The sequence below is a fragment of the Triticum urartu genome, chromosome 6A (assembly GCF_056163025.1).
Source record: "Triticum urartu cultivar PI428250 chromosome 6A, HENAU_Tu73, whole genome shotgun sequence".
In the NCBI taxonomy this organism is placed as follows: domain Eukaryota; kingdom Viridiplantae; phylum Streptophyta; class Magnoliopsida; order Poales; family Poaceae; genus Triticum; species Triticum urartu.
Genome location: NC_141878.1, coordinates 45,963,670 through 46,033,072, shown reverse-complemented (window position 1 = coordinate 46,033,072; position 69,403 = coordinate 45,963,670). Strand labels below are relative to the sequence as shown.

The following is a 69,403-nucleotide window of genomic DNA, read 5'->3' as shown; positions in this document are numbered from 1 at the left end:
ACTTATCATAATAACATTCTCATATCTGAGAAGGCAAAAGCATATACATAATCAGGGGATGGGGAAGGGTCCTAGTTTATCAGTCTTGCAGGGGCTAGAGGGGGAAGAACCCGACACTACCAGAAGGAAATGGGGGAGTACTTACGAGGACTTGAACTGAAAGCAAGGCAGATGGATGGGAGTGGAAGGCGACTGAAAGAGCACATCCAGTAGAGAGGGGTTAAATGTAAGTAAATAAAACTGAAGGTAGATGGGTGGGTTGAGGCGAGAGGAAGAGAACGGAGAACTGCTGAGGAAGGACGAGGAGACAGGGCATCGAGAAAAGATTCAAGATGCAGCTCAGAGCATAGGAGGTGACCAGGTGGCCAACATATTAGCTCAGCAAACAGTTGTAGGGTCCTATCTTGCAATATGGTACTTGAAATGGCAGTAAAAAGGAAATCGTTACATTTATTTGAAGGAACAGTTCGCATTCCTCAAGTGAACATACATGCAGAAGATGGGATTACCTGCTCTGCCAGTACATCAGAACAGAGTATTTAAACAGGCAATCGCCTTATTTATTGTGCATTAACATCAGATGCATCATTTCTACCACCAATGCCTGTTACTGCAAGCATAAGAAGTTAAACAACCAAAATGTCGTTCCAACAAAAAGCCAAACAGATATGAGGAGGCATCAAGGAGATATTTAGGTAAACTCATAGCTGTAGCTTGAAAAACAAGCATAGTTTTGATACAGCATTAGGAGAAGTGATGTGACTACTCAGATTTAGATTATCCACGGACAAATTAAGCCTAAAAAATTAAATAAACTAACTTATCCCAGTACAAATGGATTTGTCACTCGCAACACTCTCCTAAAGTGTTCAGACTTAACACTGAACAATTATTTGAATTTTTCATTATTGATATAAGATCATTGCAGGATTAGCAGACATAATAATATTGAATGAAAAATATAGAACTAAGTTTGAATCTTCCAAATCTACCTATTGAGCTGCCTATTTGACATTTCAGTTGGTTCAAGCTAGTTTTTCATATTGTCTTCAACTTCCAATAGACTGGAACAACATAGTTCACTGATAATAATAATATGATAACATTATATTAGAAAAACATCGCCACATATATTTTCAATGCATCATCTATGACAGCCCATCACCTTGGTATGGAAGCCAAACTGGTAACACAAGAAACATTAGCTATAATAACTATAGGTAAAATATGTGAATCCATATATAACCATCACATAAAAAGCACCCACATGAGCATCATGAAGCAGCAAAACAAACAAATGATATAACACTACCTAAAATTGTTGGCTTAACACCAAATGATGTGAACATAATTTCATCAGCCAATTATCGACGCACAACTTGGTTTTTTTCTAACCTTAGTGTAGGGCATGGTATTACCTGCAGTGTAGACACTTTCGAATGGAAAATAGCGAGACACGGTCGTAGTGTTGGAAAGCTTCTTGAACTTCAGTGACTCAAGATGGATCATGAAGAGGCCGATAACTGTCCGCAACAACAACACATAATTGTCTTGAGCAAACCCTACCATCTCTATGCCCCCTTTCTCCTCAGGTTTCAGGGAAAGTAGCTTGTCCAGCTGAATAGTTCTTGCAAGCACCCATGAAGCAACACCGTCACAACCAGTTATCCTCTTCCATAACTGGGCGGCGCAGCAGTCTGAGTGCGATATGAAGAGGAAACCTAGCACACCACCCTCTGCCCGCACAAGCTTGAAGCCATTCCGCTCCCGCTTGCCCCACATATCCACTGGCACCCGTATCACAGCCAGCCTCTGCTTCTCCAGATCAAACTCGAGAATTCCATTCAATTTCCCGGCAAGCGGCCAGTAGAGGGAATCTCCAGCCAGCACCGCATCCTCGGCACAAACGATGGCGGAAAACTGGGATCCATGACCCTGGTATGGGAGCGGTGTCGAGATGAGACTTCCCCATACGCCGGTCTTTGACGAGTAACCACAGGCGAGCGCTCGTCTAGGTTGTGCGCCGTGGTCGTCTGTCACCGCCAAGACCACCTGGAAATGCTGGACATCTCCGGGAGGGCGATACACCGCCCCGCCGACCCCAATCTTCGCCGCACGTTCCGCAACCACCGGGGGAACGGCCACCCTGTGCCGGTCGCCGGTGACGGGGTCCCACACAAGGACCTCGAGAATCCCCGGAAGGAAGACGAGTAGGAGGCCGTGGCGGCATCCGAGGGAGACGAAGTAGTCGCCGTCATCGCGCTGGAAGGGGAAGGGCCCGAGAGGAAGACGGTCGGGGGCGTCCAGAGTGGGCTGGAAGGAGAGGCGATCGAATCGGTTGAAGAAGCCGAGGAGAGGAGGGTTGCGGCGGTGGCGGAGGCGGAAGCGGCGCCGGAATCGGGGGTCGCAGACGAGGCCGCGCCAGCGCTTGCAGACGGCCGATGCGCGCGGGAGGGCGGAGGGCTGCGGGGGGAGGCGGAGCAGGATCTCGGAGAGCAGGTCGTCGTCCTCCAGCGGGGACGCCGCCGGCGAGCGGCGGCAGTGGCGGCGGCGGGGGCTGCTCATCTCGCCCTACTCACTGGTGCGGGAGGAAAAAAAAAATTCTCCCAGAACGTGGTGAGAACCAAAACCCAAACTGGGCTGCAGAGTGCAGACTGAAGCCCACATCAGATAAAGGGAGAAAGTTTTTTTGCAGACACCACATTAAAATGACTGTTTCTAAAAAAATGACTATATTCAGGAATCAAGCCTATTTTTTGTGACCCACTTTTTTACAAGAAAATTGATGATTTGGTTGCAGTCGATGGCAATCAGAGTGGTTTTATCTGGAAAAAAATTGTTGCAAATTGTTTCATCACATTGATTTATTATTATTATTATTTCCAACGGGTGGAGATTTTCCCACCTAAATTGTATTCATTTTCAGGGGTACATCCGAAAGGGCACACGAGGCCGAGACAATGCCACGGTACCTGTGTACCACCGACGTAGTCGCAGGGCACTGCCTAGCAAAGACACACCAAGAAGCACTCGAGCACGAACACCACCGAAGAAGAGCACAAAAACCACCGTCAACCCCAAACCAGCCGCGCCACCACCGACATCAGCTGCATTGATTTGTTACGTGAAAACATCCCATGATATACAACAGTAATAACAAGGTTATTTGATAATGGCATGCTAAAAAATGGTAGTGATATTTTACCAATTGATAATCCCCTCACAAAGAAAAGAGGTACTGATGATAATCGTTTGTGTTCACCCAGAGTCGCCACCGGTGAACAATTGATAATTCCTTCTTTTTTGTTGTCCCTACCACTAACCTAATCGTTTGTGCATGCGCTCTCATTGAAAATAAGGTAACCGGTGTTAATCCGCTTCTGAATGTTACAAAACATGTTTTGCATAAACACATCACTTAGCAAAAATTTGCTAATCACAATAACCAGATTATTCATCTTCTTTCCTCTTCGCCAGGAATAAGTGAGACCTTTTTCCTTCTTCAGAAATGTTGGACTCATCAACTCACAAAATGCACGGCCATCAAGGAAGCAAGAACCTACTACTATTTAACTGAACCAAGTCAATCTTATCATGCCCATACATAAGACAACAGAGTTCTAAAACTAGGATATCATAGTCTGCTTCTATCAGTTCTAAACTTATTCCATCAAACCACTGATGCAAAACCTTCTGTAGGCAGTTTAATACAGGAGCATCTTTCCAATTCCACACTCAATTGGATTCAACATCCAATGTCAGGACGAAGCCTATAAATTCTGAGTTCAGAACCAGATGGAAATTCAAGAAAAACACACGAAAATGGGTCATCACGGAATATGTTTTGCAAAATCACACCGTTAATGCAAAAGGCTTTATAATCTCAACACGCAACGGCAGATCCAAGCTAACATTGCCCTCTCATTGGTTTAACTATCCTTGTTCCTGATCGCAAGAACCGAAACTATTCATCTTTTTTTCCCTTTTGCCAGTAATAATAAGTGAGACCTTTTAATTTCTTCAAAACTAACTCACAATATTTCAAATGTTAGCCAACTCATCAAATCCTACATCTCATCTCAAAGGAAAGAAGAAGAAGAAGCATGCCAGTAGCAAAATGGCATTGCCGCCATCCCGGTTGAGTCACCAGTTGTGAGATAACAAATAGCACCACACAGCCAGCTGCAGTTCACATTCACTAGACAGAATTAGATAACAAAATCAACAAAAAGACACAGAAAACTGGAACATACTTGCTTGCAAATTAAGCGAACCGAGAGGGACAAGTACTAATTAATGGAAGCAAATTAATGTTCCTTCATGCCAGCCGAGAATGTCTACATAAGTTAGATAATAGATAAATCCAAGTGATTAGTTCCTACAAGTTCATTTAACAGCTGACCAATGCATGCTACATAGAGGCTCAATCTCCGCAGTCGACCTTTAGAATGGGAGAAACTACACCCAACAACTCGTTTCTACATCTCAGCCACCAGAATGTAACTGTAGATTCCTGCAGAGCATGCAATATCATATCAGTCGAACAAACTTGGTACTATTCAATCAGGAGTTATTCTCATAATTTTTCTATGACTCAAGCAGAAAACATTGTGGAAATTGTGTCAAAAGCTCCAAAGTTATACCATCTCTGCATTATTAGACAGATAAAACCAACATTTGAAAGAGAGAACGATAATAGGTAATTTGTAGTGTAGTAATGCACCTTCAACTTCTAATATTAGCAGTCTTTGGCTACATCTGGTCTGCGTAAAGACTAAAAGATAAGTGGGCTTATGAGGGGCTCATTAAGTAGGATAGCAGAAATGTCTGGTTTCTAGTTCGGTTTCTAGTTCATAAGCATGCTTTTAGAAATGTACGAGCTAGCTAGTCAATAACAAATCGAAATTCATCAAATTCTTGCAGTACAAGCCTCAAACAAGGGGCCATGCATCATCTTACTAACTAAGACTTCGGTCCAAAATGACTGTTAATTTTTCGAAAACACTAACGCCCACACGTGTGGCAATATTGCAACTCGCCCACACGCCTGGATCACCATCCAGTTAAATTTGCACGAATCTTGACACACCGAGGCAGTTTTCGCGTGCCACGTAGGACAAGGCCAGTGTGTGGGCGTTGGAGAGGTCGCCCACACGCCCCACAACACGCGGTTGTCAGCTGCGCTGTGTGAGCGAACTAGTTTCTGCCCACACAGCCACCACAGCCACCACCTAGTCCACGTGCGTGTGGGTGAATTGATTTTCGCCCACACGACAGTCGTACGTTATTGGATGGCAACTGCAGTTGCGCGTACATGGCAACTGGGTAAACACACATGGCAACTATGATTCATTTGCTAGCCGGCAACTGCAGTTGCGCGTACGTGGCAGTCAGATAAACATACATGGCAACTGTGATTAACCACACGTGGCAACTAGGTAAACACACATGCCAACTATTGTTTGACCATATGTGGCAAGTAGTTAATCACACACGACAACTATGGTTTGATTACACGCTGCAACTACCATAAATTAGACATGGCAACTATAGTTAACCAAAACAGAGAGAGTTGCCATGCTTTTACAACCACATTTGCCATCCCAGATAACTACATCTGCCATCCCGGATGGCAACTAAATCGTCATCCCGCGGGTATCTAATGTAGCTGCGCCAGGACGTGTGGGCATATTTGCTTCGTGCCACACGCACGGGGTGGGGATGAGTAGTACTTGTTGGGCGTGTGGCACAAAGTAGCCACGCCCACATGTGTGGGCAATTTTACTGTTCGCCCACACACAGCCCGTGTGGGCTGCCCTCTGCTCATGCCACACACGGTGTGTGGGCGAATGCCTATTATGCCACACGTGTGGTGGATATCGGCGTCCTAATTTTTTACTCTCCAATCTCTACGGCATCAAGTAGTACTTCCACCACTAACATGCCAGTAAAAGTAAAAAAAGGGTATTGGTGATAAGAGCAGTTTTTATGGTGAATCTAATCATGTCAGTTTGATCACTTGTTTCATATTAAGTTTTAAACATCAATGGTGGCAACTGATGAAGAAATTACAGTCCACAAAAAACATAGCTACTGATAGTTTGGACCAACCAAATTAATATTAGTGGCTAATGGCCAATTACCTATATATAAGAATTTGTCAGACAACACATGAAATGCGGAGAAAATGTTTAAACAAACAGCCTAAAACAAGAATAATCGTCGATAAATGCAAGCAACAAAATAAATCATACTCCCTCCGCTTCTAAATGCAGACACGAGCATATCGCACAAATAGGGAATTGGGAAGGATCCTAACTCCTAATTCACCAGCCACCGGAGAAGATAGAGGGAGAAGAACCCACAGTACCAGAAGGAACTGGGTGAGTACTAAGGAGTAGGTAAACTGAAAGCAAGGCAGACGGATGGGAGAGGAGGGCAATTGAAATAACACATCCAGTATAAGGGGAGGCAGAGGGGGTACAACATCAGCAAACAAAAGAGAAGGACGGCATGTGGAAGTAAATGGGAAGCTGCTCAGGAAGGGATAAGAAGTAAAGCCTGGAAAAATAATACAGGTGCAGCATAAAGCATGACAAGAGTCCTCTCTTGCAGTACAAACTATTTCAGATATCTTAGCATACATGCAGAAGCTAAGTTTACCTGCTCAAAGAGACAACCATCTTTATGTGTTTTGTAAAAGATCAGGTGCACCATGTCCACCACCGATGCCTGTTTCTGCAAGCATAAGTCAAACAGCCTATGACATTCCAACGAAAGGCCAAATAGGTACAAGGAGGCATCAAGGAGATATTCAGATGAACTCACAGCTTTAGTTGGAACAAAAAGTCAGTTTGATACAACATTAGAAACAGATAAACAAAACCACATCTATTATTGAATTTAAAGAATATCCAAAAACAGTATATACTGATCAATATTGTAAAATTGAAGAACATGCACGCTTAGACTATTATGCTATTAGCTGGTCAGAAGAGACAAGTTAACCAGAATTATTAAGCTCATTCCGTGCCATAATTGGAAAAAACAATAATGATACTAAAAAATCTAGCAAAAAAGTTATCATGATATTTTAGAGTATCTTTAAATAAATTTTGCCTGAAAAATGTACAAAAGAACGCATTAGTAGTTTCCATGAACAAAAGAAATGGACTTGCACCACAACAGACTCTCCTAATAATGATAAAGTGACAAATTTTTATGAATTTGAAACGAACTCGTTAGTATTGAGTTAAGATTATTAGCATGATTAGCAGATATAAGTTTTAACCAACTGAAATGTCAAATAGGCAGCTCAAGGTACATTTGTAAGCTTAAAGGTAGTTCTATTTCTTCCATTAGGTATTGACGTTACAGTTGGTTCAAACTAGTTTTTCGTGTTGTTTTCAACTTCCATCTGTTAAGTGTCTTGGCTTGGGATAAACTACACTGAAGCTATGCACTAAAAATACCCTCATAAAATTATTGCATATGTCAATAGGCAGGCAATAGCAAATTTAGTTTCATTATCACACAAAGAATCTGCCAATATTGGTGTTCATTGTTTTCTTGTATGGATACTCATATAATGAACTGAGAAGGACAGTTTGCTGGCTCTGACTTGAACCATATAGTTCAGTGATAATAATTATATGATAAAAAAGGACAGACCCAGTGCTAGAAGCTCCCACACCGGGTGGGGTCTAGTGATGGATTATACAAGGCATTGCTACATAATTTTTTGACAAATCAGATAACAACAAATAGCCCATCGCCCAGGTGACACTAACTACCAGTAGCACATGTGAACCCAGCTCATAACCATCACATAAAACACCACCACATAAGCACCGGGACAGAGACATTACAGAAAGAAAATTGCTATATGTTGAAGAGGTCATCAAGCAGCAAAAGAAATAAATGATACGACACTACTTAAAATTGTTAGCTTAACATGAAAGGATGTGAATAAGATCCCATCTCAATTATCAAAAAATAACTTGGTTTTGTAAATAAAGAAGTGTGGAGGCATGCTAGTGATGCTATTACCTGCAATGTAGACACTTTCGAATGGATGAAGGTGACAAAATTTGTTGTATCCAGAAAGTTTCTTGTACTGCAATGACTGAAGCTGAACTGTGAAGAGGCCGAAAACGGTGGGCAGAACCAGCAAATTATTGTCCTCGGCAAATCGTATTATCCCTATATGCTTCTCTAAATTCAGGGAAAGAAGTTTATTCAGATCAATGGTTCTTTTCAGTTCCCATGAGCCAACACCATCAGAATCCATCTTCCTCTTCCATAATTGAGCTTGGGCAGTGAGGTCTTTCACGATGAGGAAACCCAGCCCACCACCGTCTTCCTGCACGACTGTTACACGGCCTAGAAAAACATCCACCGCCCCTGGCATCCGTATCACAGCAAGCTTCTGCTTCTCTAAATCAAACTCAATGATTTGCTTCTCCGCATTAAATGGAGAGTGGCTTGATGAACTCCCTTTAAGTAACCAGTAAAGGGAACGCCCAACCAGCACAGCAGGCACTGTATCAACTGCGATGGGAAGGACGTTGGGAACCTCGGACTCAATCGGTGTCGAGGTGACATTGCCCCACAGGCCGGTCTCCGACGAGTAAACGCAGGCGAACACTCGCCTTTGTTTTTTGTCGTCGTCGCCTGCCGCTACCAAGACCACCTGGAAGTGCTGGACGTCTGGCCCAGCACGAAGCACCGCCCCGTTGACGGTCGAGCCCTCCGGATCGAACCCCGGGGGGAAGGCTAGGCGGTGCTGGTGGCCGGTGACGGGGTCCCACACAAGGTAAAGGCGCCTCAGGTCGAAGACTAGCACGAGGCCATGGCGGCACCCGATGCACCGGAAGGGGATCGGGTCGCTGTCGCCGGGCTGCAAGGAGAAGCGCCCGGGCGGGACACGATTGGGCGCCTCCAGAGCAGGTATGAAGGAGCGGCCGAGAGAATTTTCAAAGAAACCGAGGAGGGGAAGATTGCGGCGGTGGTGGATGCGGAAACGGCGGCAGAAGCCGGGGTCGGAGGCGAGGCTGCGCCAGCGCGTGCAGACGGCGGAGGCGCGGGGGAGGGAGGACGGCTGCGGGGGGAGGCGGAGGAGGATCTCGGAGAGCAGGTCGTCGTTCTCCAGTGGACCCGCCGCCGGCGACGGCGGCGGGCGGTGGCGGCTGGTCATCTCGCTCGCCCTAGTCGCTGGTGCGGAACTTTTTTTTTCTTTTCGGGGAAATGGTGCGGCTGTGGACTTGAATCGCAACGTAGTCAAGTGGAGAGCCCAAAGATGGCTGGAGGCTGGATACTGAAGCCCACATCGGTGCTAACTAAATGAAGGGATTTAGGCCCGGTTCTTTTCACACAGGATTCTGCGGAATTAAGATTTTGAAAAATTCTCCCAAAATCTGCTTCTCTCAGAATCTGTTGCCGAGTTCTTTTTTGAGATTGTAGGTTGAGATTCTGGAAAGAGTTGTGTGTTGAAATGTCTGTAGTACCCTTAGACAGAAAATGTTTGATGAATTTATTAACACCTTGTTGTTTCTAACAGTATCTAGTTGAATATGAGTATGAAAGTGATTTATGAATGTCATAAAAAGTGCTAAATATTACATTTAGAATGGATTTAAATATTTGTTCATTACAAAAGTGGATGAACTAAAAAAAATGGATAATCTCAAGGTACGAGACTAGCAGCAATCGCCTTGCGTATTGGGTACCATCATCTTCTGGTGGTAGAGCATTGGCACCTGTAAACGGCAATGGAGGTTGCACATATGCATCATTGTCGAACTTGTCAAAATGCTCATCACGTAACTTGCTATCACGAATCCAATTGTGGAGACACATGCATGCAGTGACAATCATCTTTTGGGTCTCCGGTTTGTACCGAGGTATGCCTCCAACTCCAAGAATTCGTCATTTCATCTTGAGAACACCAAATATTCTTTCGATGACATTTTGCAAAGAAGAATGTCGATGGTTGAATGTCTCATATCTCCCAACCGGTGGGTGTTGTTGAAAATCTGGTACATGGTACTGTTGCCCTTTGTATGGAGATAGATATCCAACCCTGTTTGGATATCCGGAGTCGACAAGATAATATTTATCTATAGTACGACATCAACAAAAGAAATTAGAATTTTACAACATACCATCCTGTATATAACAATATGGATACATGCGAGATGTTACCTGTGGGGGTTGTGGAAAGTGATCATAACGAACTATGGCATCGCTCCATACACGTGTGTCATGAACAGATCCGGACCATCCGGGAACAACAAACGTGAACCTCATATCAAAATCACACACTGCCATAACATCTTCACTCGTGTAACCTTTTCTATTCCTGTGTTGGGGCTCCAACTCCTTAGGCACAATCACCTTAATGTGTGTTTCATCAATGGCTCCAATAGCATGTTGAAAATGAGGCCAAAACTTTGTTTTTTTAAGTACTGGGTGTGGTTCAAAGAAAGTTGGATCAATTGGTCTTATGCAATCACCGGCCATGCGGTCTACACACTCCAAAACCTCGTGAAATTTTTTATTAATGACAGAACGACTATGTGCAAACCGATCTGCGACATTATCAGTTGTCTGACATATACCCATAGTCTATAAAAATTGTGCGAATGCTTCTTTGGATGAAATGTTGGAAGTTGACTCAAGCCCATACTTCTGAACTAACAGATCATGCAATGTGTGAAACACTAACCTCCTCATTCTGAACATAGCATAGAAAGATTTTGCATCTTTCTCCTTCTATTCTACCCATTGGAGGCCTGTAACAAGATGTAACTTTCTTGATGCGTACGGCAGTGTCACACTTGACGACGCCACATCCATAGTAAATGCAACCATGGCCGCCTCAAATTCCTTTTTTTCTTGTTTCTTTCTGGATTTATCCATCTGCCACAACAACATGCACATAGTGTAATATTAGATACAACACAGTTCAGATAACAGTACATCTTCAAAGCAAATAGCTTAGTTCACAAAAGTACACCTCCAAAGCAAGTAGCTTAGCTCACAACATTACAAGTAAATAGTCTGGTAGAAAGCAATTAAAACATAGATGTTCTACTTATTATTGAGCTCCCACATCCTCTTTATGCATCCAAGCCTTGCAACATATTTATGAGACGTGAAAGTGAAGAAAACATCACGATATTTCTTTTCCATGAAAAGAAATGTAGCATAGAAATGCTCATCACTTCCTGGTTTTGCACCATCCGCTTCCACCATGGCCATCATTTGTTTAATCTCTTCTCTTGTTGGATCCACACTCTCCTCTACATCCCTCTTCTCTGCATCCCTCTTCTCCCTTGCCCTTTCCTCTTCATCCCTCTTCTCCCTTGCCCTCTCCTCTGCATCCCTCTTCTCCCTTGCAATCTCCTCTGCATCCCTCTTGTCTCTTGCACCAAAGATGTCCACCATGCGTACAAAAGCCTCATTTTTAGCATTCTCACTTGCCCACTTGTCATTCATCTTTGGACTTGGCGAATAAGGACACGCCCTCTTCTTCCCACCCTTGGCTCGATTTTGAACAAGGGTAAATTGGCCTTCATGACTATCACACCCTGAGTCATCCTCCAAACTGATTCGAGAGGGATCACCTTGATACGAGGGAGTTGATACCCTTGCATGCTCATTTGTGACACAAGTAGTATCGAAAACCTCTGACATTTTTTCCTCCTCTGCTAGTGGAGCATAACGAAACTTGGCAGCTTCTGGATGTGCCTGTAATCATATAGCACCACAGGCTAATATCAAAACTGAAGCAACATGACTCGTTATTTAAGAAATTACATAACAATAACAATACCTTTATCTCCAATGCCCACCACTCATTTGTAGCTGCAATAGTGTGTGTATGCTCAGCTCTTCCTAAGCCAGATGCTTGCTGGATCAATGTCTTCCATGTGTTGTACTCGCTTCTACATACAGCCCACCTATTTTTGATTTGCCGGGTCGAATAGTTTCTTCCAGAGCGTTCGTTGAATTTTTTATGCAAATTAGCTTGTCCTATGTCCGACAAATAACCACCGTTGCGGTTATTTGCTCGAACCTCCTCTACGCACGCATTCATAAAAACTGTATGAGCAGCACTGTCCCAATTTGCTTTGGGTTCTTTGACTTTCTCCATCTTAAATTAGCATCATCATAGAAAATAGTGTCATGTACTAGGAATTCACATACAAATCCGCATATCAAAACTGAAGCAAACAAGCTGTATTCAACAGTAAACTATTTAACATTTCTAGTAGAATTGTTCTGCACTTTTGTTGGAAAATTAGCACCATCCATCCATCCATCCATCTACAGTTGTATTCACGCATCACGGCTGGCTGGGTGCAAAAAATTAGCACCATCCATCCATCTACCAGCATCAGCAATCCATCCATCCATCTATCTAACAAATCCAAGCATCAATCCATCTACCTATGCAACATAAATCAGTCTACATATCCATAGCATAAGAAAAAAAAGAACAGAGAGATAGGGAAAGAGGATGCCTCACCGTGGGTGCGTTCTGCTCCTCGCGTGGGTTGCTCGTAGCCGTCGAGGTGCAGCGGCGGTGCCCGTCGAGGTGCAGCGTCGGTGGCCGTCGGTGTTGGTGGAGACACGGCGGAGGGACGACGAGCAGCGAAGGAAGAGGGGCGGCGAAGGGAGATAAGGCGGGCGGTGGCGGCGGGAACCTGGCCGGCGGCAGCAAGGGCCAGGCGGGCGGGCGGCGGCAAGGGCCTGGCCGGCGAGGTTGGGTCCGGCGGCGGCGCGGCAACCCTAGCCGTCGCTGCGTCTCCACTCCTTTCCCCCGATGCGAACAGGGGTCGAGCGGTTCGCTCGCTCGTTTCTTGGTTCCAGTGTGTGGATGGGCAGTGGCATTCCGGGTGTAATTTCCTGATGGGATAGGGGTACTCTTCTATTTTGAAACGTTTTCACTGGTGGGACTTGCCAAAATCTGAGGATTCTGGGAAAATCAAGCATTTTGGGTGCTTTTGGATTGCACTAGGATTTTGGAAGTCAAAACGAGTTCTTTTGGCTGCAGATTTTTCAGATCAAAATTCTCCACATTCTGCTCAAAAGAACTGGGCCTTAATCGTTTGTGCATGCGCTCTCATTGAAAAGGTAAGCGGTGGTAATCCGCTTCTGAATGTTACAAAACATGTTTTGCTTAAACACATCACTTAAGAAAAAGTTTTGCTAATCACAATAACCAGATTATTCATCTTTTTTCCTCTTCGCCGGGAATAAGTGAGACCTTTTTCCTTCTTCACAAATGTTGGGACTCATCGACTCACAAAATGCACGCCCGTGACATCACCTACGTCAAGGGGAGCCACGCTTCCATGATGGGCGGTCGGTACGGCCTGCAAGCGGCGGGCCCTACCTGTCCGCGAGCCACCAGAAGGCGGCGAATCCCAAGTAGGCGGACTCGAGGGCGGGCCGACTCTCAGCAGGTGGCCCTCCCTCCCCTCAAAGTCTGTGTGTCGGTGTCAAAACCGGTGGATCTCGGGTAGGGGGGGTCCCGAACTATGCGTCTAGGATCGATGGTAACAGGAGGCAGGGGACACGATGTTTACCCAGGTTCGGGCCCTCTTGATGGAGGTAATACCCTACGTCCTGCTTGATTGATATTGATGATATGAGTATTACAAGAGTTGATCTACCACGAGATCGTAGAGGCTAAAACCCTAGAAGCTAGCATATGGTATGATTGTTGTATATGTCTATCGACTAGCCTGGCCTCGGTTTATATAATGCACCAGAGGCCTAGGATAACAAGAGTCCTAGCCGAATACGCCGGTGGGGAGGAGTCCTTGTCTTGATCGCCAAGTCTTGTGGAATCTTCCTTGTATGCGGCAACTGCCCGAACTGGCCCATGAGTATGCGGCCATGGGGGTCCTCGGCCCAATCCAACTGATCGGGAGACGACGTGATGAGTACCCCCTAGTCCAGGACACCGTCATTGTGCGTCATTAACCAGATGAGACGGGGTGTGGCCACAGTGAACGCCCACCAGGCGGCGGGACTGTAGTCATGCTCCCCCCGAGAAAGCCTCCGTCATCAAGGGCAAGGCTACAATATAAAGCGGTCGACATGGCCCACGAACGGCGGGCCCTACCTATTGGGGAACATAGTAATTTCAAAATTTTCCTACGCACACGCAAGATCATGGTGATGCATAGCAACGAGGGAAGAGTGTTGTCTACTTACCCTTGTAGACCGACAGCGGAAGCGTTAGCATAACGCGGTTGATGTAGTTGTACGTCTTCACAGCCCGACCGATCAAGCACCGAAACTACGGCACCTCCGAGTTCTAGCACACGTTCAGCTCGATGACGATCCCCGGACTCCGATCCAGAAAAGTGTCAGGGAAGAGTTCCGTCAGCACGACGGCGTGGTGACGATCTTGATGTACTACCGTCGCAGGGCTTCGCCTAAGCATCGCTACAATATTATCGAGGATTATGGTGGAAGGGGGCACCGCACACGGCTAAGAATATGATCACGTGGATCAACTTGTGTGTCTAGGGGTGCCCCCTGCCCCCGTATATAAAGGATCAAGGGGAGGAGGCCGGCCGGCCCCTATGGCGCGCCAAGGAGGAGTCCTCCTCCTAGTAGGAGTAGGACTCCTACTAGGAGGGGGAAAGAAGTGGGGAGGGAGAAGGAAAGGGGGGCGCCGCCCCCCCTCTCCTAGTCCAATTCGGACCAGGGGGGAGGAGGCGTGCGGCCCACCTTTGGCTGCCCCTTTCTCTCTCCACTAAGGTCCATATGGCCCATTACTTCTCCCGGGGGGGTTCCGGTAACCCTCCGGCTCTTCGGTTTTCTCCGAAATCACCCGGAACACTTCCGGTGTCCGAATATAGACATCCAATATATCAATATTTATGTCTCGACCACTTCGAGACTCCTCGTCATGTCCGTGATCACATCCGGGACTCCGAACTAACTTCGGTACATCAAAACTCATAAACTCATAATATAACTGTCATCGAAACCTTAAGCGTGCGGACCCTACGGGTTCGAGAACAATGTAGACATGACCGAGACACGTCTCCGGTCAATAACCAATAGCGGAACCTGGATGCTCATATTGGCTCCTACATATTCTACGAAGATCTTTATCGGTCAGACCGCATAACAACATACGTTGTTCCCTTTGTCATCGGTATGTTACTTGCCCGAGATTCGATCGTCGGTATCTCAATACCTAGTTCAATCTCGTTACCGGCAAGTCTCTTTACTCGTTTCGTAATACATCATCTTGCAACTAACTCATTAGTTGTAATGCTTGCAAGGCTTATGTGATGTGCATTACCGAGAGGGCCCAGAGATACCTCTCCGACAATCGGAGTGACAAATCCTAATCTCGAAATACGCCAACCCAACATTCACCTTTGGAGACACCTGTAGAGCTCCTTTATAATCACCCAGTTACGTTGTGACGTTTGGTAGCACACAAAGTGTTCCTCCGGTAAACGGGAGTTGCATAATCTCATAGTCATAGGAACATGTATAAGTCATGAAGAAAGCAATAGCAACATACTAAACGATCGGGTGCTAAGCTAATGGAATGGGTCATGTCAATCACATCATTCTCCTAATGATGTGATCCCATTAATCAAATGACAACACATGTCTATGGTTAGGAAACATAACCATCTTCGATTAACGAGCTAGTCAAGTAGAGGCATACTAGTGACGTTTGGTTTGTCTATGTATTCACACAAGTGTTATGTTTCCGGATAATACAATTCTAGCATGAATAATAAACATTTATCATGATATAAGGAAATAAAATAATAACATTATTATTGCCTCTAGGGCATATTTCCTTCACTACCTGCCGGCCAAGATCACGGCAGCCGGCGGGACCCACCGAGCGACGGGCCCTAGCAGCCGGCGCCCAGAGACACTGACGGCCGGGTCCTACACCCGGCCGGATTACCATTGTATCCCTGGGGGTAGGCCTATATAAACCCCCCAGGCTCACCCATGCAAAGGGTTTAGAACCTTAGAGATCACACACACACCCATTGAAGGAGAAGATAGAGCTAGCCTTGCTCTTCTTTCTCCTCTAACCGAAATAGCTCAAGGAGCAATCTTATAGCTACTCTATTGACGATGGTCATCATGCGGAGATCTCGCAGAGCAGGACTACGGGTGTTGTCTCCCTGGAGAGCCCCGAACCTGGATAAGATTCGCAGGCGCATGCGGTCTCGCTCACTCCCGCTTCTAGAGCCCGGGGACGTACTCTTGTCCCCCTCCATGATAAGCACCCCCGGCATATGTCGCTAGATATCCCCGACAGGTACATTCAAAAGGACATACGAGGCCGAGACGATGCCAGAGTACCTGTGTGCCACCGGCGTAGTCGCAGGGCATCACCTAGCAGAGACACACCAAGAAGCACTCGAGCACGAACACCACTGAAGAAGAGCACAAAAACCACCGTCAACCCCAAGCCAGCCCCACCACCACCGACATCAGACACACTCAGAGCACGAAGATGGCGGTGGAGTGTGGCTGATGGCATGCTAAAAATGGCAGTGATATTTTACCAATTGATAATCCCCTCCCAAAGAAAAGAGGTAGTGATGATAATCGCTTGTGTTCACCCAGAAGAGCACAAAAACCACCGTCAATCCCAAGCCAGCCCCACCACCACCGACATCAGACACACTCAAGCACGAAGATGGCGGTGGAGTGTGACTGATGGCATGCTAAAAAATGGCAGTGATATTTTACCAATTGATAATCCCCTCCCAAAGAAAAGAGGTAGTGATGATAATCGCTTGTGTTCACCCAGAGTCGCCACCCGTGAACATCCAAAGAATAATAAAACCAAAGCTCTGCTCAGTTTTACTTGATCACGGAGTCATCAATTGATAGTTCCTTCTTTTTTGTTGTCCCTGCCACTAACCCAGTTGTTTGCGCCCGCCCTCTCATTGATAAGGTAACCGGTGTTAATCTGCTTCTGAATGTTACAAAACATGTTTTTCTTAAACACATCAATCACTTGAGCAAAAGTTTGCTAATCACAATAACCAGATTATTCTCTTTTTTTCTCTTTGACAGGAAGAAGTGATGCCTTTTTCTTCTTCACAAATGTTGGAACTCGTCAACTCACAAGCAAGCAAGCACGTACTTACTATTTGACTGAAGCAAGTCACTCTATCTTATCATGCCAAGATAACAGAGAGAAGTTAGCATGAAAAATATTTCAGTTTGTTAGGCCACTACTAAATTTTGAAGAAAGATAGACATGCTGTGAGCTTTATCTAAACTTTGTGAAGTAGTATGATTTTTCTTTTGGGGGGAACTGTGGACTAGGATATCATAGTCTGCTTCTGTCAGTTGTAAAGCGTATTCCATCAAACCACTCATGCAAAACGTTTGTGAAGCTGAAAGCAGAGGTGATTGAATTCCCAGCACCAGGTAAGCAGTTTCACACAGGAGCATCTTACAACCCCCTGTCACACTCAATTGGATTGAACATCCACTAAGTCAGGATGAAGCCTATAAATTCTGAGTTCGGAACCAGATGGAAATTCAAGAAAAACACATGCAAAATGGGTCACCACGGAACATGTTTTGCATAATCACACCACTAATGCAAAAGGCTTGCTAATCTCAACACGCAACGGCAGATCCAAGCTAACATTCCCTCGCATTGGTTTAGCTATCCCTGTTCCTGATCGCAAGAACAGAAACTATTCATCTTATTTTCCTTTAGACAGGAATAATAAGTGAGACCTTTTAATTTCTTCAAAACTAACTCACAATATTTCAAATGTTAGCCAACTCGTAAAATCCTACATCTCATCTCAAAGGAAAGAAGAAGAAGAAGCATGCCAGTAGCAAAATGGCATTGCCGCCATCCTGGTTGAGTCGCCAGTTGTGAGATAACAAATAGCACCACACAGCCAGCTGCAGTTCACATTCACTAGACAGAATTAGATAACAAAATCAACAAAAAGACACAGAAAACTGGGACACATTTGCTTGCAGATTAAGCGAACCGAGAGGTACAAGTGCTAACTAGTGGAAGGAAATCAATGTGTCTTCATGCCAGCCAAGAATGTCTACATAAGTTAGATAATTGATAAATCAAGCGATTAGTTCCTGCAAGTTCACTTAACAGCTGACCAATGCATGCTATATAGAGGCTCAATCTCCGCAGTCGACCTTTAGAATGGGAGAAACTACACCCAACAACTCCTTTCTACATCTCAATCACCAGTATGTAACTGTAGATTCCTGCAGAGCAAGCAATATCATATCAGTCAACTTGGTACTATTCAATCAGGAGTTAATCTCATAAAGTTTTCTATGACTCAGCAGAAAATGTTTGCTTCACAATTGCAGAAATTGTGTCAAAAGCTCCAAAGTTGAACCATCTCTGCATTATTAGACAAATTAAACCAACATTTGAAACAGAGAACGATAATAGGTACTCCCTCCGTTTTTATTACTCCGCGTATTAGCTTTGATCAAAGTCAAACTTTATAAACTTTGACAAAGTTTGTAGACAAACATATTATCATATACAATTAAAAGTCAACACCATTAGATTCATTATCAAATGTATTTCCACGTCATATAGATTTGTTATGGTAATTATTTATATTCTTTTCTATAAACTTGGTCAAACTTTAAGAAGTTTGACTTCAGTCAACTCTAATATGTGGAGTAAATAAAAACGGAGGGAGTAATTTGTAGTGTGGTAGTGCACCTTCAACTTCAATATTAGCAGTCTTTGGCTACATCTGGTCTGCGTAAAGACTAAAAGATAAGTGGGCTTATGAGGGGCTCATTAAGTAGGATAGCATAAGAGCAACTCCAACGCGCCGACCCATTTTGTCCGCGCGTGTCAGTTTGGTTCAAAACGGACACAAAGGTCAGCCCAACGCGCCGACCCAAACGGACGCGCATCCGCTTTTCGTCCGCCGGGCGACCCATTACAGGCCCAAATTTGGGCCTAATTTGCGTTCGCGCGGACACAAGGCGGACGCGCGCGACGCCCGCCTACTCCTCCCCCTGGCCCATAGGTCATTCTCTTCCTCCCATAGACAGCAAGCACCCGGCCGCCCCACCCCGTCACCACCGCCGCCCAGTTTCGGTGCCCTCGCCAGCCAGCCGCACCCACATACCTCCCCCGCAGCACGCCACCTTCCAACGTCGCCGCCACTGCCGCCTCGCCGCCGGGCCACCACGGCTTCCCGGACGTCGCAGCTAGCACAACCTCGCCCCTCGTGCCCCCGGCCAGCTCCTACGACGACGATGCCACGCTCGCCGGACGCCGCTAAGCCAGCTACCTGGTCCAGAGGAGGTGCGCAGCTCTTCGTCAGCCTGCTTCTTCAATGACGCCCGCAAGCTTTTCGACAATTTGCCCGCAAGGTACAAATGGACTCCGCCGACGAGTTCTTTTTCTACAATTTCATTTGCGACTTGAATGATTCTGTTAGAACAGGGTTGTGCTGTGTATGTAGTTATCATATCGTATAGGGGCTTCTTTGCTTATTTCCCTTCATGTATATGTGCTGGCTTGTTGGCCCGATGGAATACATGCTCACTTCATAACATGGTATCAGAGCTAGGGTTAGGTTCCCCAGCCGCCGCCGCCGTCGCCGCTGTCGGCCGCCGCTCCTCTCTTCATCGACCTCTCCCCTCTTCTTCCTGGTAGCCGTTGCCGCCTGTTGGTCCAGGCCGCTGATGTCACCGCCCTTCCCGGCCGGCGCCGCCGCCTCAACATGTTGTTGCTGCTCTTCTTCAACGAGTTGCTGCTGCTACTCTTCAACATGCGACTACTGCTGCTCTTCTCCTCCTGGTTTGCTGCCGCCATCAAGTTGTGCCTCCTGCTGCTGGTGGTCTTCAACGAGCTGTTGTTGCTGCTCTGCTGGAATGGCGCCCTCCACCACCACCGGTGTTGTCCCAGTCCCACGATGTACTGTTATCTTCAACGGACAGAACTATAGGGACTGGGTGCAGCATATGAAGCTGCACATGAGGGGCCAGCTGGTCTGGGAGCACCTATCTGGTGCTCTGCCTTGTCCCCTGCTGCCCACTCCTCCGGTTGAGTTGGCCTTCCCTGTTGATGCCGATTAAACCAAGCAACGTGAGATGCTAGATGCTTTTGAAGAGGCCACTGAAGAGTATCAGAATCAACTCCACTTGTACAAGCAATGGACAAATGATGATGCTCGAGCCTCTTCTATCTTGGTGAACAGCATGGATGTTGATCTCACCATGGATGTGGTGGCCCTTACCACTGCATATCAGATGTGGGAGCACCTTCGCCATCGCTATGAGTCTACAGGGGATGCCATGTATCTCTCTGTTGTTCGTCAAGAGCAACAACTACAACAGGGAGATGCTACTGTGGTGATTTCTACAAGATGTCGGCGCTGTGGCGCCAATTGGACTCTCTGGGAGCTGAAGTTTGTCGCAGATGTCAGTGATGTGTGCGGCAACAAGCTAAGCTGGAGGTTCGTCGCCTCTACGGCTTCCTCACTCGCCTTTGGCCGGAGTTCGAGCAGAGTCGTGCTTAGCTATTGGCACGCCATCCTCGGCTCTCTACTCTGGAGGCCCTTGCTGAGGTGCGATCTGAGGAGGTGCATCTACGGAGCACGGGCTTATTGCCATCCTCTTCAACAGTCCTGGCTGCCCGCGTTCCACCACCGCTGCCTGGTGTGCCGTCTTCTACACAAGTGGAAGCAACCTCCACTAGTGCTGTCTGCAACTATTGCAAGTAGGATGGTCACGTGATCACGGAGTGCATCAAGAGGAGGAAACAGGGTGGCCGAGATGGCCGTCCTCAAAAGGACTCAGGAGACTCCTCTAATTCTCATGAGGGCTCCCTTGAGAAGGTTCACCAGGAGATGCTCACCTTGTTGCGCCGCCTTACTGCTTCTGCACCATCCTCAGGTTCTGCTAGTTCTGCTGGTCAGACGTCTGGTCCACCACCGCACTCTTCGTCAGGTACATCTTTGCCCTGGATTCTTGATTCTAGGGCCTCCTTCCACATGACACCACACAGAGATCACCTTTGTGCTGTCAACTCTGTGCCTTCTCCACTTACGGTTCAGACTACAGATGGCACTTCTCTTCCTGTTGCCGCAAGAGGGACTCTTTCCGCGTCTTCTTTTCATGTCCCTGCCGTTTCTCATGTTCCTAAACTGACTATGCAACTTCTATCTGCTGGCCAACTTACTGACTTGGGTTGTCGTGTTATTCTGGATTCTGACTCTTGTTGTGTTCAGGATCGTCGTACGGGGACTCTGGTTGGGTTCGGTCCTCGGCGCCATGACTCTCAGCGCCTTTGGGAGCTCGATTGGCTGCGCCTTCCTTCCGCTGCGTCCTCTAGCCAGTCGGACATCACCACCCCTTTTGCTTCAGCTGCCACCTCCACCACATCCTTCACTCAATGGCATCATCGATTGGGTCACATTTGTGGCTCCCGCTTGTCTTCCTTGGTTAGGAGTGGTGTTCTAGGGTCGGTATCTGGTAATAGTTCACTAACTTGTATGGGTTGTAAGCTTGGCAAGCAGATACAACTCCCCTATCCCTCTAGTAATTCTATTTCTCAACGAGCTTTTGAACTTGTTCACTCTGATGTATGGGGTCCTGCCTCCTTTGTTTCGACGTGGTTTCCTTGCTGAACAGGGTACCCTTCCTCAGTATTCCTGTCCTGGTGCCCATGCTCAAAATGGGATGGCTGAACGCAAACATCGTCACGTCCTTGAGACTGCTCGGGCTCTTCTTTTATCTTCTGTTGTTCCCCCGCACTTTTGGGCTGAGGCTGTCTCTACCGCTGTTTATCTCATTAATATTCAGCCTTATGTTGCTCTTCAGGGAGGGATACCAGTTGATCATCTAGGTGATGGTCCAGCTGATTATAGTGGTCTACGCCTGTTTGGTTGTGCCTGTTTTATTCTTCTCCACCCTCAGAACGCACCAAATTGACTGCTCAATCTGTTGAATGTGTTTTCCTTGGCTACAGTTTGGAGCACAAAGGTTACCGTTGCTGGAACCCTATTGCTCGGAGACTGAGAATCTCCAAAGATGTCACTTTTGATGAGTCTCGCTCCTTCTACCCTCGTCATTCTTCTACTGCCACCACCGAGTCATTAGTCGAGCCTCTCTCTTTTTTGACTCTACCTGATTCTTCACCTTTATCCTGTCAAAAGCTCAAACACGGTCCCGACACAGCTTTTTCCTGTCCAAACTCGGTGTCCAAGATCCCTCTTGAGTTTGAGGGGGGGTGTTAGAACAGGGTTGTGTTGTGTGTGTAGTTATCATATTGTATAGGGGCTTCTTTGCTTATTTCCCTTCATGTATATGTGATGGCCTGTTGGCCCGATGGAATACATGCTCACTTCATAACAGATTCTTCATCCGACAGGAGAGAGAGTCCCCAACCGCCGCCGGCGGCGAGCCGGTGGGTTTCCCCTCCCTCCGCCTGCCGTTTCGGCGGCGGGAGGAGCAGGGTACCCCGATTCCCCGTTTCTCGCTGGTAGTAGGTTAGGGCTAGATTTTTTTGGCAGTGGTGTTGTGATGGAGGCGGCGTCATTCTCTCGAATAATTTGTCCCATGCTCCAACCCCATCGCGGTGGTCCTTCCCCTTGAGGCGACAAGGAGCGTGGGCTTCATCTTTCTCGTCGGATGGTTCGTCCATTGAGGCTTTTGTTTTCGGGTTTGGTAGACGAGGCGGCGGCATCGACCAAGCTATGGATGTGTGTCCTCCGGCTTCCTCCCCGTTGTGAGGCCTATAGGGTCGTCATGTTTAGGAGTCAGACGGCGTCCTTCGTCTTTCACGGTGGCGGCAGTTTGCAGAGTTTGGATGCTGTTCCAGTGCTTGCTTGCTTGATGGTTGCAGGATGGCGGTTCTGCTTTTCTTCATCGACAACATTGATTGAAGACTATGGATCTGTGGCTCGAGTTGCACGGGGTTGGACCCCAGCCGACACGCCACAACGATATGTGCTTCGTCGTCCATGATGAGGGATGCTTTCTTCGGCTCACAAAGCTTCGTAGCGATGGTGCGACAACAGCTCTTTGGCATGTGGGTCCTGTCTCCTCAACCGCCGGCGACGACGGTGGGTGGTGGCAGGCGAAGGCTCCGTGCAGCGATTAACACCCTCATGGATGTGTGTTTAATGTTCATTTTTGTGGGGTGTTTTTGGCTGTTGTGCTCAAACGTTTGAGCCCTCTGGTGTTTTTCCGGCGTGTGCTACGTTTGTTGTAAACTGTTGTATTGAATGAATAAATGTAGTAGCCTTTCAAAAAAAAATTCTCTCTAAGCCAATCTCTTGCATGCACAGTCTCTCCCCGCTCTCTAGGTCTCTTTCGAATCTCTCACATCTCTCTGGGCCGATGTCTAGCATACACACTCTCCCTCGCGTCAACTCATACCATTCTGACTCACACAAATATCATCTTTCTTCGGGTCGATGTCTCTCTCACATACACGCGCATTGTAGAGTACATATACAAAGAGAAGACGCGCACACACGCACTCATTCTCTCACACACTCGCAGGTAAGTGGTGGAGCGCATTAGCATACAAAGAGGCAGCCCACATGATTGACCCGCGGTTGTTCATTGCCAGGAAGCACACGTGAACAATGCAAAGTGCAATCTAGAAACGGTCCTAGACACTTCTAAATAAAAATAGTTGTGTGATTTAATAAAACAAATTGACAATACGGTTGCAGGTTAACTATTTTTGCCCCCCTTTTAACGTCATTTGAAAAACATAAAAGTATAAAACCAACACCAAGACCGAGTGTCAATGTTAACTTTCCAGGATAGAACAGCGACAGACCCCACATATTAGCCTACCTCAGTGAAACATTAGCCAAACAGCAACTGAAACATCAAATACACCCCGCATATTTGATGCTTCTACAACCTTTAGGCCTACAAGGATCAGCACGAGTTCGACTAAAACATCCATGATTGACCTCAGTAGCTCTGGGACGCTGCTCTCAGTTCATTTTCCTTCTACATTTCTTACTTTGAAATCAGGACTAGCTAGTTGGTTTGGATGGCTGAATTTTGGGTCGACCTGTGACCACAGGATACAAAACCTCAATCCCTCGCATGTCATAACGACCTGCACCAGTCATGCTTCAACTACTCAAGAAAATAAATAAAGGATCTCCCAGGACTTCAGGAAGCCACCAGCAGCAGAATTAAGTTCGGTTAGTGATTCGCAAAAGAAGAATTCGGGTAGTGACGGATTCGTCCATTTCGCCAGGTCCTGCTCTTGAGTGGCGCGTCAGACATCAGTGAGCCTTGCCAGCGATGACAATCTACCACGGTCTGAAAAGATAGCATGCACAGATATCAAAACCAACACCTAAACTTAGCATTTTACAGTCTGATTACATAAATACAACACGTGCCAGAAAAATAAAAGAATGATTCTAAGAAAAATCTGGAAGAAAGTAGCGACGTAATAATGTCATATTTATCAACAGCTTTCCTTGCATGTTTAATACTGCCCCCATCCCACAATGTAAGACGTTTTTGCAAGCTTAGCTTGCAATTGCAGAAACGTCTTACATTGTGAGATGGAACAAATGTAGTCCATGACAAGTTTCAAATTTCAGATATTCAAATTAAGCTGGTTTCCCAGGCCACACATTCAGTTTGCACTAGTGCACACAAATGGGCTAGCAACATCGACATGTCAACGAGTATTGATTACACAGCATGACTTTGTTCCCAAACAAAACCAACAAGCTAAGCAAACACACAGGCGCAGTAAAGAAAACGCTGGCTAACGGATAAGCACAAGGTTGTTTAAATATTTAGGAATAACCTAGCAGCCCCTTCTCTCTTCATCAAATACATAAAGTTCGGAAAAATTCTAGTCATTGGTTTCTTTCTCTCGGTGTGGCCTGTTATGAGAGGCTTAAACTAGTGTTTTCCTGTTTCCTATTTACTTTCCATTCCCATCCTCTACCATTCTTTTTTCAGCTTTCCTTGTATGGACATTTTATTCCTTCTTTAATACAATGATGTGTGGCCCTCCTGGGCATTCAAGACGAAAAGAAAAACGCTGCTAGTCCATCAAATGGCCCTAGAGATAAGTAGAAATTTAAGGGTTAATGATGCAATTACCCCTGCTTCCCATGGACCGCTCCATAGAATAGCACAAGAATAACATGACTTGAGTCCATATCTCACAAATGACCACACAAATTTTTTGCTCTATGACAGGCTGACAGCATAACCTTAACAATGTAAAATATCTGATTTCCACCTATTAGATGAGGTTTTGAATCTACTTACAAATGGTAAACATTTTACTGTGATATCAAATTGTGACTCGGATTTGTATCTCCAATTGTTTGTCCAAAAAAGCTGACAGTGACGCTGCTACTTGACATCCCATCTGAAGACAAGACCAACACAGAACCTGATATACAAATTTCATGAAAGGGAAATGGCAGACAGATAGACTACACATGATTCTAGTTCCAAGTAACTCGGTTGAGCATTAGCTAAAAAGTAACAGAAATATGGCTGACATACTAAACAGAAGTACAACTTCTAAATATTATGATCAGGGTGAAATTGATCGTAATGACCTGGACCATCTGTATGTAAACTCCTAAAAGGAAAAATAAACAACTTGGTAGTGGCAAATCTAAAAGAAAACAGCAGCAGCAGCAGACTAAGAGATCAAGTAATATTTGCTGCCGGTAGCAATGCCATGATCTGAAAAGATACCATGCAGAAAACTCATAACTAAGTCTTACTTAGCGTTCCACTTTGGTAAGCTATGTGCTAGTGGTAATATCAGAGGTTACAAGACTGAGCTTAAGATGTAAGCTTGAGCTATGCCAAAAGTAGAATGTTTTTCCAACAAAGTCTGAAGCAAGATAAGATAACAGGAACATACTAGATTGACAAGGCTATATGCATATTTGGCAATTCAACCAATGCGTGTCATCATGGTCCTTAACAGGTAAATCTTAATAACAAAATCATGTTCTGTTTTCCAATGTCACATGTTACATATTTTCTAGCAGACACAAATTTGAATTTGGCAAAATCTATACAGGAATACAAACTAACAAACAAAGAACATTACTTGCAATATGACTGACTGTTCACAACCAAGAACCAACTATGTAAGCAAACATATGGAATCTGTAAAATGAAGAGCAACAGAATCAACAGCTGGTACCATACCAGGAGTGTAGAAGCTCATGTAGGGTAAAACGGAAAAGTAGACCCCAAATTCATCAACTTTCTTCACCAGCCCGGACTTGAGCTCGAGCGTGAATAAGCCAGCATCTGTTCTGACGAAGATGACACCGACACCCTCTGCAAAACCAACCACATATGCTCCATGACCTTCGCGGGGATTGGCCATGGGCATGGCTTTCTCCAGGTCAATGACCATGCATTGTACCCATTTTGCAGCTCCCTTCACCGTCCTTGACCAGATATGCAGACTGGAAGTGGAATCCTCAACACCAGCGAGCCCCAGCGAATTGTCCTCCATGACCATGAGGGAGACGAAACCGCCGTACACTTCTGTATCTGGTGGTGGCGGGTCAATCACAGACAGGCGATTCTCGCCCCAATCATACTTGGCGATGGCACTGGACCGCGAAATTGTGAAGTAAACTGCATCACCAATAGCGGCCACTCGCCTGGGCTGGACATAGGGTATGTAGGAGGAGAAGAACATCATTTCTGCAGTTGCGTCTCGCTTGTGCCGGGCATAGCATTCACAGCTATCGTCAAGAGAGACCGGCGGGCTCCACGCGCCTGTCGCCGACGAGTACACGGTTGCCTTGACGACCTCTTCGCGGTCGTCGGTGGCCAGGAAGACCACGCGGAAGGGGCCGCCGTGGCAGTCGAGGTGGTCGCAGCCGGCGGCGGCGCAGAGCACGGCGGCGGTGTAGACCATCCAGTCGACGTCCGGATCGGGCACCACGCGGCGGTCTCCGGTGACGGGGTCCCAGACGAGGAGATCCACATCCGAATCGTGGGACACGTGGAGGAGGACGCGGCCGTGGCGGCAGTCGAGGGGGCGCGCGGGGCAGCGGTCGGAGGCCGGGTGGGGGAAGTCGGGCAGCGAGGTGGTGGAGGCGAAGCGAGGGGCCGGGTCCCCGTCGCAGACCTGGTTCCGGTAGAGGAGGCCGAGCAGCGGAGGGGCGCCATGGAACGCGCGGTACTGGCTGCGGAAGGCGGGGAGGCAGATGAGGCGGAGCCAGGGCTTGCAGACGAGCGCGGCGCGGAAGAGGTGCTCCGGCTCGCCCGGCGGGAGGCGGAGGAGGATCTCCGCGAGGACGTCGTCGTCGATCAGGTTCGTCCGCGGCGGCGCCATGGCCGTGGCGTGGGGTGGGGTTTGGGTGGAATGGGGAGAGGAGTGAGGGGTTCGGCGAGACACCCACACACGGCCTCTGCTGCTTGGTTGGGCTCGACTATAGCTGGCCCGGCACGCGGCTAAACGGGCCGTGCCTGGCCCATGCCACGCATGGGACCGTGCTCAGGCGCCTAGGCGAGGCTCTCACCCGCACGGCACGGACCGCTTATTTTTTAGATTTCTTCTGAATTTTTATGATACATAGCAAACATGCCCAATGTGTTGCAACTGAGAAAAAAATGCATAAATTTTAATAAAAATTGTTCAAGACACAAGACAGATACACGCCGAAGAAGCACTAATAGCGTAAACCGTGAATATGAAATATTACTAAAGCTTAATTTTCCAATTCTAGTTTAATAGTGCCAAAAATTAGTTACAAAGACATGCATTGTTTTGTACATAGATTGATAGCTACAGAGTATCTACTGCTAGTGTGGATTTTCTAGCTTGTAGTTATACCCTGCGTGCATAGGATAAGAGATTTTTACGAAGCAAAATCTCATTTCATGACATTTATAACAAAACTTTATAACCTTATCCTGCTGCAACAATTTTAAATTGGTGAAATATAAGAGGCTGATAATCCTTTTAGGTGACCCTATATTCATTTCTTCTTAGGAATATTCAAAATCTCATTGCTAGTTTATTTAATTTTTTGAAATGAAGTCTTATTTTTTTACATGATCTTCCTTGGTCATTGTACCCGAAATATGACTGTGTTTGTGGCAAAAAGAAAACAAAAACTCAAATCATTCAAGTAATAGTGATGCATGGAAGTTGCTGAATGATTTCCCGGAACTGAATTTCTGATGCTTTTTCGGCAAACCGAGGCTAAGTAATGATTCGTTTCTGTTGTGATGTGCTAGTACTAATCGGTGCGATGCGATCGAGCTTTTTAGTACAATGATAAGATTGATGATCCACTGAGACTAGGGTATAGGAGCCCTGATTAATTGCTTGCTGTGATTGAGCAACCTGAGCATTGATGCTGTGATGATCATAAACATGGTTGCCAGTGCTTTGTTGGCTCGTACGTGGTGACTGAATTTGTGTTGCTTCTGTCAAACTGAATTTGTGCTGCTTCTGTCAAATTGATAGTTACTAGTAGTACTATGCAAAATGAGTGTGCTTATGCAGATTCATGATCCGCCGCCAGTAGATAGGTGCGGAACATAATGTTGCCCATTAACGTGGCATGGAAGAATGCAACCCCATTCATGATCTGCGGAACAGAATGTTGTCCATTAATTTCTCCTTGCTACGTCTTGCTCTTGTTCAGAGTAATAGTTAGCGTTGCTTATTCTACAGTAGCAACTATTGTTAGGTTGGATGAGTTTAGTGCTATACAAATGGTGTTACTCTGAAAATGTCTAGTGTATGCCAATTGTACTTATTATCCATCTCTCCGTTCTCTTGCCGGAAGTCATTTCTTACATGGTCTTCTGGTTGTATCTTCTGACCTGTCGGTATCATGAACTAGTAAAATGGAATATGGATTATCTACAGTTAGATTGAAGGATTGATAACTTCCGTGAGCCGACACAATAGTATATGCACCGCTATATAGTGTGCGGGTAACTTTGAATATTGGTCGCTGGAGGTGAGAAACGAACTCTGCGTCCTCCCTTCTAGGCGACTCGAGGCTGATGATCCACCGACAGTAGGTTATGCTTCAGCGTTAGGTGTAGAATAGAGTACATTGTTGAACGGCCCTGTTTCATGGCCTGCTGTCACTAAGCATTGCCGCTGCGATGATCATTAACATGGTTGTCGATGCTTTGTCCATGGCACCCCCGTAGCCCCGTCTCTCCGTCATTGGTGCTTAGCCCTAGAAGTGAAGATGCAATTCTGATGGATCTGGCCAACAATCCCACACAAGCGCCCATGGCATCCTCCATGCTAATGACCGTTGTCAGAGTAGGTGAGTTGTGGCGTGACCGATGTTTTTGTCTTCGATGGCAAGTCCTTTTGTTATCGGTGCTCCTCTCCACATTGTGGCCCCTTCCGCCGACGGGTCGATGGCTTTGAGCTTGGGCAAGAGGGAAGCGACTTTGGTGTGTCGGTGGTAGTGAGAACCCATCGCTTCGGCCAGTCCCGACCTTCCGTGTGGGTATTTGTTGCCCTATTTGTGCCATGGTTTCTTCGTTCGTGACCGCGCTTGGCATTTTTGTCTTGCCCTGTGGTTAAACCATGGACCCCGATGTCCATAAGGTGACACTGTAAATTATTTTCATAAACGTGGCATTACTCAAATGATGCTAGCATACAATACGAGAAGCAGTGTGTGGCAAAAAATGCAAACACAATATCTTCTTTTCGAGATTGAAGCACAACCATAATATAATATAGAAGAAGACATGAGCCAACTCAAATTCAGGCACGAACAAATAGAGAGTCTGGATGCTACGGTCACGTCTGCGCTGGCTAGCAACAGCCAACCAATCAGAACGCAGGAACCCCGAAGCCACGGATCGCCCCCCTACGATCCGCGTGAAACGAAATCCCACCGTCCACGGCTGGCAGATCCAACGATCAAAACTCACCTCCCCTTCCCGAAACACCAGAGCGCCGAAAACGCTCGCCCGCGCCCACCCGCCGCCCACGCCTCTCCTCGTTAAAACGCTCCCCGAATCGGCTCCATTCTCCATCCACACCAATCCCCAATCCCCAATCTCCCAGCCAATCCACCAAGCAAACCCGATGGCCCGCACGAAGCAGACGGCAAGGAAGTCCACCGGCGGCAAGGCGCCGCGGAAGCAGCTGGCCACCAAGGCGGCGCGCAAGTCGGCGCCGGCCACCGGCGGCGTGAAGAAGCCGCACCGCTTCCGCCCGGGCACCGTGGCGCTCCGGGAGATCCGCAAGTACCAGAAGAGCACGGAGCTGCTCATCCGCAAGCTGCCCTTCCAGCGCCTCGTCCGGGAGATCGCGCAGGACTTCAAGACCGACCTCCGCTTCCAGAGCTCCGCCGTCTCCGCGCTGCAGGAGGCCGCCGAGGCGTACCTCGTCGGGCTCTTCGAGGACACCAACCTCTGCGCCATCCACGCCAAGCGCGTCACCATCATGCCCAAGGACATCCAGCTCGCAAGGCGCATCCGGGGCGAGAGGGCCTAGGATAGTGTCTGTCTCTTCTGCAGGTGTAGAGATTAGCATGTGTTTTGCGTGGTGGAGTGATCCCGTGTTCGTGCTATGTTGGGTGTGTGTGATGTTCTAGTGCAGTGTCTGATGTTACCATCTTGTTGTCATCAGCAATCTGAATGAAAGTTGGCTGTCAGATCTCTCTCCATTTTGTGTTCTTCTGACGCATTTTGTTGTTCGTAATCCTGAAATGTCAACGAATGGTTTCTTTGCTTCATCCATGCTGTTGGTAAATGCCCAAATCTTCAGTTTGTTCCATCTAATGTCAAACTTTGTTATCAGCAATCTGAATGAAAGTTGGCTATCAGATCTCTGTCCATCTTGTGCTTTTGTTGTTTGTATACCTCGAAAATCAACGAATGGTTTCTTTGCTTCATCCATGGTGTTGCTCAAGATTTTCTTGAAATTTTGAGCCGAAAGTCCCAGTCAAAAATTCAGTTTCTTCCACCTAATGTCATGCTTCAGTTGCTCCCCTGTGATGCTAATGTCAAAGATAGTATACTTTGAACGTCAGTGAACTGATTTTTTTTTGTTTGACAACCACTGCAGGTGAAGTTTCTGAAATCCCTTGCAGTACCGTCTACTGAATGTTTTGGTGTTATTCTGAACCGGTGCATTTGCTGTATTTCATTACCAGTGTTCATTATTCATTGGTGGCTTGGTCAGTAACAGTTTGGTTCAGCTTCTTTCTATTGATATCACTTGCTTGTTGCATTTCTACCTAGATCGGTTATCTTTTGGCTTACAGAATTTATACTAGGAGTCCCTGCCTGGCAACTTGGCAAGCAAGGCCCTTGCTAATCTGTATGCTTGTCTAGTCATGAAGACCCCATTTTCCTCTCCTGAATGAACAAGTAAAAGTAAGATTATCGCATATTTTTCCTGACCACTAAACTGTAGTTGCAGTGTAATTGACATATTCCATCAATTATTAAGCCAGTCTTCGATCATAACCCACAAGCCCAGCAGAAGAAAGTCCTGCATTTCGTTATTATTTAGATACGTCTGACCAACTGCTAGATAAACAACAGGATGGTTCATCAGATTCAGTGGTTTCTCCCACTGGATAGTTTTCTCGCTGAAAACGTTTCCAAATTTGCCTGGGTTTCAGCCTCAGTGATTGTCATGGCCGTGTCAATTTTCAGCACCATGTTTGCTGTACAGGGTGCCAATGAATCTGATGAACCTGAATGACGTTCATATACTTAAGTTCAGTTCAGTCTGTTCCCTGTTCACGTGCCTGTATAATCGTGAAGCTGCTGTCTCGGGCTCCTGGACTTAAGAAGGTGTCTTCTTACCGACGATGTTGCTCCAAAACATTTCAGGTTGCTGTATGATCACACCGTTCAGTATGCACCTGCTCACTTAATTCAGGCACGCGTGGTATCTTCTTTGCCTGTCATGACTCTGGTATTCAAGAACTACAATTATGTGTGTTGTGTGTTTGGCCGGCAATCTTTGCGAGACTGATCACTTAAGTCGGCTGCTACTGTTTCACAGAATCCGAGATATTCACGGAGTTTGCCTTGATGAATGCTATGAACGTGCATCCAGGCCATCCTCATGTTGGAATAAGGTTGTTGGACTACAAATTGGGATTTTTTGGCCAATAATTTTTCTTCAACTCGGCGTCAAGCAGCTGGTACGTGTTTAAATTTTCTGCACCACTCCCACTCTCGATATCTATTTTTCATACAACGATACCATGTAAAGTTCCTCTTGCTGGCCATGAATTTATTGGTTTGCTAGTAGCTTTTTTTTAGAGGGTTTTGCTAGTACCTGAAAACTTTTCATTGTTCTAGCAAGGCTTATATATGTGTAGAAATACCAAACTTCTCTGTAGTGTTAGCATGTGCACATTTTGAAGCTAGAGATATTGATTTCCCTATCAATAATGATGGTTTCCACCAACATTTCTATGTGGGTTAATTTGGCTTGCTATGAGTTTTTTCCTCTAGTGGGTGGAATTTAAATAGACCTATGATAAAGTTCAAATTCCACCTGGTCGAATGCTAACCATACAGTTCGAATTCCACATTCAAGTAGGATTTCTTTATTTTTCTGCAGGGAACTGCCACACTGTAAGAACAAAGCTAGAAATGAACGCCCTCACCTGCCTAATCTTTACAAAATTGCCGACTACAAAAATATTTCTATTGTGTTTTGAGAAAATCAATCTATTACCAGTTTGTCCATTGTGTTTTTGCTTATATCATCATGTGTCAACTGTGTATGCCATTTTTTCTGTCAATATATCAGTTAATATTTCACCTCGTGGTTAAAATGCAATGTTACATTGTTTTTTGGTGTTGGTTTGTTTGTTTGTTTCTATGTGCAGAAGCTAATATACCATATTGACTCTGTATGCCCTGTTAAGTACTTCTATTACGGTTTTTCTAATGTACTAGTTGAACCATGATCTTTATTGTTTTTATAGGGAGATATCTAACCATGGTATCGATGGCGTTGTTTTATTCTTCTTTCAGAAATTGTGTTATCAGTTATCATTAGATTAACGTGAGAACTGAAAATCAACTGTGCTGAACTATTTGGAGAGTGTTGACCACTCTCAATGATATTGGTTTTTAGGAAATCGAGTGGATGCCAACTTGGATGAGAACATCAAGGAAAAATATACGGCAGGTGGATGCAGATGGCCTGATTGTCTTTCCCCAGTTGGAAGATTGAACCGTTTGTGCTGTTAATTTGTTATTTGTTTCACTGAACATCATGATTTTGTTATGCCGTGTAATAAGGGCGAAGGCTCGGGCGGTTGTGTGGAGAAGCTTCCACTCCCGAGCCAGTTTTCTGCCGTAGAGTAATCGCCCTCGCCGCCGGTCCCTTTGTTCCTACCGACTTGCCGCCGTGCATGGGCTTTGCTGCCGCCATCATCGACAAAGGGATAGAGACGCGCGGGGGAGAGGAGAGAGTGAGCGTGAGTGTGGAGAAGATATGGTCCGGACGGGTCGAGAGGCTAACGATCTTTTGTGTGTGTGTGGGAGGGGGGGGGGGCATACGTGGCCATGTCTTGTGGGCCACATCTATCATAAAACGGTTCGAATTTAACCAAACCAGTCATCGATGTTTTCTAGCACAATAATTAGCGGAAATTTATAAAATGATGCCTTTTTGAAACCCTAACCGCAATTGCAGTGGTTTTATGCTATTTACTCGGTTTCTCACGCACTGAGCAAATTTTGAACAACCCCTTCATCAACAATCAAGTGACGCGTTATTGCAAACACGAACATGTAGATATCGATTAGAATTTTTTTTTTTACCGCAGAGCTCGAGATCTGGCACTCAAAAGAGCACCGCAAAACCAGTGTCGCCCTAAAAATAGGCATAGCCCAACAATACACATAATCATTTCATTTTCAGTACTACTCGTACTTGCTTGCATGTCCTTGGACCGTATCTTTCCCAATAAGAAACCATGTAATTTGTCTTCCGCTGCTTTATAGCCGGCTTGTACAGGAAGCGCGTAGGGGCTCCGCCATCACGAGTCGGCGGTACGAATAAGCCCATAAACAATGCTCCGTGGACGGGGTTCGCATTAACAATCTTGGTCAAATCTCTCTCTCTCTCTCTCCCACACAGTGTACGCAGCCGCGCGTGTGTGCCCCCCACCACTCTCTCTCTCTCTCTCTCTCCGCGCTTTGAAAACTCTGAAAACCTCTCGCTCTCGCGAGCACGGCCGGCCGTCCATCCCTCCATAGCCAGAGCGCACTACAGGCTTTCTCCCTCTCTAAAAATGGAAGGCAGGTAAGGCGACGAAGAGCACAGCCTGTTCAACAATTCATCACCAGTCGAGGTATCGATTACTGCCGTCCATCAGTTTTGCTTCGGCTTTTCTCTTCTTCATTCCAGCTAGAATCGAATTCGTCTTTTGGCGTGGTCCGTCGAAATCTTCTCCGATTTCCTTGGGTGTTTTTTCTTGCGATTCCCCTTTCAGGGCCGTTTGTTTCTCGGCAGGGAAGAAGCCATTCTGTTTGGGCTGAATCGGATCAGGGAAGAAGAAGAAGAAGAAGAAGAAGAAGAAGATGGATCAGTACGAGGTGCTGGAGCAGATTGGGAAGGGCTCCTTTGGCTCTGCGCTCCTGGTCAGGCACAAGGTTGAGAAGAAGAGGTTGGTGCAATTCCATTTCAATTCCACCCTTGCTCTTGCTCTCCACAATCCCTGGAGCATCTCAGGTATGGCATGGCTTGTTTCAGGTATGTCTTGAAGAAGATCCGGCTCGCCCGCCAGACTGCCAGGTGCCGTCGATCCGCGCACCAAGAGGTCTAGCTCTTTCTTCCCTTTTTTGTGACATGTCAGCATTTGATTCAGATGGTTTGTTTAACCTTTTGATGAATGCGCGAAATTCACCATTTAATTTGTTCATGCAGATGGAGCTCATCGCGAAAGTAAGGAGCCCGTACATTGTGGAGTACAGAGATTCTTGGGTGGAGAAGGTGAGCACGGTCCTCCCCTCTTCTCTCATCTGCGCATATTGGCAGGGTCCTAGGAGCAATCTTTGCTCTTGCTCTCTCCTTGCATGTTTCAATGTTCCTACAGAAAATTCTCTTTCAAAAAAAAATGTTTCAACCGAAGGATTCATGTGACCGCCGTCGCCTGAAATGAGTGTCTTTATTGTTGTCATCAGGGCTGCTATGTGTGCATCGTGATCGGTTACTGCGAGGGAGGGGACATGTATGTATATGTAACTTGTGAAGTAAGCTCTGAACTGAATTTGGAACATGTGACGAAATTGTGGTTCTCTGTTTTCCCCTGTGCATTTGCAGGCTAGAGGCCATTAAGAAGGCTAACGGCAGCCATTTCCCGGAGGAGGTGCTCAACTACTCTGTAATATGTGTTCTTCAGTACCTAGCTGCAAATTCTGATTACTGAATTTTTCCCCGTTGCCATGCCCATTTTTTCTGGATGCAGAAACTCTGTGTGTGGCTTGTGCAGCTCCTGATGGCGCTTGATTACCTGCATGCCAGTCATATCCTTCATCGAGACGTGAAGGTTGCTATATTCGTAGCCTTTATCTGATACTCGCATTTCATTTCAGTTAAGCCTAGCCGGTTACTCACCATGGACTGCTTTTTTCAGTGTTCAAATATATTTCTTACAAAGGACCAAAATATACGGCTCGGTAAGTATGCTCTGATAAAAAACAGTTAGGGACAAATACCTGAAATAACTGATGGCGATATGTTCTGTTCCTAACATATATCTTGTCTGAAACAGGTGATTTTGGGCTGGCTAAAGTATTGACTTCTGATGATTTAGCTTCATCGGTAAGTTGTTCTTGCTCAACCCGTACGTAGGTAGGTGTTTCTCTTTCTAGTATAAGTTGCTTATGATTCGATATACCGTGTCTCTTCTGAAGGTTGTGGGAACTCCCAGTTACATGTGCCCTGAGCTTCTTGCTGATATTCCATACGGCTCCAAGTCCGACATATGGTCGCTAGGCAAGTACTCCTATCTAATATTCAGTCACATGTCTTGCTCTGAATATCGCATTTTCCTCTTGGCTAAACATCTGCAGCTTTCAGGATGCTGCATCTATGAGATGACTGCGCTGAAGCATGCATTCAAAGCATTTGTAAGTTGATATGCTCTTTAAGTTACAATTCCTTCTTCCCCGCAAAAAGAAAAGTTGCAGTTCCATCCTGTAAATTGTGACATATGATGTTTCACCAGAATTTGCATTTCAGAAGATATTTTTCTTTCCTAACAGGATATGCAGACACTGATAAACAAGATTAACAAGTCTGTCGTCGCTCCTCTACCGACTATATATTCGGGTGCATTGTAAGCACCTGCAACGCATTAATCTTACGAAGTTCTTGAGCTATTCATGACATCTGAAAAGTTTGTAACATGTTTATTTTCTGCCGTGCAGTAGGGGCCTCATCAAAAGCATGCTGCGCAGAAATCCGGATCACAGACCAAGTGTATGAGTCACATTTTCCTAGAGCATATTATTTTGTTTTACTGAATAGTTTCTGCACTCATTTGCGCATCTCATTGCCTCATGCTGATTGTGATTTTCAGGCTGCGGATCTGCTAAACCACCCGCATCTTCAGCCCTATGTGTTGGAAATCCAATCGAAATCAAGTCCGGCTCGCAATATGTTCACAGCTATACTTCCTAACAGACATGAAAAAAACAAGACTGCATGTTCTGATGATGAAGAAACTTGCAAACCCCAATATGTTAAGAGTCATTCATTTAAAGCACAGAGGATTGTGGAACTTGACAATGCCACTGCTAACAATGGCCCTCCTCAGTCTACCAGAACAGCAAAAGATTGTTCAGAACCGCTTCATCAACAGATGGGTCAGTTACCAGTCCAGGTCAACGAAGTTGTCAAAGAAGCGATGGATGATAAACATTCAAAAGAAAAAGGATCACCAGCACGTACCCCTCGAAGGGCGTCCTCTACTCCTAGGAGACGGCTAGAACCTGCAAAAACATTTCATGCTAGAACAGCTCACAAAGAGGAGGTATGTAGATATTACTTTTAGCTGCCTTCATAAGCCCATGTTTGAAGACTTCCTTTTCCTAGTCAGTGCATGTGTGAAGCATTATGTGTAGTACATGTGTGACGCATTGTGTGTACTTTGATCAAATATTATGCATTAACCTTTTGTTGTTTTGACACCATCAGCCTCCCCCATCAGGATCTTCAGTGGATCAGACAATACAAGCTACACGGCGAGCATCACTTTCCCCACACATGTTCAAAGCAGCTGAGAAGAGGCGAGTCGTCAACATTCTCACCAAATTGAAGTCTCCTGATGTTTCAGTTAACGCACCTCGAATCGACAGAATTGCTGAATTCCCACTGGCATCCTCTGAAGATCCGTTGTATCCCATCATGAAGCTCTTGCCACCATCTATCACTGACAAATCGATCACCAAGGACAAATGCACTTTCCAAGTGCTCCGGGGGGGCAGCGAAAGCCACACCAACACTCATGATCCGAACCTGCTCAGTATCGACAATAATCAAGTCGGAAGTTCGTCCGATTGGAGGCAGAAGAGGTTTGACACGACGTCCTACCGGCAGCGAGCTGAGGCTCTAGAGGGCTTGCTTGAGTTCAGTGCCCAGTTGCTCCAACAAGAGAGACTTCAGGAGCTGGGGATCTTGCTAAAGCCTTTTGGGCCTGGGAAGGCGTCTCCAAGAGAGACAGCCATATGGTTGTCAAAGAGCTTCAAAGAAACGGGATTATAAGGAGAGGCCTCAGAAGGAAAACATAAACCCACAATAATTTGCATTTTATTAGCTTCAGGCAGTACAGTTCCACTGTGTAAACACCCCACCCACCTCCCTTGTGGACCAGTACTCCAATTTTCTGACCTGAAATTGTCTTGTGAATACAACTCCAAAACCATGTTGACATTTTGAGAAAATAACAGTTCTTGGATGTACTTCAATACTACAAGTTATCTGAAGATTTTGCTGGCATCTGAATAAAGTTGTAATTCGGCTGTTCATGTTTTTGTATTTCTATATTGATAAGACTGTTTCAGTGTAGGCCCTTCTGCCTTGAAAGATCACATTCACATGTATATGCAGCCGACACTTCTTCTCCAAAATAATAAGGGAAAAGGAGCTTTTAACAGGTACGACTATAAGCCGTACGTTATATTTTGCTATTTTTGCTTGCTTGAGTATGTGTATTCTGAATTATCTGATATACATGCAGGCTCCCAAGTTTATTCAAAGTGTTGTTCTAGAAGATGATTGGCACGCAAGAAGATTAATGTCATTGACTTGTCACGATCACAAGGGCTTCAATTTCAATCAATTATAGTGGTGTTTTTATCCGCAATGTGATTTTCTTTCAAGCCCAAAATAAACTGAGAACCAACAAAACGTAGAAAAATATATATCTATAGAAAAACATTATATTTGTTCCTTTTACACAGATAGCTTATTCACTGAAAAATCGTAAACTCAACACACCAGCAACAGCTGACCCAAAACACTCACTTTGTTTTGACACTGACGCCGTCGGATCCGGCAATGATCACTGAAGTTGCCATGTTCAAGAACAGCCCATGCTCAACAACTCCTTCCAAAGCCGCAATCGCCTTGCCCGCGCCCAACGCGTCCCTGATCGGCGTCTTGAAGTATAAATCGACAATGTAGTTCGAGTTGTCGGTAACGTAGGGCTTGCCATCCTCGTTCAGTCTCAGCTTTGCCTCGCAGCCTTCTTCGTTGAACAGATCCTGCAGCCTTACTTGGTTGTGCTTCCAGCAGAACTGCACGACCTCCACCGGCATGGCGAGGCCGCTCCCTCCCAGGCCGGTAACCAGCTTCGTCTCATCGACGACGACGACGAACTTTCCTGACGCGGCCTCGACCATCTTCTCTCGGAGAAGGGCTCCACCCCGCCCTTTGACAAGGTTAAGATCTGGGTCGACCTGCTTGGTGAAAAATTTGGAACATGGTTAATTAATCATAGATGGTTCTTGGGAAAAATTAAGGGGACGATCTGAACTGAACCTCAGTAAGAGTCGTCAGAACTAAAATGGTACGGTGCAGAGAGAAAGTCAATGGCGAGGGAAGAGGGAGGAGAGGACCTCGTCGGCGCCGTCGATGGCGAGGTCGATGACGGGGTGGTCGTCGAGCGTGGAGAGCGGGATCCCGAGCGACGTGGCCTGCTCGAAGGTGCGCTTGGAGGTGGGCACGCCGACGATGCCGGAGAGCTTCCCGCTGGCGAGGAGCGCGCCGATCTCGGCGACGGCGAAGGCGGCCGTGGAACCCGTCCCGAGCCCCAGGACCATGCCGCTCTGCACCTGCTCCACCGCGCGCACCGCCGCGAGCCGCTTGAGGTCGTCCTGCGTCAGCGCCGTCGCCGCCCGCGCGGCGTCCGCGCGCACCGCGAGGCGCGCCGGCCGGCGCGGGGCGGCGCGTCGCGTGGCCGCCGCGTGGAGGCGGACGGCGGTGGCGGTCGCGGCGGCGGCCATGCCGGGTGGGTGGTGGGAGTTCTTGGAGCTCGGTGAGGGTGGATGGGGAGCTGGTGGAGGAAGAGAGGGCGGAGGAGATGTGCGGGGGTTGGTGCCTGGTGATCAACGACGGGTTGAGGGTTGGTGGTGAATTGGAGGGTCAGCGCCGCCCGAACGTCAGCTTCGAACGAATCCTGCGTGAGGCGACGACAGCCGTCGGATTTTTCTGCACGAATCTCCGCACAAACTGGATTATAGCCATGGGGATATACCTCCTTTGAGTCTCCCGAGATCCAACATTTTGCTGAGTTCCGCTTCCATTCAATGGCCCTGTTTGGATACTCTAACTAAGTTAAAGGCTAGAGTTATATTTTAACTCTGAACTAACCTTAAACTAACTCTAACCAAAGAGTTGTTTGGATGATAGGATTAGATTGACAATAAATATTTTTTCTCAATCATTTGACAATTTTAAACCCTATTTGGATGGGAGAGGTAACTTTTTTTACTATTTTTTAAGTGGGTCCAGAAGAACTAATCCAAATAAGCTTCTTTAGTGTGGGCTAGTTTTTTGGGTGGGTTAGATCCAACTAACCCAAATTAACTCATCATGTTTGGATACTTTTGGATTATTTGAGCCCCAACAAATTAAAACTAACTTTAACTTAGGGATCCAAACAGGGCCAATGTCGACGGAGACAACATATTGCCGCCGGTGAGTCGGTGTCGCAGCTGGAGGTAGCGGGAGGAAAGGAGCATGTTCTGTGGGTGGCGCATCTACCCGGCCTCTCCTCGTGCGACATGGCGCGCCGCCGCCGGTGGGCCGGGGGTAGCTATGCGCACTGGAGTTGTGCAGGCTCAAATCGGGAGGAGGGTGGGGGCAAGACCACTATGTTATCCTTGGCGAGGATATTGGTTCGGCTTTGTACATTGGTTCGCGGTGTCACGAAATTCAGGAACCGAGATTGCGATGCGTGTTTCTTAATTGATTTTGGAAATGGCGGACTCAATATGTTGGGCCACCGGGAGTTTGATAGGTTGGTGAAGAGGGGAGGCGTCGGTGATCCCCTCTAGTTTCAGGCTCTACAAGGAGATGCACGTCCCTGACTTTCATATGTGCATCCTAAATGGCGGATGTGAAAGATAAAATCAACGCGTGCAGCCTTATGTAAATATTGGAACTTTTTGGCGGTTACCCTGGATGTAGCGATGAACTTCCGAGGCAAATTTCTGCAATTTATGTTTGGCTTCTGAAGTTGCATATGACCACGGACGAAGATGACCCAAAAATCAAAGTTGTTCGTTTCGAAATGAACAACTTCCATGTTATAACCTTTTTCATTTGAGACCATTTTAGCTACGTTTTTTGCCATGTCAAAATTTGGTGCCAAAAGAGGCAAACCCATAACACCGGTTTTTTTCCTTGGCTATGATTTATGTATTCTTGTTCGGGCCATAATAACCAAATTGTTTGCCTTATTTTCATAGTTTTTTTATTGCCTAGAAATAACAGAGACGCTTTATTTCTTAAGAGGTAGAGCCATATCCAAAACAATGTTAGTTTCACTTTAATTCAGCCTATCCTTGCCTGCATCAAATCTATGTTGCTTTTTTTCCTTTGCGAGGAGGTGGAAAAGTTCATTTGTTAAGATAACTCATGAAAGGATTGAAATTCAAATGTTAGCCAACCGATGGAAACCTTGGGCACTCACCATCAAAGAGAAAACCGGAAAAAAACATGGCCCGGTAGCAAAATAGCAGTTGACAAAGTACTAGCACAGGATGATTGTAAGATGTTTTTTGCCTTCTCACGTCAGTACAAGTTAGCCAGCTTTTATGCTGAGCAATGGTCAATTCTATAACCATTTGACTGCACTAAAATTCTGCCATCCTGCAGAGTTTTAGAACACAGATGAGTATGAATGATGAAAGAAAAACACTTACATTCAGAGAATGTTTCTGCACAACCAAAAATTGTGACTGCCAACGAAAAATCAAAACGTGGTATGAACTTTGAGACCGAAATTTTTTGGAGCCCATTCAGCAAAAAATCAAAACGAACTGAAAGAGCCATCATTGATGTTCTTGCTGAGAAAGTTCAGAATGTACAGGAAAAAGCCAAGGGGTAAAGTCGTATGGAGAGATGCAGCACAACTTCCATTGCATTCAGATTCGTTTCTTGCAAGAAGCAACAATCCCATTACATTCAGATCCATCACCTTCCACTAACTACACAGACTGATGGAACAGCAACGCACGAACTCAGAAACGAAACCATAGCACCAGAACAACAGCAGCAGCAGCTGGCAGAGTCGACTCGATGGAGCAGCAGCGGGCGCAGGTCAGCCGCCGAATCCGTAGAGGGTGCGGCCCTGGCGCTTGAGCGCGTAGACGACGTCCATGGCGGTGACGGTCTTGCGGCGGGCGTGCTCGGTGTAGGTGACGGCGTCGCGGATGACGTTCTCCAGGAAGATCTTGAGCACGCCGCGGGTCTCCTCGTAGATGAGCCCCGAGATGCGCTTCACGCCGCCCCGCCGCGCCAGACGACGGATGGCCGGCTTGGTGATGCCCTGGATGTTGTCGCGCAGCACCTTCCGATGACGCTTGGCGCCGCCCTTGCCCAGCCCCTTCCCGCCCTTGCCACGGCCGGACATGGTTGACGGCTTGGAGCTGACTGAGATGGAAACGGAGGAGGAGCGGTGCTGGCGGCGGCTGGTGGGAGGATTGGGATGAATGGAAGGGGGATTTAACAGGGGAGGAGTGTGCGGCCTGCCGTTGGATCAGCACGGGATTGGACGGTCAAGATGGCAATCCGCGAGAGAGGTGGCGCGGATCGGTGACGTGGCTCTCAATTTTCGTTGTGCGTTCAGGCGGGCGGCAGCTCAAATTTTCGATGTTGCCGGTTCCAAGAGTGCTTCGTGCGTTCGTTCATCATCCGTTCGAAGCTTGAGTAGCACGGATGAAATTACATGTAGCACGATCACATATACTATATGTGCTCCATTCGGTGAAAGATCATGATCATTATAGCAACTCCAACGGGCCGATCCAAACGGACGGCGCATTTGTCCGTTTTGTGTTCGTTTGGGTCGGCCGCCCGCCCGGCGTCCGTCCAGTTTTGCATTTGGGACCGCAGTGCGCCCAACGCGTCGAACCATTTCATGTCTGCATTCAACTTTTAAATAAAAAAGGCCCGCGGCTGATCATGCCAGCGCCGACATACAATGCCGGCTTCAGAAAATATCACCACAGTTCATGCTGGCGCACTCGTCAGCCGGCCGGCACACATGCCAGCACACAAAAAAGGTGGGACTTGAGTTCGACCACGCCATCGCAGCTCCCGTGGTGCCGGCATACAAAAAAGATGGCCCTCGCTGTCATAGATCACTCGTCGTCGAACTTGAGCATGTCGGCCTGCATCTTCTCGAACCACGGCCTCTTCCTTGGCGACACGGTATTGAGATCCACCATCATGATCTCCACCCCGGTCATCATGCTCGCGAGAGCCACTTCTTTCGCCTTGGTCTTGGCGTTGGCGGCCTCGATCTCTAGCATCTTAGCTTGCTTCTCCGCCTCGAGCTCGAACATCTTTGCTTGCTTCTCGGCGTCAAGATCAAGCCTCCTTCTTTGGATCTCCATGAAAGCATCCATTTGCTCCGCCTTGAAACGTCGGCGCTCCTCCTCCCTTGAGTCCTTATTCATCATGCTGCCCACGTTTGCGACAAGGCGTTGGTGGCCGCATCTCGCTTGTCCTCCTTCTTGGAGTTGGTCTTCCCCTGCGGTCGTGCCGGCTCACCCTCCCCAACATCCTCCACGGCTTTCTTCCCCCCACATGCCTTGAGTGCGGCATATTGCGCCTTGAACTTCTCCTCGTCTTTCATGACCCGATAACAACGGGAGAGGTTGAAGCACTTGCCATTCTGTTGAACCTTGAATGCCTCCAAAGGTTGAAATGCCTACAAAATGTTTCCATGCAAGCATATGGGCAAGTGATATGCAAATGAACACGTAAAGGATGATCTTGATGACACAAAAAAGGGCGGCTTGCATGCTATCATACCATGTCTTGCATGCCGATGCCACTCACGGGGAGGGCCTTGACGCTCTCTAAGGGTGGCGCAAAACTTGTTGCACTCTTGTTGGATCACCCTCCACTGCTTGGAAATGGAGACCCACCCGCGCGTGCTCACAAATTGGTAAGGTGGAAACTTCTTGTGCTCATGAAACTCTCGGTGCACATGAGCCCAAAAGGTTGAATGCTTTTGCTCGGCGCCCGTCTTTGGGTCTTGTCCAATGTCTCGCCAACACTCGCAAAGAAGCTTGTCCTCATAACAACATACGTTGTTCCCTTTGTCATCGATGTGCTACTTGCCCGAGATTCGATCGTCGGTATCTCAATACCTAGTTCAATCTCGTTACCGGCAAGTCCCTTTACTCGTTTCGTAATGCAACATTCCATAACTAACTCATCAGTCACATTGCTTGGAAGGCTTATAGTAATGCGCATTACCGAGAGGGCCCAGAGATACCTCTCCGACAATCGGAGTGACAAATCATAATCTCGATCTATGGCAACTCAACGAACACCATCGGAGACACCTGTAGAGCACCTTTATAATCACCCAGTTACATTGGGACGTTTGGTAACACACAAAGTGTTCCTCCGACATTCGGGAGTTGCATGATCTCATAGTCATAGGAACATGTATAAGTTACGGAGAAAGCAATAACAACAAACCAAACGGTCATCGTGCTAAGCTAACGGTTGGGTCAAATCAATCACATAATTCTCTAATGATGTGATCTCGTTAATCAAATGATAACTCATGTCTATGGTTAGGAAACATAACCACCATTGAATCAATGAGCTAGTCAAGTAGAGGTGACATTCTGTTTGTCAATGTATTCACACATGTACTAAGTTCCGGTTAATAAAATTATAACATGAATAATAAACATTTATCATGATATAAGGAAATATAAATAACAAATTTATTATTGCCTCTAGGACTTATTTCATTCAGTCTCCCACTTGCAATAGAGTCAATAATCTAGTTCACATCGTCATGTGATTTAACACCAATAGTTCACATCTCCATGTGACTAACACCCAAAGGGTTTACTAGAGTCAATAATCTAGTTCACATCGCTATGTGATTAACACCCAAAGAGTGATCATGTTTTGCTTGTGAGAGAAATTTAGTCAACGGGTCTGCCACATTCAGAGCCGTATGTATTTTGCAAATTTTCTATGTCTACAATGCTTTGCATGGAACTACTCTAGCTAATTGCTCCCACTTTCGATATGTATCTAGATCGAGACTTAGAGTCATCCAGATCGGTGTCAAAGCTTGCATCAACGTAACTCTTTATGACGAACTCTTTGTCACCTTATAACCGAGAAACATTTCCTTATTCCACTAAGGATTTTTTTAACCGTTGTCCAGTGATCCACTCTTGGATCACTATTGTACCCTCTTGCCAAACTTATGGTGAGGTACACAATAGGTCTGGTACACAGCATAGCATACTTTATAGAACCTATGACTGAGGCATATGGAATGACTTTTCATTCTCTTTCTATTTTCTGCCGTGGTCGGGTTTTGAGTCTTTACTCAACTTCACACCTTGCAACACATGCAAGAACTCCTTCTTTGACTTTTCCATTTTGAACTACTTCAAAATCTTGTCAAGGTATGTACTCATTGAAAATATATCAAGCATCTTGATCTATCTCTATAGATCTTGATGCTCAATATGTAAGTAGCTTCATCGAGGTCTTTCTTTGAAAAACTCTTTTCAAACACTCCTTTATGCTTTCCAGAAAAATCTACATTATTTTCGATCAACAATATATCATTCACATATACTTATCAGAAATGATGTAGTGCTCCCACTCACTTTCTTGTAAATACAGGCTTCACCGCAAGTCTGTATAAAACCATATGCTTTGATCACTTTATCAAAGTATATATTCCAACTCCGAGATGCTTGCACCAGTCCATAGATGGATCGCTGGAGCTTGCACACTTTGTTAGCACCTTTGGGATTGACAAAACCTTCTTGTTGCATCATATACAACTCTTCTTTAAGAAATCCATTAAGGAATGCAGTTTTGACATCCATTTGCCAGATTTCATAAAATGTGGCAATTGCTAACATGATTCGGACAGACTTAAGCATCGCTACGAGTGAGAAAATATCATCGTAGTCAACATCTTGAACTTGTCGAAAACCTTTTGCGACAATTCGTGCTTTGTAGATAGTAACACTACTATCAGTGTCCGTCTTCCTCTTGAAAATCCATTTATTCTTAATGGCTCACCGATCAACGGGCAAGTCAATCAAAGTCCATACTTTGTTCTAATACATGGATCTCATCTCAGATTTCATGGCTTCAAGCCATTTCGCGGAATCTGGGCTCATCATTGCTTCCTCGTAGTTCGTAGGTTCGTCATGGTCAAGTAACATGACCTCCAGAACAGGATTACCGTACTACTCTGGTGCGAAACGTATTCTGGTTGACCTACGAGGTTCGGTAGTAACTTGATCTGAAGTTTCATGCTCATTATCATTAACTTCCTCACTAATTGGTGTAGGAATCACTAGAACTGATTTCTCTGATGAACTATTTTCCAATTCGGGAGAAGGTACAATTACCTCATCAAGTTTTACATTCCTCCCAATCACTTCTTTCGAGAGAAACTTCTTCTCTAGAAAGGATCCATTCTTAGCAACGAATATCTTGCCTTCGGATCTGTGATATAAGGTGTACCCAACAGTTTCCTTTGGGTATCCTATGAAGACACATTTCTTCGATTTGGTTCGAACTAATGATAAAGTAAAGCAATTATATGGCGCTTGCATCTTATGCAATAAAGAGACAACCATAAGGCTCCTGCCAGTTGCCGATAACTTTAACAAAACATGATCATCTCATACAATAAAATTTAGCATCATGTCTTGACCATATCACATCACAACATACCCTGCAAAAACAAGTTAGACGTCCTCTACTTTGTTGTTGCAAGTTTTACGTGGCTGCTACAGGCTGAGCAAGAACCGTCCTTACCTACGCATCAAAAACCACAACGCGGTATAGTGATTATTTTTTGATCTTCAAAAAGAACCCTGTTCATTGAATCCGATTAAACTAAAGTTGGAGAAACCGACACCCACCAGCCACCTGTGTGCGAAGCACGTCGGTAGAACCAGTCTCGCGTAAGCATACGCGTAATGTTCGTTTGAGCCGCTTCATCTAACAATACCGCTGAATCAAGAATCAACTAGTGACGGCAAGCAATATGTATATACCCACACCCACAACTCCTTTGTGTTCTACTCGTGCATATAACATCTACACATAGACCTGGCTCTGAGGCCACTGTTGGGGAACGCAGTAATTTCAAAAATTTCCTACGCACATGCAAGATCATGGTGATGCATAGCAACGAGAGGGAGAGTATTGTCTACGTACCCTCATAGATCGTAAACGGAAGTGTTATGACAACATGGTTGATGCAGTCATACGTCTTCACGATCCGACTGATCCTAGTACCGAAAGTACGGCACCTCCGCGATCTGCACACGTTCAGCTCGGTGACGTCCCACGAACTCACGATTCAGTAGAGTGTTGAGGGAGAGCTTCGTCAACATGACGGCGTGATGACGGTGATGATGATGCTACCGGAACAGGGCTTCGCCTAAGCACCGCTACGATAGGACCGAGGTGGATTATAGTGGAGGGGGGCACCGCACACGGCTAAGAGATCAATGATCAACTTGTGTGTCTATGGGGTGCCCCTGACCACGTATATAAAGGATGGAGGGAGGAGGAGGCCGGCCCTCATAGGCGCGCCCAAAGTGTGGAGTCCTACTAGGACTCCCCGGTCCTAGTAGGATTCCACCTCCTACATGGAATAGGAAAAAGGGAAGGGAGAAGGAGAAGGAAGGAAGGGGGCGCCCCCTTTCCCTAGTCCAATTCGGACTAGTCCATGGGGAAGGGGCGCGGCCACCCATGAGGCCTTTCTCTCCTTTCCCGTATGGCCCATTAAGGCCCAATACGAATTCCTGTAACTCTTTGGTACTCCGAAAAATACCCGAATCACTCGAAACCTTACCGATGTCCGAATATAGACTTCCAATATATCGATCTTTACGTCTCGACCATTTCGAGACTCCTCGTCATGTCCATGATCTCATCCGGGACTGCAAACAAACTTCGGTCATCAAATCACATTACTCATAATACAAATCGTCACAGAATGTTAAGCGTGCGGACCCTACGAGTTCGAGAACTATGTAGAAATGACCGAGACACATCTCTGGTCAATAACCAATAGCAGAACCTGGATGCTCATATTGGCTCCGACATATTCTAGGAAGATCTTTATCGGTCAAACTGCATAACAACATACGTTGTTCCCTTTGTCATCGGTATGTTACTTGCCCGAGATTCGATCGTCGGTATCTCAATACCTAGTTCAATCTCGTTACCGACAAGTCTCTTTACTCGTTCTGTAATGCAACATCCCATAACTAACTCATCAGTCACATTGCTTGCAAGGCTTATACTGATGCGCATTACCGAGAGGGCCTAGAGATACCTCTCCGACAATCGGAGTGATAAATCCTAATCTCGATCTATGCCAACTCAACAAACACCATCGGAGACACCTGCAGAGCACCTTTATAATCACCCAGTTATGTTGTGACGTTTGGTAGCACACAAAGTGTTCCTCCAACATTCGGGAGTTGCATGATCTCATAGTCATAGGAACATGTATAAGTTATGGAGAAAGCAATAGCAACAAACTAAACAATCATCGTGCTAAGCTAACGGTTGGGTCAAGTCAATCACATCATTCTCTAATGATGTGATCTCTTAATCAAATGACAACTCATGTCTATGGTTAGGAAACATAACCATCATTGATTCAACGAGCTAGTCAAGTAGAGGCATACTAGTGACATTCTGTTTGTCTATGTATTCACACATGTACTAAGTTTCCGGTTAATACAATTATAGCATGAATAATAAACATTTATCATGATATAAGGAAATATAAATAACAACTTTATTATTGCCTCTAGGGCATATTTCCTTCAGGGACTTCAATGACGTTTTGAACGTCATGGAGCATATGAGATGTTCTAGGAGTTGAAGTTAATATTTCAAGCAAATGCCCGGATTGAGAGATATGAAGTCTCCAATAAGTTCTATAGCTGCAAAATGGAGGAGAATAGTTCTGTCAGTGAGCATATACTCAGAATGTCTGGATACCACAATCACTTGACTCAACTGGGAGTTAATCTTCCAATTGATAGTGTCATTGACAGAGTTCTTCAATCACTTCCACCAAGCTACAAGAGCTTCGTGATGAACTATATATGCAAGGGATGGATAAGACGATTCCCAAGCTCTTCGCAATGCTAAAAGCTGCGGAGGTAGAAATCAAGAAGGAGCATCAAGTGTTGATGGTCAACAAGACCACCAGTTTCAAGAAAAAGGGTAAAGGGAAGAAGGGGAACTTCAAAAAGAACGGCAAGCAAGTTGCTGCTCAAGTGAAGAAGCCCAAGTCTGGACCTAAGCCTAAGACTGAGTGCTTCTACTGCAAAGGGACTGGTCACTGGAAGCGGAACTACCTCAAGTATTTGACAGAGAAGAAGGATGGCAAAGTGAAAGGTATATTTGATATACATGTTATTGATGTGTACATTACTAATGCTCGCGGTAGTGCCTGAGTATTTGATACTGGTTCTGTTGCTAATATTTGCAACTCGAAACAGGGGCTACGTATTAAGCGAATATTGTCTAAGGACGAGGTGACGATGTGCGTGGGAAATGGTTCCAAAGTCGATGTGATCGCCATCAACACGCTACCTCTACATCTACCTTCGGTATTAGTTTTAGACCTGGATAATTGTTATTTGGTGCCAGCATTGAGCATGAACATTATATTTGGATCTTGTTTGATGCAAGACAGTTATTTATTTAAATAAGAGCATAATGGGTGTTCTATTTATATGAATAATATCTTTTATGGTCATGCACCTTTGATGAGTGGTCTATTTTTACTAAATCTTGATAGTAGTGATACACATTTTCATAGTATTGAAGCCAAAAGATATAAGTTTAATAATGATAGTGGCACTGCCATTTAGGTCATATTGGTGTAAAGCACATGAAGAAACTCCATGCTGATGGGCTTTTGGAATCACTTGATGCTTGCGAACCATGCCTAATGGGCAAGATGACTAAAAATCCGTTCTCGGAACAATGGAGCGAGCAACAGACTTGTTGGAAATAATACATACTGATGTATGCGGTCCAATGAGTGTTGATGCTCGTGGCTGGTATCGTTATTTTTTGACCTTCACAGATGATTTGAGCAGATATGGGTATATCTACTTGATGAAACATAAGTCTGAAACATTTGAAAAGCTCAAAGAATTTCAGAGTGAAGTGGAAAATTATCGTAACAAGAAAATAAAGTTTCTGCGATCTGATCGTGGAGGAGAATATTTGAGTTACGAGTTTGATCTTCATATGAAACAATGCGGAATAGTTTCACAACTCACACCACCTGGAACACCACAACGTAATGGTGTGTCCGAACATCGTAATCATACTTTATTATATATAGTGCGATCTATGATGTCTCTTACTGATTTACCGCTATCGTTTTGGGGTTATGCTTTAGAGAAGGCTGCATTCACGTTAAATAGGGCACCATCGAAATCCGTTGAGACGACACCTTATGAACTGTGGTTTGGAAAGAAACCCAAGTTGTCATTTCTTAAAGTTTGGGGCTGCGATGCTTATGTGAAAAAGCTTCAACTGATAAGCTCGAACCCAAATCGGAGAAATGTGTCTTCATAGGATACCCAAAGGAGACTGTTGGGTACACCTTCTATCACAGATCCGAAGGCAAGATATTCGTTGCTAAGAATGGATCCTTTCTAGAGAAGGAGTTTCTCTCAAAAGAAGTGAGTGGGAGGAAAGTAGAACTTGATGAAGTAATTGTACCTGCTCCCTTATTGGAAAGTAGTTCATCACAGAATCAGTTCCAGTGATTCCTACACCAATTAGTGAGGAAGCTAATGATGATGATCATGAACCTTCTGATCAAGTTACTACCGAACATGGTAGGTCAACTAGAGTAAGATCCGCACCAGAGTGGTACGGTAATCCTGTTCTAGAAGTCATGTTACTTGACCATGCCGAACCTATGAACTATGAGGAAGCGATGATGAGCCCAGATTCCGCAAAATGGCTTGAGGACATGAATCTGAGATGGGATCCATGTATGAGAACCAAGTGTGGACTTTGGTTGACTTGCCTGATGATCGGCAAGCCATAGAGAATAAATGGATCTTCAAGAAGAAGATTGACGCTGATGGTAATGTTACTATCTACAAAGCTTGACTTGTTGCAAAAGGTTTTTGACAAGTTCAAGGAGTTGACTACGATGAGACCTTCTCACCCGTAGAGATGCTTAAGTCCGTCTGAATCATGTTAGCAATTGCCGCATTTTATGATTATGAAATCTGGCAAATGGATGTCAAAACTGCATTCCTTAATGGATACCTTAAAGAAGAATTGTATATGATGCAACCAGAAGGTTTTGTCGATCCAAAAGGTGCCAACAAAGTGTGCAAGATCAGCGATCCGTTTATGGACCGGTGCAAGCCTCTCGGAGTTGGAATAGACTCTTTGATAGTGTGATCAAAGCATATGGTTTTATACAGACTTTTGGAGAAGCCTGTATTTACAAGAAAGTGAGTGGGAGCTCTGTAGCATTTATGATATTATATGTGGATGACACATTGTTGATTGGAAATGATACTGAATTTCTGAATAGCATAAAAGGATACTTGAATAAGAATTTTTCAATGAAAGACCTTGGTTTATATATTGGGCATCAAGATCCATAGAGATAGATCAAGACGCTTAATTGGACTTTCACAAAGCACATACCTTGATAAAGTTTTGAAGAAGTTCAAAATGGATCAAGCAAAGAAAGTGTTCTTTCCTATGTTACAAGGTGTGAAGTTGAGTCAGACTCAATGCCCGACCAATGCAGAAGATAGAGAGAAAATGAAAGTCATTCCCTATGCATCAGCCATAGGTTCTATCATGTATGCAATGTTGTGTACTAGACCTGATGTGTGCCTTGCTATTAGTTTAGCAGGGAGGTACCAAAGTAATCTAGGAGTGGATCACTGGACAACAGTCAAGAACATCCTGAAATACCTGAAAAGGACTAAGGATATGTTTCTCGTTTATGGAGGTGACAAAGAGCTCGTCATAAACGGTTACGTCGATGCAAGCTTTGACACTGATCCGGATGACTCTAAGTCACAAACCGGATACGTATTTTTATTGAATGGTGGAGCTGTCAGTTGGTGCAGTTCTATGCAAAGCGTCGTGGCGGGATCTACGTGTGAAGCGGAATACATAGCTGCTTCGGAAGCAACAAAGGAAGGAGTCTGGATGAAGGAGTTCATATCTGATCTAAGTGTCATACCTAGTGCATCGGTTCCAATGAAAATCTTTTGTGACAATACTGGTGCAATTGCCTTGGCAAAGGAATCCAGATTTCACAAGAGAACCAAGCACATCAAGAGACGCTTCAATTCCATCCGCGATCAAGTCAAGGAGGGAGAGTAGAGATTTGCAAGATACATACATATCTGAATGTTGTAGACCCATTGACTAAGGCTCTCTCACGAGCAAAACATGATGAGCACCAAGACTCCATGGGTGTTAGAATCGATTATTGACTCTAGTGCAAGTGGGAGACTGAAGGAAATATGCCCTAGAGGCAATAATAAAGTTGTTATTTATATTTCCTTATACAATGATAAATTTTTATTATTCATGCTAGAATTGTATTAACCGGAAACTTAGTACATGTGTGAATACATAGACAAACAGAGTGTCACTAGTATGCCTCTACTTGACTAGCTCGTTAATCAAAGATGGTTAAGTTTCCTAGCCATGGACAAGAGTCGTCATTTGATGAACGAGATCACATCATTAGAGAATGATGTGATTGACTTGACCCATCCGTTAGCTTATCACTATGATCGTTTACTTTATTGCTATTGCTTTCTTCATAACTTATACATGTTTCTATGACTATGAGATTATGCAACTCCCGAATACCGGAGGAACACTTAGTGTGCTATCAAACGTCAGAACGTAACTGAGTGATTATAAAGATGCTCTACAGGTGTCTCCAATGGTGTTTGTTTAGTTGGCATAGATCGAGATTAGGATTTGTCACTCCGATTGTCGGAGAGGTATCTCTGGGCCCTCTCGGTAATGCACATCACTATAAGCCTTGCAAGCAATGTGACTAATGAGTTAGTTGCGGGATGATGCATTACGGAACAAGTAAAGAGACCTGCCGGTAACAAGATTGAACTTGGTATTGAGATACCGACGATCGAATCTCGTGCAAGTTACATACCGATGACAAAGGGAACAACATATGTTGTTATGTGGTTTGACCAATAAAGATCTTCGTAGAATATGTAGGAACCAATATGAGTATCCAGGTCCCGCAATTGGTTATTGACCGGAAGTGAGTCTCGGTCATGTCTACATAGTTCTCGAACCCGTAGGGTCCGCACGCTTAACATTCGATGACGATCGGTATTACGAGTTTATGTGTTTTGATGTACCGAAGGTAGTTCAGAGTCCCGGATGTGACCATGGACATGACGAGGAGTCTCCAAATGGTTGAGAAATACAAATCGATATATTGGAAGGCTATTTTTGGACATCGGAATGGTTCCGGATGAGTTCGGGCATTTATCGGAGTACCGGGGGGTTACCGGAACCCCCCGGGGAGTCAATGGGCCTTATTAGTCCTCAGTGGGAGAGAGGAGGAGGCGGCCAGGTGGAGGGAGCCCCCCAAGCCCAATCCGAATTGGGTGGGGGGCTACCCCCTTTCTTTCCCTCTCTCTCCCTCTTCCTTCTTCTCCTACTCCAACTAGGGAAAGGGGGGAAACCTACTCCTACTGGGAGTAGGACTCCCCCTTGGGCGCGCCATAGAGAGGGCAGGCCCTCCCCTCCTCCCCTCCTTTATATACGGGGGAGGGGGGCACCCCATAGACACACAAGTTGACAGTTGTCTTAGCTGTGTGCGGTGCCCCCTCCATAGATTTCCACCTCGGTCATATCGTTGTAGTGCTTAGGCGAAGCCCTGCGCCGCTAACTTCATCACGCCGTCGTGCTGACGAAACTCTCCCTCGGCCTCAGTTGGATCAAGAGTACCACTAGTAGAAAACATGGCTTTGGTTGGAGCCTTCCAAGCCCATTAGTCCCGGTTCAGTCAAGAACCGGGACCCATGGGGGGCATACGTCCCTGTTTGTGCGCCCAGGGGCCCGGCCGGGCCTCGGGAGGCATTTGTCCCGGTTCATGTGGACCCATTTGTCCCGGTTCTATCCACGAACCGGGACCAATGGGCCTCACTCCTGGCCCACATCCATTGGTCCCGATTCTTGCCTAGAACCAGGACAGAAGGGGGGCCTTTAGTCCCGGTTCCAGCCACGAACCGGGACCAATGAGGTGGCTATATATACCCCTCGCCCGTGAGTAGAGTGATACGTCTCCAATGTATCTATAATTTTTGATTGCTCCATGCTATATTATCTATTGTTTTGAACATTATTGGGCTTTATTATCCACTTTTATGTTATTTTTGGGACTAACCTATTAACCGGAGGCCCAGCCCAGAATTGCTGTTTTTTACCTGTTTTAGAGTTTCGAAGAAAAGGAATATCAAACGGAGTCCAAACGGAATGAAACCTTCGGGAACGTGATTTTCTCACCGAATACAACTCAGGAGACTTGGACCCTACGTCAAGCCAATTAACAGGAGGCCACGAGGTAGGGGGGCGCGCCTGCCCCCCCCCTAGGCGCGCCCTCCACCCTCGTGGGCCCCCTGTTACTCCACCGACGTACTTCTTCATCCTATATATATATATATATATATATATATCCACGTACCCCCAAATGATCAGATACGGAGCCAAACACCTAATTCCACCACCACAACTTTCTGTATCCATGAGATCCCATCTTGGGGCCTGTTCCGGAGCTCCACCGGAGGGGGCATCGATCACGGAGGGCTTCTACATCATCATCCAAGCCCTTCCGATGAAGTGTGAGTAGTTTACTTCAGACCTACGGGTCCATAGTTAGTAGCTAGATGGCTTCTTCTCTCTTTTTGGATCTCAATACAATGTTCTCCCCCTCTCGTGGAGATCTATTCGATGTAATCTTCTTTTTGCGGTGTGTTTATTGAGACCGATGAATTGTGGGTTTATGATCAAGTCTATCTATGAATAATATTTGAATCTTCTCTGAATTCTTTTATGTATGATTGGTTATCTTTGCAAGTCTCTTCGAATTATCAGTTTGGTTTGGCCTACTAGATTGATTTTTCTTGCCATGGGAGAAGTGCTTAGCTTTGGGTTCGATCTTGCGGTGTCCTTTCCCAGTGACAGAAGGGGCAGCAAGGCACGTATTGTATCGTTGCCATCGAGGATAACAAGATGGTTTTTTTATCATATTGCATGAAACTATCCCTCTACATCATGTCATCTTGCTTAAGGCGTTACTCAGTTTTTAACTTAATACTCTAGATGCATGCTGGATAGCGGTCGATGAGTGGAGTAATAGTAGTAGATGCAGGCAGGAGTCGGTCTACTTGTCTCGGATGTGATGCCTATATACATGATCATACCTAGATATTCTCATAACTATGCTCAATTCTGTCAATTGCTCAACAGTAATTTGTTCACCCACTGTAGAATACTTATGCTCTTGAGAGAAGCCACTAGTGAAACCTATGGCCCCCCGTGTCTCTTCCTCATCATATCAATCTCCATCACTTTATTATTGCCTTGCTTTTTTACTTTGCCTTTTACTTTTCTCTTTGCATCTCTATACCAAAAATACCAAAAATATTATTTATCATCTCTATCAGATCTCACTTTCGTAAGTGACCGTGAAGGGATTGACAACCCCTAAGCACATTGGTTGCATTGAGCTATTGTTTTTGTGTAGGTACAAGGGACTCGTGCGTAGCCTCCTACTGGATTGATACCTTGGTTCTCAAAAACTGAGGGAAATACTTACGCTACTTTGCTGCATCAAGAGGTAGCAAGAAGGTAGCAAGAAGAATTTCTGGCGCTGTTGCCGGGGAGTCTGTGCAAAAGTCAACATACCAAGTACCCATCACAATCCCTATCTCCCGCATTACATTATTTGCCATTTGCCTCTCGTTTTCCTCTCCCCCACTTCACCCTTGCCGTTTTATTCGCCCTCTCTCTCTATCCTCCCTCTCTTTCTCTATTTGCCTCTTTTTGCCCGTTTGCTTTTTGTTTGCTTGTGTGTTAGTTTGTTTGCTTGTCGTCATGGCTAGTCTCATATCTTCTCCGTTGTCTCCCAAGAATGAAGTTCTAAATTTTAAACAAAGGGAGGGAGAAAATCTAAAAGATGCTTGGTATAGAATTTGCAATGCTCAAAATAGATCTACCAGGAAGCAATCTACTTCAGTTCTTCTCCGCAATTTTTATGTAGGTGCTAGTCCTTGGTATAGATATATCCTTTATACCATTACCGGAGGGAATTTCTTGGGTAGCCATACTTTTGATTCTTATAATGCTATGTTAGATTTATTTGGCTCACCACCTCTTTTGGTTAATGGAACTATGTTAACTTTGGATCATGTTATGCAAAGACTTGAAATTATTGAAAATAAAGTTGATACCATTGAATTAATTGAAAATCTAGATAGAAAGATCCACAATCAAATTACCCAATATGGATCTAGGGTAGGAATGGCTTTGAAAAATATTAAGGAAAATGAACACATAGTTAATGAGAAAATAAATCTAGATTCCACTAGAATCGATAAACTTGAGGGTATCATTACAAACTTGCGAACCGCCTTTTCTTCTGTAAAGAATACTCCAAGTCCTCCTACTAAAATTGCCAAGCTTATGTATGTTCCTAAAAATAAGAGTGAATCATCTAGTAAGGAAACTGCGGATCTTAAATCTATAAGTATTCATCCCAATCTTTTTGCTATCATTAAGGAACCAATTGCTACAAATGTATTTTTCGATCTTGTGCCTAAGAGTTTGATAATCACCAGAAATAAAGAAATTCCTGAGGGAGATAGATTCCTCATTGAAGAATTGCCTACCAAATATGGCACTACCTAGATCTATCCTTGCTTGTTATGCCTAGCTAGGGGCGTTAAACGATAGCGCTTGTTGGGAGGCAACCCTATTTTATTTTTATTCCTTGCTTTTTGCTCCTGTTTATTAATAAATAAATTATTTAGACTCTGTTTTGGTTGTGTTTTTTGTGTTTAATTAGTGTTTGTGCCAAGTAGAACCGTTGGGAAGACTTGGGGAAAGTCTTGTTGAACTTGCTGTAAAAAAACAGAAACTTTAGGGATCACGAGAACTGCTGTCATTTTTATTTGGAGAGTGCTATTTAGTTAATTCTTTTTGAGGATGATTAATAGATAAATTCCTCACGTCCAGCAATTTATTTTAGAATTTTTGGGGTTCCATATCTTGTGCTAGCTACATATTACTACAGACTGTTCTGTTTTTGACAGATTCTGTTTTTTCGTGTGTTGTTTGCTTATTTTGATGAATCTATGGCTAATAAAATACTTTATAAACCATATAGAAGTTGGAATACAGTAGGTATAACACCCATATAAATAAATAATGAGTTCATTACAGTACCTTGAAGTGGTCTTTTGTTTTCTTTCGCTAACGGAGCTCACGAGATTTTCTACTTTAAGTTTTGTGTTGTGAAGTTTTCAAGTTTTGGGTAAAGATTTGATGGATTACGGAACAAGGAGTGGCAAGAGCCTAAGATTGGGGATGACCAAGGGACCCCCAAGATAATCTAAGGACACCTAAAAGCCAAAGCTTGGGGATGCCCCGGAAGGCATCCCCTCTTTCGTCTACTTCTATCGGTAACTTTACTTGGAGCTATATTTTTATTCACCACATGGTATGTGTTTTGCTTGGAGCGTCTTTTATGATTTGAGTCTTTGCTTGTTAGTCTACCACAATCATCCTTGTTGTACACACCTTTTGAGAGAGACATACATAGTTTGGAATTTGATAGAATACTCTATGTGCTTCACTTATATCTTTTGAGTTATATAATTTTGCTCTAGTGCTTCACTTATATCTTTTAGAGCACGGTGGTGGATTTGTTTTATAGAAACTATTGATCTCTCATGCTTCACTTAGATTATTTTGAGAGTCTTAATAGCCTGGTAATTTTCTTAATAATAATATGCTTGGTATTGAAGATTTGTAAAACTTTCTTTTGAGTGCGTTGAATACTAAGAAAAAAATTGATGCTTGATAATTGTTTTGAGATATGAGGATGGTGATATTAGAGTCATGCTACTTGAGTAGTTGTGAATTTGAGAAATGCTTGTGTTAAAGTTTGTGATTCCCGTAGCATGCACGTATGGTGAACCGTTATGTGATGAAGTCGGAGCATGATTTATTTATTGATTGTCTTCCTTATGAGTGGCGGTCGGGGACGAGCGATGGTCTTTTCCTACCAATCTATCCCCCTAGGAGCATGCTCATAATACTTTGCTTTGATAACTTCTAGATTTTTGCAATAAGTATATGAGTTCTTTATGACTAATGTTGAGTCCATGGATTATACGCACTTTCCTTCCTTCCACCATCGCTAGCCTCTCTAATACCGCGCACTTTTCGCCGGTATCATACACCCACCAAATACCTTCCTTAAAATAGCCACCATACCTACCTATCATGGCATTTCCATAGCCATTCCGAGATATATTGCCATGAAACTTTCCACCGTTCCGTTCATTATGACACGCTCCATCATTGTCATATTGCTAGCATTATCATGTAGTTGACATCGTATTTGTGGCAAAGCCACCATTCATAATTCTTTCATACATGTCACTCTTGATTCATTGCATATCCCGGTACACCGCCGGAGGCATTCATATAGAGTCATATTTTGTTCTAAGTATTGAGTTGTAATTGTTGAGTTGTAAGAAAAATAAAAAAGTGTGATGATCATCATTTTTAGAGCATTGTCCCAAGTGAGGAAAGGATGATGGAGACTATGATTCCCCCACAAGTCGGGATGAGACTCCGGACGAAAAATAAAAAAAAGAAAGAAAAAGAGGCCATAAAAAGAGAAGGCTAAAAAAATGAGAGAAAAAGAGAGAAGGTACAATGTTACTATCCTTTTACCACACTTGTGCTTCAAAGTAGCACCATGATCTTCATGATAGAGAGTCTCTCATTCTGTCACTTTCATATACTAGTGGGAATTTTTCATTATAGAACTTGGCTTGTATATTCCAATGATGGGCTTCCTCAAAATGCCCTAGGTCTTCGTGAGCAAGCGAGTTGGATGCACACCCACTTAGCTTCTTTTGTTGAGCTTTCATATACTTATAGCTCTAGTGCATCCGTTGCATGGCAATCCCTACTCACTCACATTGATATCTATTGATGGGCATCTCCATAGCTCGTTGATATGCCTAGTTGATGTGAGACTATCTTCCCCTCTTTTTGTCTTCTCCACAACCACCATTCTATTCCACATATAGTGCTATATCCATGGCTCACGCTCATGTATTGCGTGAAGATCGAAAAAGTTTTGAAAATGTCAAAAGTATGAAACAATTGCTTGGCTTGTCATCGGGGTTGTGCATGATTTAAATACTTTGTGTGGTGAAGATAGAGCATAGCCAGACTATATGATTTTGTAGGGATAGCTTTCTTTGGCCATGTTATTTTGAGAAGACATAATTGCTTTGTTAGTATGCTTGAAGTATTATTATTTTTATGTCAACAAGAACTTTTGTCTTGAATCTTTCGAATCTGAATATTCATACCACAATTAAGAAGATTTACATTGAAATTATGCCAAGTAGCACTGCGCATCAAAAATTCTGTTTTTATCATTTACCTACTCGAGGACGAGCAAGAATTAAGCTTGGGGATGCTTGATACGTCTCCAACGTATCTATAATTTTTGATTGCTCCATGCTATATTATCTACTATTTTGAACATTATTGGGCTTTATTATCCACTTCTATATTATTTTTGGGACTAACCTATTAACCGGAGGCCCAGCCCAGAATTGCTGTTTTTTTACCTGTTTTAGGGTTTCGAAGAAAAGGAATATCAAACGGAGTCCAAACGGAATGAAACCTTCGGGGACGTGATTTTCTCACCGAATACAACTCAGGAGACTTGGACCCTACGTCAAGCCAATTAACAGGAGGCCACGAGGTAGGGGGGCGTGCCTGCCCCCCCAGGCGCGCCCTCCACCCTCGTGGGCCCCTTGTTGCTCCACCGACGTACTTCTTCCTCCTATATATATCCACGTACTCCCAAACAATCAGATACGGAGGCAAAAACCTAATTCCACCGCCGCAACTTTCTGTATCCACGAGATCCCATCTTGGGGCCTGTTCCGGAGCTCCGCCGGAGGGGGCATCGATCACGGAGGACTTCTACATCATCATCCAAGCCCTTCCGATGAAGTGTGAGTAGTTTACTTCAGACCTACGGGTCCATAGTTAGTAGCTAGATGGCTTCTTCTCTCTTTTTGGATCTCAATACAATGTTCTCCCCCTCTCTCGTGGAGATCTATTCGATGTAATCTTCTTTTTGCGGTGTGTTTGTTGAGACCGATGAATTATGGATTTATGATCAAGTCTATCTATGAATAATATTTGAATCTTCTCTGAATTCTTTTATGTATGATTGGTTATCTTTGCAAGTCTCTTCGAATTATCAGTTTGGTTTGGCCTACTAGATTGGTTGTTCTTGCCATGGGAGAAGTGCTTAGCTTTGGGTTCGATCTTGCGGTGTCCTTTCCCAGTGACAGAAGGGGCAGCAAGACACGTATTGTATCGTTGCCATTGAGGATAACAAGATGGGTTTTTTTTATCATATTGCATGAAACTATCCCTCTACATCATGTCATCTTACTTAAGGCGTTACTCTGTTTTTAACTTAATACTCTAGATGCATGCTGGATAGCGGTCGATGAGTGGAGTAATAGTAGTAGATGCAGGCAGGAGTCGGTCTACTTGTCTCGGACGTGATGCCTATATACATGATCATACCTAGATATTGTCATAACTATGCTCAATTCCATCAATTGCTCAACAGTAATTTGTTCACCCATCGTAGAATACTTATGCTCTTGAGAGAAGCCACTAGTGAAACCTATGGCCCCCGGGTCTCTTTCTCATCATATCAATCTCCATCACTTTATTATTGCTTTGATTTTTACTTTGTCTTTTACTTTTCACTTTGCATCTCTATACCAAAAATACCAAAAATATTATTTATCATCTCTACCAGATCTCACTTTCGTAAGTGACCGTGAAGGGATTGACAACCCCTAAGCGCGTTGGTTGCGTTGAGCTATTGTTTTTGTGTAGGTACGAGGGACTCGTGTGTAGCCTCCTACTGGATTGATACCTTGGTTCTTAAAAACTGAGGGAAATACTTACGCTACTTACGCTACTCCACACTGCTCTGTTTTTTCTGGCCAGCGAGGGGAGAGCTTTGTGGTGCTCTAGCTCACCTCCCATGCACACGAGGTGTTCGATGAAATGCCCGAGCCACACTAGTTAAGCTTTCTCCTCTCAAAGCTCGACCTCCAAGCTCCATTTTCCCCGAGATTTGTCTAGGTTTAGCGGTCCGTCACATCTCGTCCCCGTCTTCACCGCCATCGATCGCCCGCGCCGATCTCGTCTCCTGCACCACCATGGTGAGCCTCTTGTTCTTATCTTCTTCTGAAAGAACAAAAATTCTTACTTTAGATAGATACTTGTCTATTTTTCTTACTTTTATTATTGCTTGTTATTATATAGTGCGATGGTTTTGGTATCTGCCCCCATCGGCCCTCGTCCTATCTATGATTCAGATGTGGTATATATATATTATCTTTTATAACTATTTGGTTCATTTATTGTTTATGACAATTATGCCCATCAAGTTGACATAGATTTTATTTATCTAGGAGGTAGTTGAACCGGAAATTCCAATCGACCCTATTGTCGAGAGGTTAAATTTAGTTGAAGAAGGAAACAATTATTTGAAGGAAAAAATAAAAAAAATTGAGGAGGAGAAGATGATATTGGAGTTGCATGTTGCGGATGTCGTCGATGATCACAAGATCAAGATGGATGCAATGCGGTTGAAGATTAGAAAGATTAGAAAATATGCCATTCATACCGAGGCTTGGTATCATTATGCCGTTGGATCAATTGTTACCTTGGTTGTGATTATGATCGCATTTGTTGTTGCATTGAAAGGTTTTACATAGTTTAATTGTATGGTTTAACTAGATGCTCTGGAGAGCTATATGTTGTTCAATGAGAACTATGTATGTACTTTGGTTTTAATGTGATGATGAACTTCTATTAATTTGGTCACTTATCTATTCATGATGTTCTGTAATGGTTTTTGACACACTTAGTTATATATAATGCACGCAGATGAACCGACAATGGATGTACGGTGACAGACACACCTCCGAGTACATTAAGGGCGTGTATAATTTTCTCAAAGTGGCTGAGGCGAACAAGCAGAATGGTTTTATGTGTTGTCCATGCCCTAATTGTGGGAATACGAAGTCTTACTCTGACCGGAAAATCCTTCACACCCACCTGCTTTATAAGGGTTCCATGCCACACTATAATGTTGTTGGAAATATGCCCTAGAGGCAATAATAAATTGATTATTATTATATTTCCTTGTTCATGATAATCGTTTATTATCCATGCTATAATTGTATTGATAGGAAACTCAGATACATGTGTGGATACATAGACAACACCATGTCCCTAGTAAGCCTCTAGTTGACTAGCTCGTTGATCAATAGATGGTTACGGTTTCCTAACCATGGACATTGGATGTCGTTGATAATGGATCACATCATTAGGAGAATGATGTGATGGACAAGACCCAATCCTAAGCATAGCACAAGATCATGTAGTTCGTATGCTAAAGCTTTTCCAATGTCAAGTATCATTTCCTTAGACCATGAGATTGTGCAACTCCCAGATACCGTAGGAGTGCTTTGGGTGTACCAAACGTCACAACGTAACTGGGTGGCTATAAAGGTACACTACGGGTATCTCCGAAAGTGTCTGTTGGGTTGGCACGAATCGAGACTGGGATTTGTCACTCCGTGTAAACGGAGAGGTATCTCTGGGCCCACTCGGTAGGACATCATCATAATGTGCACAATGTGACCAAGGAGTTGATCACGGGATGATGTGTTACGGAACGAGTAAAGAGACTTGCCGGTAACAAGATTGAACAAGGTATATGGATACCGACGATCGAATCTCGGGCAAGTATCGTACCGCTAGACAAAGGGAATTGTATACGGGATTGATTAAGTCCTTGACATCGTGGTTCATCCGATGAGATCATCGTGGAACATGTGGGAGCCAACATGGGTATCCAGATCCCGCTGTTGGTTATTGACCGAAGAACGTCTCGGTCATGTCTGCATGTCTCCCGAACCCGTAGGGTCTACACACTTAAGGTTCGATGACGCTAGGGTTATAAAGGAAGTTTGTATGTGGTTACCGAATGTTGTTCGGAGTCCCGGATAAGATCCCGGACGTCACGAGGAGTTCCGAAATGGTCCGGAGGTAAAGATTTATATATGGGAAGTCCTGTTTTGGACACCGGAAGAGTTTCGGGGTTTATCGGTAATGTACCGGGACCACCGGGAGGGTCCCGGGGGTCCACCAAGTGGGGCCACCAGCCCCGGGGGGCCACATGGGCTGTAGGGAGTGTTCCTTGGCATACATGGGCCAAGGGCACCAGCCTCACTAAGGCCCATGCGCCTAAGAGAGAGAGAGGGGGGCAAACCCTAATGGGATATGGGCCTTAGGGCCCATATTGGTGCGCCTCCCTCTCCCATCCCCTCTTGGCCGCCCCCTTGCCTCCCCATCTAGGGCTGCCGCCCCCCTAGGGGTGGGAACCCTAGAGGGGGCGCAGCCCCTCCCCTTCCCTATATATATTGAGGCATTGGGCTGCCCAGAACACACGCGATTTGATCTCTGCCTGATGGTGCAGCCTTCCCTCTCTCCCTCCTCTTCTGTGGTGCTTGGCGAAGCCCTGCAGGATTGCCACGCTCCTCCATCACCACCACGCCGTTGTGCTGCTGCTGGATGGAGTCTTCCTCAACCTCTCCCTCTCTCCTTGCTGGATCAAGGCGTGGGAGACGTCACCGGGCTGCACGTGTGTTGAACGCGGAGGTGCCGTGCGTTCGGCACTTGGTCATCAGTGATTTGAATCACGACGAGTACGACTCCATCAACCCCGTTCACTTGAACGCTTCCGCTTAGCGATCTACAAGGGTATGTAGATGCACTCTCCTTCCCCTCGTTGCTAGTCTCTCCATAGATAGATCTTGGTGACACGTAGGAAAATTTTTGAATTTCTGCTACGTTCCCCAACAGTGGCATCATGAGCTAGGTCTATTGCGTAGATTCTATGCACGAGTAGAACACAAAGTAGTTGTGGGCGTTGATTTTGTTCAATATGCTTGCCGTTACTAGTCTTATCTTGATTCGGCGGCATCGTGGGATGAAGCGGCCCGGACCGACCTTACACGTACTCTTACGTGAGACAGGTTCCACCGATTGACATGCACTAGTTGCATAAGGTGGCTAGCGGGTGTCTATCTCTCCTACTTTAGTCAGATCGGATTCGATGAACAGGGTCCTTATGAAGGGTAAATACCAATTGGCATATCACGTTGTGGTTTTTGCGTAGGTAAGAAACGTTCTTGCTAGAAACCCATAGCAGCCACGTAAAACATGCAAACAACAATTAGAGGACGTCTAACTTGTTTTTGCAGGGTATGCTATGTGATGTGATATGGCCAAAAGGATGTGATGAATGATATATGTGATGTATGAGATTGATCATGTTCTTGTAATAGGAATCACGACTTGCATGTCGATGAGTATGACAACCGGCAGGAGCCATAGGAGTTGTCTTTATTTATTTATGACCTGCGTGTCAACTTAAACGTCATGTAATTACTTTACTTTATTGCTAACCGTTAGCTGTAGTAGTAGAAGTAATAGATGACGTGACAACTTCAAGAAGACACGATGATGGAGATCATGATGATGGAGATCATGGTGTCATGCAGGTGACGATGATGATCATGGAGCCCCGAAGATGGAGATCAAAAGGAGCAAAGTGATGATGGCCATATCATGTCACTATTTGATTGCATGTGATGTTTATCATGTTTATACATCTTATTTGCTTAGAACGACGATAGTAAATAAGATGATCCCTCATTAAAATTTCAAGAAGTGTTCTCCCCTAACTGTGCATCGTTGCTACAGTTAGTCGTTTCTAAGCACGCCGTGATGATCGGGTGTGATGGATCCTTACGTTCACATACAACGGGTGTTGACGAGCCTAGCATGTACAGACATGGCCTCGGAACACAGCAAAACACTTAGGGTTAACTTGACGAGCCTAGCATGTACAGACATGGCCTCAGAACACAGAAGACCGAAAGGTCGAGCATGAGTCGTATGGTAGATACGATCAACATGAAGATGTTCACCGACGTTGGCTAGTCCGTCTCACGTGATGATCGGACATGGCCTAGTTGACTCGGATCATGTAATCACTTAGATGACTAGAGGGATGTCTATCTGAGTGGGAGTTCATAAGATGAACTTAATTATCCTGAACATAGTCAAAAGGATTTTGCAAATTATGTCGTAGCTCGCGCTTCAGTTCTACTGTTTAGATATGTTCCTAGAGAAAATTTAGTTGAAAGTTGATAGTAGCAATTATGCGGACTAGGTCCGTAAACCGAGGATTGTCCTCATTGCTTCATAGAAGGCTTATGTCCTTAATGCACCGCTCAGTGTGCTGAACCTCGAACGTCGTCTGTGGATGTTGCGAACATCTGACATACACGTTTTGATAACTACGTGATAGTTCAGTTAAACGGTTTAGAGTTGAGGCACCGAAGACGTTTTTTGAAACGTCGCGAAACATATGAGATGTTTCGAGGGCTGAAATTGGGATTTCAGGCTCGTGCCCACGTCAAGAGGTATAAGACCTCCGACGATTTTCTTAGCCTGCAAACTAAGGGAGAAAAGCTCAATTGTTGAGCTTGTGCTCAGATTGTCTGAGTACAACAATCATTTGAATCAAGTGGGAGTTGATCTTCCAGATAAGATAGTGATGTTTCTCCGAAGTCATTACCACCAAGCTGCTAGAGCTTCGTGATGAACTATAATATATCAAGGACATATATGATGATCCTTGAGATATTCGCGATGTTTGACACCGCAAAAGTAGAAATCAAGAAGGAGCATCAATTGTTGATGGTTGGTGAAACCACTAGTTTCAAGAAGGGCAAGGGCAAGAAGGGATACTTCATGAAATGGCAAATCAGTTGCTGCTCTAGTGAAGAAACCCAAGGTTGAACCCAAACCCGAGACTAAGTGCTTCTGTAATAAGGGGAACAGCCACTGGAGCAGTATTACCCTAGATACTTGGTAGATGAGAAGGCTGGCAAGGTCGATAGAAGTATATTGGATATACATTGTGTTGATGTGTACTTTACTAGTACTCCTAGTAGCACCAGGGTATTAGATACCGGTTCGGTTGCTAAGTGTTAGTAACTCGAAATAAAAGCTACGGAATAAACGAAGACTAGCTAAAGGTGAGCTGATGGTATGTGTTGGAAGTGTTTCCAATGTTGATATAATCAAATATCGTACACTCCTTCTACCATCGAGATTGGTGTTTGTGTTGAGCATAGACATGATTGAATTATGTCTATCGCAATACGGTTATTCATTCAAGGAGAATAATGGTTACTCTGTTTATTTGAATAATACCTTCAATGGTCTTACACCTAAAATGAATGGTTTATTGAATCTCGATCGTAGTGATACACATGTTCATGCCAAAAGATAGTAATGATAGTACCACCTACTTGTGGCACAGCCACGTAAGTCATATCGGTATAAAACGCATGAAGAAGCTCCATGTTGATGGATCTTTGGACTCACTCATTTTTGAAAAGTTTGAGACATGCGAACCATGTCTATTGGTGTGTATGCATGAAGAAACTCCATGCAAATGGACCGTTTGGACTCACTTGATTTTGAATCACTTGAGGCATGCAAATCATACCACATGGGCAAGATGACTGAAAGCCTCGGTTTCAGTAAAATGGAACTAGAAAGCAAATTGTTGGAAGTAATACATTTTGATGTGTGCAGTCCAATGAGTGCTGAGGCATGTAGTGGATATCGTTATGTTCTTTCTTCACAGATGATTTGAGTAGATGTTGAGTACGTTTACTTGATGAATCACGAGTCTGAATTATTGAAAGGTTCAAGTAATTTCAGTGTGAAGTTGAAAGATCGTCGTGACAAGAGGATAAAAGATCTATGATATGATCATAGAGATGAATATCTGAATTACGAGTTCGGCACAAAATTAAGACATTGTGGAAATCGTTTCACAACTAATACAGCCTGGAACACCATAGTGTGATGGTGTGTCCGAACATCATAACTGCACCCTATTGGACATGATGCATACCATGATGTCTCTTATCGAATTACCACAATAGTTTATGGGTTAAGCATTAGAGACAACCACATTCACTTTAAATAGGGCACCACGTAATTCCGATGAGATGACACCGTATGAACTATGGTTTAGAGAAACCTAAGCTGTCATTTCTTAAAAAGTTTGGGGCTGCGACGCTTATGTGGAAAAGTTTCAGGCCGATAAGCTCGAACCCAAAGCGGATAAATGCATCTTCATAGGACAACCCAAAAACAGTTGGGTATACCTCCTGTCTCAGATCCGAAAGCAATTGTTTCTAGAATCGGGTCCTTTCTCGAGAAAAGTTTCTCTCGAAAGAATTGAGTGGGAGGATGGTGGAGACTTGATGAGGTTATTGAACCGTCACTTCAACTAGTGTATAGCAGGGCACAAAGAGTTGTTCCTGTGGCACCTACACCAATTGAAATGGAAGCTTATGATATTGATCATGAGACTTCGGATCAAGTCACTCCCAAACCTCGTGGGATGACAAGGATGCGTACTACTTCAGAGTGGTACGTAATCCTGTCTTGGAAGTCATGTTGCTAGACAACAATGAACCTGTGAGCTATGGAGAAGCGATGGTGGGCCTGGATTCCGATAAATGGCTTGAGGCCATATAATCCGAGAGAGGATCCATGTATGAAAACAAAGTGTAGACTTTGGAAGAACTGCTTGATGGTCGTAAGGCTGTTGAGTGCAGATGGATTTTAAAAGGAAGACGGACAATGATGGTAAATGTCACCATTAAGAAAGCTCGACTTGTCGTTAAGATGTTTTTCGACAAGTTCAAGGAGTTGACTACGATGAGACTTTCTCACTCGTAGCGATGCTAAGAGTCTGTTGGAATTATATTAGCGATTACTGCATTATTTATGAAATCTTGTAGATAGGATGTCAAAACATTGTTTCCTCGACGATTTTTTTGAGGAAAGGTTGTATGTGATACAACCAGAAGGTTTTTGTCAATCCTGAAAGATTATAATAAGTATGCAAAGCTCCAGCAATCCTTCTGAGGACTGGAGTAAGCATCTCGGAGTTGGAATGTACGCTTTGATGAGATGATCAAAGATTTTGGGTATATACAAAGTTTATAAGAAACTTGTATTTCCAAAGAAGTGAGTGGGAGCACTATAGAATTTCTGATGAGTATATGTTTTAACATATTGTGGATCAGAAATGATGTAGAATTTCTGGAAAGCATATAGGGTTATTTGGAAAGTGTTTTTCAATGGAAAGCCTGGATTAAGCTACTTGAACATTGAGCATCAAGATATATAAGGATAGATCAAAACACTTAATGGTACTTTCAAATGAGCACATACCTTTACATGATCTTGAAGGTGTTCAAGATGGATCAGTCAAAGAAGGAGTTCTTGCCTGAGTTGTAAGGTATGAAGTTAAGACTTAAAGCTCGACCACGGCAGAATAGAGAGATAGGACGAAGGTCGTCCCCTATGCTTAAGACGCAGGCTCTACAGTATGCTATGCTGTGTACCGCACCTGAAGTGTGCCTTGCCATGAGTCAGTCAAGGGGTACAAGAGTGATCCAAGTATGGATCACGGGACAGCGGTCAAAGTTATCCTTAGTAACTAGTGGACTAAGGAATTTTCTCGATTATGGAGGTGGTAAAAGAGTTCGTCGTAAAGGGTTACGCCGATGCGAACTTTGACACTAATCCAGATTATTCTGAGTAGTAAACTGGATTCGTATAGTAGAACAGTTGTTTGGAATAGCTCCAAATAGAACGTGGTAGCTGCATCTAGGAGATGACATAGAGATTTGTGAAGCATACACGGATCTGAAAGGTTCAGACCCGTTGACTAAAACCTCTCTCACAAGCAACATGATCAAACCAAGAACTCTTTGGGTGTTAGTCACATGGCGATGTGACCTGTGAGTGTTAATCACATGACGATGTGAACTAGATTATTGACTCTAGTGCAAGTGGGAGACTGTTGGAAATATTCCCTAGAGGCAATAATAAATTTATTATTATTATATTTCCTTGTTCATGATAATCGTTTATTATCCATGCTATAATTGTATTGATAGGAAACTCAGATACATGTGTGGATACATAGACAACACCATGTCCCTAGTAAGCCTCTAGTTGACTAGCTCGTTGATCAATAGATGGTTACGGTTTCCTAACCATGGACATTGGATGTCGTTGATAACGGGATCACATCATTAG

The 69,403-nt window shown here is 44.8% G+C and overlaps 8 protein-coding genes and 1 pseudogene across 17 annotated transcripts in view; 3 read left to right on the top strand and 6 right to left on the bottom strand.

Moving 5' to 3' along the window:
* LOC125516071 (uncharacterized) overlaps positions 1-2,655 on the bottom strand; it is a 3,899-nt gene extending 1,244 nt beyond the window's left edge. The window contains exons 1-2 of one of the 2 annotated variants that reach the window (XR_015609400.1): positions 1,419-2,655; positions 510-610 (exon numbers count right to left, since the gene is read on the bottom strand). Coding sequence is in view for 1 of the 2 variants with exons in the window: in XM_087531191.1 (XP_087387317.1) it covers positions 561-610; positions 1,419-2,565 (1,197 nt within the window). In the remaining variant the exon portion in view is untranslated. Of the gene's footprint in view, positions 611-1,418 lie in introns of both variants that reach the window. The other variant, XM_087531191.1, reaches the window with a different exon arrangement.
* A 1,622-nt stretch (positions 2,656-4,277) lies between these two features.
* On the bottom strand, positions 4,278-9,281 carry LOC125516295 (uncharacterized). The gene is made up of 3 exons (XM_048681779.2): positions 8,050-9,281; positions 6,664-6,738; positions 4,278-4,513 (listed from the first exon to the last, which is right to left on the bottom strand). The coding sequence occupies exons 1-2, from the start codon at positions 9,194-9,196 to the stop codon at positions 6,686-6,688; spliced, it is 1,200 nt and encodes a 399-aa protein (XP_048537736.2). The 5' UTR covers positions 9,197-9,281; the 3' UTR covers positions 4,278-4,513; positions 6,664-6,685.
* A 1,684-nt stretch (positions 9,282-10,965) lies between these two features.
* Positions 10,966-12,870, bottom strand: LOC125515416 (uncharacterized). 4 transcript variants are annotated; one of them, XM_087527937.1, is made up of 3 exons: positions 12,533-12,870; positions 11,837-12,453; positions 10,966-11,751 (listed from the first exon to the last, which is right to left on the bottom strand). In XM_087527937.1, the coding sequence occupies exons 2-3, from the start codon at positions 12,155-12,157 to the stop codon at positions 11,092-11,094; spliced, it is 981 nt and encodes a 326-aa protein (XP_087384063.1). In that variant the 5' UTR covers positions 12,158-12,453; positions 12,533-12,870; the 3' UTR covers positions 10,966-11,091. The 4 variants fall into 4 exon arrangements, with proteins under 4 accessions (XP_087384063.1, XP_087384064.1, XP_087384065.1 ...); XM_087527938.1 differs by having other exon boundaries at positions 11,837-12,424; XM_087527939.1 differs by having other exon boundaries at positions 11,837-12,420.
* Positions 12,871-19,920: 7,050 nt separating this feature from the next.
* LOC147963773 (uncharacterized) lies at positions 19,921-20,784 on the top strand (annotated as a pseudogene).
* Positions 20,785-23,780: 2,996 nt separating this feature from the next.
* LOC125513704 (uncharacterized) lies at positions 23,781-27,454 on the bottom strand. 3 transcript variants are annotated; one of them, XM_048678866.2, is made up of 3 exons: positions 26,224-27,454; positions 25,318-25,444; positions 23,781-24,342 (listed from the first exon to the last, which is right to left on the bottom strand). In XM_048678866.2, the coding sequence occupies exons 1-2, from the start codon at positions 27,368-27,370 to the stop codon at positions 25,332-25,334; spliced, it is 1,260 nt and encodes a 419-aa protein (XP_048534823.1). In that variant the 5' UTR covers positions 27,371-27,454; the 3' UTR covers positions 23,781-24,342; positions 25,318-25,331. The 3 variants fall into 3 exon arrangements, with proteins under 3 accessions (XP_048534823.1, XP_048534824.1, XP_048534825.1); XM_048678867.2 differs by having other exon boundaries at positions 25,318-25,420; positions 26,224-27,453; XM_048678868.2 differs by lacking the exon at positions 25,318-25,444 and having other exon boundaries at positions 26,224-27,453.
* A 2,594-nt stretch (positions 27,455-30,048) lies between these two features.
* Positions 30,049-30,683, top strand: LOC125513706 (histone H3.2). The gene has a single exon (XM_048678870.2). The coding sequence runs from the start codon at positions 30,113-30,115 to the stop codon at positions 30,521-30,523; it is 411 nt and encodes a 136-aa protein (XP_048534827.1). The 5' UTR covers positions 30,049-30,112; the 3' UTR covers positions 30,524-30,683.
* Positions 30,684-34,152: 3,469 nt separating this feature from the next.
* Positions 34,153-38,013, top strand: LOC125513703 (serine/threonine-protein kinase Nek3). 4 transcript variants are annotated; one of them, XM_087531187.1, is made up of 14 exons: positions 34,153-34,361; positions 34,523-34,676; positions 34,763-34,829; positions 34,937-35,002; positions 35,194-35,240; positions 35,333-35,378; positions 35,478-35,558; positions 35,646-35,688; positions 35,784-35,833; positions 35,926-36,141; positions 36,277-36,350; positions 36,442-36,493; positions 36,594-37,046; positions 37,211-38,013. In XM_087531187.1, the coding sequence occupies exons 2-14, from the start codon at positions 34,591-34,593 to the stop codon at positions 37,775-37,777; spliced, it is 1,848 nt and encodes a 615-aa protein (XP_087387313.1). In that variant the 5' UTR covers positions 34,153-34,361; positions 34,523-34,590; the 3' UTR covers positions 37,778-38,013. The 4 variants fall into 4 exon arrangements, with proteins under 4 accessions (XP_087387313.1, XP_087387314.1, XP_087387315.1 ...); XM_087531188.1 differs by having other exon boundaries at positions 34,351-34,444; XM_087531189.1 differs by lacking the exon at positions 34,153-34,361 and having other exon boundaries at positions 34,369-34,676; positions 35,926-36,007; positions 36,092-36,141.
* Positions 38,014-38,424: 411 nt separating this feature from the next.
* On the bottom strand, positions 38,425-39,623 carry LOC125513705 (putative ribose-5-phosphate isomerase 3, chloroplastic). Its single transcript, XM_048678869.2, has 2 exons — positions 39,133-39,623; positions 38,425-38,973 (listed from the first exon to the last, which is right to left on the bottom strand). The coding sequence occupies exons 1-2, from the start codon at positions 39,517-39,519 to the stop codon at positions 38,536-38,538; spliced, it is 825 nt and encodes a 274-aa protein (XP_048534826.1). The 5' UTR covers positions 39,520-39,623; the 3' UTR covers positions 38,425-38,535.
* A 2,011-nt stretch (positions 39,624-41,634) lies between these two features.
* Positions 41,635-42,234, bottom strand: LOC125513707 (histone H4). The gene has a single exon (XM_048678871.2). It carries the CDS (start codon positions 42,150-42,152, stop codon positions 41,841-41,843), a length of 312 nt encoding a protein of 103 aa, XP_048534828.1. The 5' UTR covers positions 42,153-42,234; the 3' UTR covers positions 41,635-41,840.
* Positions 42,235-69,403: the final 27,169 nt, after the last annotated feature.

Bases quoted from the DNA above. Each gene is read 5' to 3' on its own strand.
- LOC125516295 (XM_048681779.2), bottom strand. From the start codon at position 9,196: ATGACCAGCCGCCACCGCCCGCCGCCGTCGCCGGCGGCGGGTCCACTG. The intron at 6,739-8,049 runs GTAATAGCATCA...TTATGCTTGCAG, and splicing joins CGAAAGTGTCTACATTGCAG to AAACAGGCATCGGTGGTGGA.
- LOC125515416 (XM_087527937.1), bottom strand. From the start codon at position 12,157: ATGGAGAAAGTCAAAGAACCCAAAGCAAATTGGGACAGTGCTGCTCAT. The intron at 11,752-11,836 runs GTATTGTTATTG...ATATGATTACAG, and splicing joins GGTGGGCATTGGAGATAAAG to GCACATCCAGAAGCTGCCAA.
- LOC125513704 (XM_048678866.2), bottom strand. From the start codon at position 27,370: ATGGCGCCGCCGCGGACGAACCTGATCGACGACGACGTCCTCGCGGAG. The intron at 25,445-26,223 runs GTATGGTACCAG...TTTGTATATCAG, and splicing joins CATGAGCTTCTACACTCCTG to GTTCTGTGTTGGTCTTGTCT.
- LOC125513706 (XM_048678870.2), top strand. From the start codon at position 30,113: ATGGCCCGCACGAAGCAGACGGCAAGGAAGTCCACCGGCGGCAAGGCG.
- LOC125513703 (XM_087531187.1), top strand. From the start codon at position 34,591: ATGGATCAGTACGAGGTGCTGGAGCAGATTGGGAAGGGCTCCTTTGGC. The intron at 35,379-35,477 runs GTGCTCAACTAC...TTCTGGATGCAG, and splicing joins GCAGCCATTTCCCGGAGGAG to AAACTCTGTGTGTGGCTTGT. The intron at 36,494-36,593 runs GTATGAGTCACA...TGTGATTTTCAG, and splicing joins ATCCGGATCACAGACCAAGT to GCTGCGGATCTGCTAAACCA.
- LOC125513705 (XM_048678869.2), bottom strand. From the start codon at position 39,519: ATGGCCGCCGCCGCGACCGCCACCGCCGTCCGCCTCCACGCGGCGGCC. The intron at 38,974-39,132 runs GTCCTCTCCTCC...TTCACCAAGCAG, and splicing joins CCATCGACGGCGCCGACGAG to GTCGACCCAGATCTTAACCT.
- LOC125513707 (XM_048678871.2), bottom strand. From the start codon at position 42,152: ATGTCCGGCCGTGGCAAGGGCGGGAAGGGGCTGGGCAAGGGCGGCGCC.